This window comes from Peromyscus leucopus, chromosome 2 (genome assembly GCF_004664715.2).
Source record: "Peromyscus leucopus breed LL Stock chromosome 2, UCI_PerLeu_2.1, whole genome shotgun sequence".
NCBI lineage: Eukaryota > Metazoa > Chordata > Mammalia > Rodentia > Cricetidae > Peromyscus > Peromyscus leucopus.
Genome location: NC_051064.1, coordinates 130,326,407 through 130,395,189, shown reverse-complemented (window position 1 = coordinate 130,395,189; position 68,783 = coordinate 130,326,407). Strand labels below are relative to the sequence as shown.

Genomic DNA, 68,783 nt, shown 5'->3' with positions numbered 1-68,783 from the left:
TGGGATCAGTCAGAGACCCCGAGACCCTGTAGTGGAGGGTAATTCGGAAAGACACCTAACATGGTCCTTAGCTTCCACAGGCAAACATAAACATGCACTCCTCCATACACCACACACACACAAGATTTAAACAAAAAACAAGGCCAGGAAGCATGTGCACAGTTGTACTCCTAGCACACAGGAGGCAGAGGCAAGAGGACTGCTTCAAGTTCAAGTCCAGCCTGGTCTACACACTGAATTCTATCCAGGCCAGCAAGGGTTACAAGGATGCCCTTTCAAACAAACAACACGGGAGAATGAGCTCCTTTCCATAGAAGAGATGCAGGGCTCATTCTGGGTGAAGTCCAGATTTCCTGCCTCCAAGTTCAGAGTCAGCTTGTTGGGTGTGGCAGCAAGCATCCTTACCCACTGAGCCATCTCACCCATCCCCACATAGAGAGTCTGAGGCCAGCCTCTCTCAAAAAGGAAAGAAACCATAAGCTCTCGAGTCTATGACTTCAGTCTATTTCCTTTGTGCTGAATGGTGATGATATTCTTGCAGTGTGTGAAAATGCATTACGGTACACACAGTGCTTGATTGATAACAGGAGCTGAGCCCCGAGCTCTCACACTCATTCTGCCGAATCCTTTGCTGCCTGTCTGTCCTGATGACCTTGAAATCTAGGTTGTCTTTGAGTGTGAAGAGACAGGACTGTCGCAAAAACCACTATGGGCAGTACAGAGAAAACGTAATAAGCTCATGAGACAAAAAGTAGATTGATAAAAGTGGGTTAATTTAAGTTATAAGAGCTAGTTAGTAACAAGCCTAAGCTATTGGCCAAGCCTTTATAATTAATAAGAAGTCAACGTGTGGTTATTTGGGAACTGACTGGCAGGAGAGAAAATTCCACCAACAATAAATAAATAACTTCAGAAATAGCTAGATGCAGCCAAGGGATAGAAAGTTCAGCACTGCTCCCCATCAGGAATTACATTAGTTGAGAGGCTTTAGTGGGAGGATGGGATAGAGTGGGTGCATGTGCAGTGGCATGCTTGTGGAGGCCAGAGGGATCAAAGTCTGGTGGTCAAGCTTGGAGGTGGGTGCCTTTTCCTGTGGAGCCCTATCCCTCTGTTTCTGTACAACAGGCTCTCAAGTACCCCAGGCTACTCCTGCTGAAGTTATTATATTCCTGCTTCTCCTGCCTCCACTTCTAAGACTAGAATTACAGTTGTTAGCCACCACCTAGGGCATATTTGGTGCTGAGGACTGTCCCCAGGGCTTTGTGCAGGCAGGGGAAGCAAGCAGTCTACCAAATGAGCTCCATTCCCAGCCTAATTGATGTCTTATGAGTGCTTGCTCTCTCTAATTGAAACTCAAGTATCAGACCCGGAGGCCATCTTACCAGGTCTTCTCCTCCCTTTGGGCCTATTGACTCTAGGGTGGGCAAAACCACAGCAAGGAGACTTGCAGAAGTCCAAGAGCATGCATCTAGGGGTGGGTTTCTTGTTGGTGTTTTGAGACAGGCTTGCCTAGAACTAAGTATCCCAGATGTCCATGAACTTGTAACAATCTTCCTGCCTCAGCCTCCAAGTGCCCAGCTTATAGCCATTAATCTACAGCTTGGAATCCCTTTGCATTAGCATGCTGTTGGGGTTAAGGCAAGCATGGAAATTGCCCAGTGTTATTTTTTTTTTGTTTTTTGTTTTGTTTTTTTCAAGACAGGGTTTCTCTGTGGTGTTTTGGTGACTGTCCTGGATCTGGCTCTGTAGACCAGGCTGGCCTTGAACTCACAGAGATCTGCCTGGCTCTGCCTCCTGATTGCTGGGATTAAAGGCATGCACCACGACTGCCCGGCTAGTGTTATAATTTATGAAGGTAAACCTTTTTGCTTCAGAAGGTCATGATATAAATATGTAACCTGATGTATTAGGAGCAGTCAACAAACATTTGGAGGAAGGAAATGTATATTTCTCGAGCTTCTACTCGATATGTCAGGTACTCTGCCGGATTCTTCTCACACACTGAATCAATCTTCACAATGCTACAAGACCCCATATAAAATCAAGATTCAAATAAGGGGCTTACTCTAGGCCAGGTAAGCAGTGAACAGAGGGATCAAAAGCTGATGCCTCCCTTACCGGGATGTTTGATGAACACCTGTAATCCCAGCACTTGGATAAAGAGGCAGGAGGATCATGATTTGGAAGCCAGCCTGAGTTAGACAGTGAGACTCCATCTCTAAACACAAACAAGGGCCAGGAAGACGCTCAGTGGGTAAAGGCATTTGCCATCAAGATTGATGATCTGGGTTCATCAGAGAATCTACAAGGTAAAAGGAGAGAGCCTCTTCCCAAACTTGGCCTCTATACACACACACACACACACACACACACACACACACACACACACACACAGCACCACAGCACGCACGGGGGGGGGGGGGGCGGGAGGAACGGGACTAAATGCAATTAAAATAAAAAAAAAAAAAAAACAAGCCGGGCAGTGGTGGCGTACGCCTTTAATCCCAGTACTCGGGAGGCAGAGCCAGGCAGATCTCTGTGAGTTTGAGGCTAGCCTGATCTACAGAGTGAGTTTCAGGACAACTAGGGCTGATACACAGAGAAACCCTGTGTAGCTAAAGTTTTGAACATCCCACAGCAACCCTGTCTCAAAAAAAAAAAAAAAACCCAACTATTAAACAAAAAGACTATCACACACACACACACACACACACACACACACACACACACACCACAATTCTCTCCTCCCAAAATAAATAAAACAAGTCAGCACTTATGACAACAAAATGAACCTTCTCTTCTGCTGCCTGGCCACACACTCGTAACCACCCCACTGCTCCTGTGACCCAGAGAAGGACCAGAAACAGGTATTCTTCCCTCACTGACAGGTGCAAGGTGTTTCAAGTTCCCCTCAAAAAATATGGCCTCCACCCCAGAGGAGGTCCAAGCCAGAGACCCACCTGTTGATGCCAAGGTCAAGTAGTAGAGAAGGGAGCCACTCTGGTTGAGGAGAAAGGGCATCAGGTACTGGAAAGAGGAGAAATCTGTCAGCCATTGCCTGTTCACACAACAGTCTTAGCTGATCGAGCACAGGGGTTCTCAACCTTCCCAATGCTGCGACCCTTTAATACAGTTCCCCCAACCAGAAAACTATTTCATTGCTACTTCATAACTGCACTTTTGCCACTGATATTCATCATTTTTAAATTTATTTTATTGTATAGGTGTTTTTTTTTTTTTTTTTTTTTGTTTTGTTTGTCGAATAGCGGTCTGTGCACCAAGTGCAGACAGTACCTTCTAAGGCCAGAAGATGGTGTCAGAGTCCCTGGAATTGGACTTACACAGTTGTGAGCTGCCATGCAGGTGCTGGGAATTGAACCTGGGTTTTCTGTAAGAGCAGCCAGTGCTCTTAACCATCTCCTCAGTGCCACTGATATGAACTGTAATGTAAATATCAGATGTGCAGCCTCAAAGGGGTCTCGACCCACAGGTTGAGAGGTTGAGAACTGCTGTTCTAGCATCTGCCTTTCCCCCAGAGGGAGAGATAAATAAATGCCCATCACACACACACACACACACACACACACACACACACACACACACGTGCCCAGGGAACACTCATGTACCTGAGGACCTTTTCAGGGCAAAGAGAGAAACATCAATGCACACTCTTGTTGTAAATACCCTCTCCCTCATCTTGGCCAGTTCCCAACCTATAGCCTGTCAGGCCTTGATGGCCAGTGCCACTCCTTTCAAGAGTCCCCTCCCAGTCCTCCAGCTCCACTTCTCTTCTGAACTCACACAGTACTTCATCTGTACCTCTCTCCTTCCCCTTAGCCCCGAGAGTCCTGCATTTCTAGCTAGCATACTTCAGCAGCCATGGGTTGGAGGCAATGTTCGATAGCCTTCCTTATGCTCTATGCCAGGGCAAGTTGAGCCCAGAGAAAGCTTGGAAAGACAACTGTTACATAATTAATAAGGTGACAATAACATTAACACTAGTCATAGGTTGAACATATATGCTGTACTAGGCTCAGTGCTAAGTGTTTTATGTGTCTTACCTCAGTTCTTTTTTGCTGTTGTTTTGTTTTGTTTTTCGAGACAGGGTGTCTCTGTGTAGCCCTGGCTGTCCTGGAACTTGCTCTGTAGAAGGCTGGCCCTCGAACTCAGAGAGCCAGCCTACCTTTGCCTCCTGAGTGCTGGGATTAAAGGCATGCGCCACCACTGCCCCGTTCCCTCAATTATTACATCAGCTCTATACAAAGGTTATCATATAGTTTCCATTTTACCAATGATAATGCCGAGGCTCACAGAGAATAAATGTCTCTTCCAGGAGCTTCTAGTGAGTAGGAGGTGGGCTCCTCGAGGGAGCAGCAGTCCACAGACGCACCTCAGTATTCAAGAAGAGAGTCTTCATCTCCTGCAAGAGCTGCCGGGCCCACGTCTTCTCATGCACCTGCTGCAGGCCGGCGGAGGCCCGCTTCAGCAGCGGCTGCGTGCCACCCCACAAGGCGGCCACCAGCACCAGAGCTAGCACCTGCCCTGAAAGCAAAGGATCAGAGTCACCCAGGCCCTCCCCGGCCTCCTCCGGCCCGGCTGACCGGCTCCATCTCCCTCCCGTGCTCTCCGCGCCGGGCTGCGCTAGGCCGGGAGGTGCCGCACCAAAGGTGGCAGAAGTGAGTCTGTCCGGGACTGAGCAGCCCTGGGACTCAGGGGTGCCGGGGACGTGAGATAGGAGACCCCGGCCAGAGTCGGTGCCGCGGAGGGGCGGGGCCAGCTACCCACCCAGAGACGCCGCCATGGCAACGCCAGACCCTTCTACTTCCGGGAGCCAGGGGGCGGAGTCCCCGCATCCGGAAGTCGACCCTCATCCTCTTCCGGTCCTACTCACATTGCCTCTATCTTCGCGTCACCGCCGGGATGGTGAGTTCCAGGCATGTGGTGCTGCGGTCTGGGGGTCCCCAGTCGGGATGGGACGGGGTTCCTGGCACTGACACTCCCGCTGTGTCCCCACAGAAGCCCATCCTGCTGCAGGGCCATGAGCGGTCCATCACGCAGATCAAGTACAATCGCGAAGGAGACCTCCTCTTCACCGTGGCCAAAGACCCCGTGAGCCGCCGCGCGAGGGAGGGCGGGAGGGCGGGGCGCCCGGAGGGGCGAGTTCGCACCGTCGGGAGGGTGGGTGAACAAGGCAGGAATCGCCTGAGGGCAATTCCACTGAAAAGCAGGAAACCACCGGTCCCGGGCGGGGTAGGGTAGAGAGACCTAAGATAAGTTGATGGTTGATGGGAAAGAGGACCCAGGGAGAAGAAAAAGAAGAGACTGTGTGGTAGGGGGACTGGGACAGGGTCAGCTCTCGAGGATGGGAAGAACCAGAACGGACAACCGCTAGAGTTCGGAGGATAAAGCTGATCCATGGGCAGTGAGCTGTGTCATTATGAGGGGCTTGGGGTTGTAGTTCACACTAGAGTGGCTAACATGCACCTGGGTTGGATCCCTGGCACCAAGTAGGAAAAGAGGGGAAGAGGAGAAAGACGTAGAACTTAGTGAGGCTATTCCTAGGCTTAGTCTGTTCACTCCCAAGTTGATACTTGGTGCACAGTCTCTTTGGGTACTGCCTTTTGAGGCATTTTTGCACATGGAGACAGTTAACTGATGGTTAACAGTGGGTAGTCAATTCGCAGCACCCTCATGGCAGCTCCCAACTGTCTATAGCTCAGGTTCCAGGGGATCCGGCACCCTCACACAGGCATACATGTAAGCAAAACACCAATGCACATAAAATAGAAATAAATTATTAAAACAACAACAGCCGGGCGGTGGTAGCACACATCTTTAATCCTAGCACTCGGGAGGCAGAGGCAGGCGGATCTCTGTGAGTTCGAGGCTAGCCTGGTGTACAGAGCGAGTTCCAGGACAAGCTCCAAAGCTACACAGAGGGGGAAAAAAAAACAAACCAGCATTGAGTAGTCTGAAGGCAGAGCTTGATGTGAGTCCTAACTCCTGTATCTACCTACTAACAGTGTGACTTTGAATATGACACGTGACCTTTCTAAATTACAGTTTTTTCCTTTTAATAAAACATGGAACTTTAAGTACCTCCCTCAATAAAATGAGGTCATTCTTGTAATGGTTTTTCATCATACCTGGTGTATGTTAGTCACTTACATTTTACATTTCTTAGACATTTTATTGGAGTTTCTGAGCTGGCCTGTGCCTCTCCATCCTCATGCCACAACCTCCCAGTCCTGGGAATATAGGGTGTGCTGCCACACACAGCTTGGCCTTGCCCTTTAAAATATGTGCTTTAAACATAATGAATCTGTTTATCTTAAGTGTATGGGTGTTTTGCTTGCATGTGTATGCCTGGTGCCTGAGAAGGCCAGAAGAGGGTATCAGATCCCCTGGACCTGGAGTTACAAACCCAGGTCATCTAGAACAGCAGCCAGTGTTTTTTAACCTCTGTGCTATGTCTCTAGCCTTTTTAAAGATGACAGTGAGCAGGGAGGTGGTGGTGGTGGTGGTGGTGGTGGTGGTGGTGGTGGTGGTGGTGCTCGCCTTCAATCCTAGTGCTTGGGCAGCAGAGGTAGGTGGATCTCCGAATTTGAGTCCAGCCTGGTCTACAGAGTGAGTTCCAGGACAGCGAGGGCTGTACAGAAAAACCCTGTCTCAAAAAAAGTTTAGAGGGCAAAGCACTGAATTTAAAATCACAGCGAGAGGGACAAAGTAGCAGGAGAGCCCGCACATCCTGACTGCCATCTGTTCCCAATTGGATAGGACACCTTGGCCTTTGATTCTTCAGGGAGATGCTGAGTCCAGACAGAAGATACTGAGGATGCGATTGCAGGCCTAGTTTCAACACTGCTTACTTTTAGGATAGAGGAGAACCCAGGAGCTGGCCTTCTTTTATCAGCTGTCTAATAAATGAGCAGAGGGCACACTTGGCTTGGCTAGAGTCTACAGAGGGTTTGTTGGGCCAAATGAGCTGTTGCTTTTTCTGAGATGTGACCCACCCTGTCATTTTACTCTTGCAGATCGTCAATGTGTGGTACTCTGTGAATGGCGAGAGGCTGGGCACCTACATGGGCCATACTGGAGCTGTGTGGTGTGTGGATGCTGACTGTATCCTTTTGGCTGTGGGTTGGCCAGCCTTGGAGATGCCGACTTTGAGGTTGGGAGTTTGACATGCTGTAGTGCTCCAGAGAATAAGGCTTCCTACTCCCTTTGCTTCATTGACTGGGGAAACAGGGCAGGTTTAAGTTTTGGATTCGAAGGTCGGAACACTCTGAGGTGAGAGAGTAAGAAAGGCTCTTTGGGGCTGAACTGGGAGATGCTTTAGATGGCTTCCAGCATGGGCTCAGGTGGACTTAGCCATTTTCGTGTGTGTGTGTGTGTGTGTGTGTGTGTGTGTGTGTGTGTGTGTGTGAGTGAGAGAGAGAGAGAGAGAGAGAGAGAGAGAGAGAGAGAGAGAGAGAGAGATATGAATCTGTATATGCAGGTCATGCACTTAGGCCAGAAGTCAGCATCAGGTGTCTCTTTAATCACTCTTCAATCTACCTACCTTTCTTTCTCTCCGTCTCTCTCTCCTTCTTTTCTTTTCTTTCTTTCTTTCTTTCTTCTCTTCCTTTCCTTTTCTTTTTCTTTTTAAAAGATGTATTTGTAAGCCAGGCGGTGGTGGTGCACGCCTTTAATGCCAGCACTCGGGAGGCAGAGGCAGGAGGATCTTTGTGAGTTCGAGGCCAGCCTGGTCTACAGAGCTCTACAGAGCAAGATCCAGGAAAGGCGCAAAGTTACACAGAGAAAGCCTGTCTCAAAAAAAAAAAAAAAAAAAAAAAGAGAGAGAGAGAGAGAGATGTATTTGTATGGGTGTTTTTCCTGTCTGTGTGTCTGTGTCCCGTGTGTGCCGTGCCAGCAGTGGGCATCTGCTCCCTCAGAGCAGGAATTACAGATGGTCATGAGCCACCACGTGGGTGCTGGGGCTCTAACGTGACTCCTCTGGAAGAGCATCAAGGGCTCCTAACCACTGAGCCATCTCTCCAGCCTCCCAATCCCTCCCATTTCACTCCCTGGAGACAGGGTCTCACCATGTAGCCCTGGCTGCCCTGGAACTTGCTCTGTAGACCAGGCTGGCCTTGAACTCAGAGACCCGACTGCCTCTGTCTCCTGAATGATGGGATTAAAGGCACGTACCACCACCGCCACTCTTTTGAGATAAAAACCAGACATAACCTTTCACTGAATATGGAGCTCACTGATTAGCTAGACTTGTCCATCAAGTCACTGAACTTCCTATCTTCACCTCTCAGCACTGGGATTTCAGGCACATCTGAGTCTGTATATGGTGCTGGGGACCCGAACTCAGGTCCTCATGGTTGCACGGCAAGCACTTTGCCCACCCAGCCATCTCCCCAGCCCTCATCATTTCTGTTTTATTCTGTGGCTAAGAATGATTCGCCTGCATGTATGTGTGTGTGTGGTACCCCAGAGTGCAGAGCGGGGCATTGAATACCCTGGAACTGGGAGCCACCATATGGGTGGGAGCTGGGAATCTTGAACCTGAGTCCTCTGGGAGAACAGCCAGCGCTGTTAACCACTGTACCATTTCTTCAGTCATGTTTCTTAACACCTCCTTCAGGGGACACCAAGCATGTCCTTACTGGCTCAGCTGATAACAGCTGTCGCCTCTGGGATTGTGAAACAGGTAAACCTGCGCCGTGCGCTCCTCAGCGAGGATTTACCAACCACAGTGTGCCTGTCTAAGCAGATGTGTTCGGGGGGCTGGAGAGAGATGGTTTCCGGTCTACGGATTAGGAGACAACAAACGAGACAGTGAGGAAGTTAGCTGGGGACAGGAGCTTTACATTAAGATAATAAGCCATGTGCAAGGAAGGCCGGAGAGGGACAGTGGACCTCCTGAGTGGGGAATGGGTGGCCTTGGAAGGTTTCTCAAGGTAACTGTTGTGAGAGCTGGGCTTTTATGGGCAGCAGAGTGCTTGGTCGCTTTGGTACAAGCAGGAATGAAGGCAAGGGATGTCCAGGTAAAAGGCTAAGACAAGCTGTGTGTGACGGCACATACCTCATGCCAGCACTGGGAGGCTGAGGCAGGAGAATGGAAAATTTCCAGCCAGCTTGGGGTAGGGTGGATGAAACTAGAGTCTGAAGCCAGAACAACCTTGACTGTGGAAGTGAAGAAGTTGGTTTCAGGTTCAGGGAGTGTGGAAGTTATTGCCTTCACTCCTGATCGCAGCAGGTTCCAGTGGACACTCCCAATCCAGTGGTCACACAGGTGGCCCTCGCTTAGACTAACTGAGTCACAAAACAAAACTAGAAATCACAGACCTGGGAGATGGACTGATAGGGATGTAAGTGGTAGACATAGGGACAAGAGGGAGAGTAATCAGGACCTGTTATATACATGTGTGACATTGTCAGGCAACAAAATAAATAACTAAAATACAACTCTGCCAGGCAGTGGTGGCACACACATTTGATCCCAGCACTTTGAAGGTAGAGGCAGGCAGATCTCCAAGTTTGAGGCCAGCCTGGTCTATAAGGTGACTTCCAGGACTGCAGAGAGAAACTATCTGGAAAAACAAACACAATATATAAAACTCCAGGCTAGCTGGGCAGCGGTGGTGCACGCCTTTAATCCCGGCACTCGGCAGGCAGAGGGAGGTGGATCTCTGTTGAGTTCGAGGCCAGCCTGGGCTACAGAGTGAGATCTAGGACAGACACCAAAACTATACGGAGAAACCCTGTCTTGAAAAAAAACAAACAAACAAACAAACAAAAAAAACAGGAAAGAGAAAAATAAAAATAAAACTCCAGGCTAGCCAAGGTTATATCATGAGAACCTGTCTTAAAAAATAAAAACAAGGGCTGGAGAGATGGCTCAAAGGTTAAGAGCACCAACTGCTCTTCCAGAGGTCCTTAGTTCAATTCCCAGCAACCACATGGTGGCTCACAACCATCTGTAATGAGATCTGGCGCCCTCCTCTGTATACATAATAAATAAATAAATCTTTAAAAATAAATAAATAAATAAATAAAAACAAAAATCACCAATTGTAGCACGAATCCTAATTGGTCTTTATAATAAAAACCCAGAGTCAGATATCAGGGTGAAAAATCAGAGAAGCAGAGAGCAGTCAGCCACTAGACAGACTTCTTACCTCTAGGAATCCTCAGACTGAAAAAGGGACCTGGCTCCTGTGTCCACCCTCCCTATCACTTCCTCTCTCAGCCCAGCCATATCATTTCCTGTTTCCTCCCAAGTGCTGGGATTAAAGGTGTGTGCCACCGCTGCCTGGCCCCTGTGGTTAACTAGTGGCTGGCCCTACCCTCTGGTCTCCAAGCAAGCTTTATTTGTTAGAGCACAAACAAAATATCACCACAACCAATTATGATTAAGTTATTCTGCAGCCTGGTCTACAGATCGAGTTCCAGGACAGGCTCCAAAAAGGTACACAAAGAAACCCTGTCTCGAAAAACAAAAAAAAAAAAAAAAAAAAAAAAAAAAAAAAAAAAGTTATTCTGTTTGTTTATTTTGAGATTTATATATTTTATGTATGGATGTTTTGTCTGCATGTACATCTGCACACCAGAAGAGGGAATCAGGCCCCATAGGACTATAGTTATAGACAGTTGTGAGCCGCAATGTGGGTGCTGGGAATGAACTCAGAACCTTTAGAAGGACGGCCTGCACTCCCAACTCCTGTGCCAGCTCTCCATCTCCAGTCCAAGTTTTGGTGTTTGTTTTAATTTTACATGTATGGGTGTTTGCCTTCGTGTATGTGAACCATGTCTGTGCATTGCCCATGGAGGCCAAAAGAAAGCATCAGATCTGCTGGGTCTGGAGTTAAAGAGCTGTGAGCGACCTGTGGGTCCTGGGAATTGAACCTGCGTCCTCTGTAGGAACAGCTAGTCTAGATTTAAGTTCTTCAGAGAATTTGGTTTTGTTCTGTAAAACTTGGCACACTGATCCATGCAGTGGTGGTACACTCCTTTAATCCCAGCACTCAGGAGGCAGAGGCCGGCAGATGTTTTGTGAGTTCGAGGCTAGCCTAGTCTACAAAGTGAGTTCAGGACAGTCAGGGCTACCCAGAGAAACCCTGTCTCAAAAAACAGAAACAATCAATCAAACAAACAAAAAAACTTGGCACACTGAGGAGTTTGATGAACAGGGAAGAATAGTGGACTTGTGGGTTTGAACAAGGTCCAAGCAGTTGAAGAGCTGACAGCAAAGGGGAGGCCATTGTATTATTCTGACTACTGGGTGGTTGCTGGTGCCTGCTTCTGTGCTGGCACACACGGGAGAAATGGAGTCTGAGAGGGAAACGGAGCTGGGAACCCACCGCTAGTAGAGCCGTATTCCTCAGGATTCCAGAAAAAGTGCTGGAGAATGGGACTAGAAAGACAGCTAAAGAGGTGTGTCTGTGTGTGTCAGTCAGGGCAGAACCCTGTGAGGCTGGGTAGGTGAGTGTGATAGCGCCTTCCTGGGATAAAGTTAGACCATAGTAACCTAGACCCCGCCTCTCCCCAGGGAAGCAGCTGGCTCTACTGAAGACCAACTCAGCTGTCCGCACCTGTGGCTTTGACTTTGGGGGCAACATCATCATGTTCTCCACAGACAAGCAGATGGGATACCAGTGTTTTGTGAGCTTCTTTGATCTGCGGGATCCAAGCCAGATCGGTGAGGGCTCGGACCAGGGGGTCTGAGGTGGGGGTGTGGCTTCCTGTCCCAGGGCCTGACCTCTGCTGCTGTGCACAGACAGCAACGAGCCCTACATGAAGATCCCCTGCAGTGACTCCAAGATCACCAGTGCGGTCTGGGGACCCCTGGGGGAGTGCATCATCGCAGGCCATGAGAGTGGAGAGCTCAACCAGTACAGCGCCAAGGTAAGGGCCAAGTGTGACCAGATGCCAGTAGGTGTCAGGAGTGTGTTAACAGTGGTTACAAATATCACTAGAGACTGCTAGGCCCTGGATGAGGTTCCTAGGAAGACAAGGCGACTCAGCCACCAGCTTACAAACAGCCAGTACATGAGTCATGCCTATTTATGCCACGATAGAGATTTCAGCTAAATCCAGAGTGTACTCTTGTTACAGAGGGGGTGGCATGTACATGGAGTCGTGAAAAATAAGTCCAGTTTCCAAGGGTTAGAGAAGATGGCTCAGTGATTAACAGCACTGGCTACTCTTACAGAAGACTTAAGTTCCCGCACCCACGTGGCAGCTCCCAACTGTTGTTAATTCCAGGTCCAGGGATCCAGGATATCTTCTGGACACGAACATGGTACACACACACACACACACACACACACACACACACACACAACACACTCACACACAAAAGCGTGCATGCCCGCATACACAAAATACTCATGACACATAAAATAAAAATGAATGATATCTTTAAAAAAAAAAGCTTCTAGCAGGAAGAATAGTTTTCCACAGGCGAAAGGAATATCAGGAACAAGATCTGAAAGTGTAGCCCAGTGGAAGGGCACTTACCTAGCATGTATAATAAGGCCCTGAGTTCCCCAATGTAAGGAGTGGAGATATAACAAAACCCAGAACTGTGCTCCTCTGGAAAGTGGATTGGCATTGGAGAGTAAACATCTTTGAGTGTCAGAAGGTGAGGATCCGATTCTTCTCTAGGCAGTGGCATTATTTATAGTATTTGCCATTTGGAAGGTTCTACAGCTCCAGCTTGGAGCATAGAGCTGAACTAGTTGGTACAAATGAAGATGTGGAGTTGTAGACAGGCACACAATACTTAGGAGTTAGAAGGGTATGTACCTCTAGTTCCAGGTTCTTGGGAAGCTAAGGTAGAGTGATCTCTGAATACCAGGAATTGGAGATGTGATAATAAAAAGGAAGGGAAAAATAATACATTTACAGGTTAGGTGTGGTGGTCTAGACCTGTTACCTAGCTGGGTGACAAGTTGCAGGCTTGAGGCAAGCTGAGGTGGCACACACCTGTAAGGCCAGTACTTGGGAGGCAGGGGCAGGTGGATCTGAGTTTCAGGTCTACATAGTCAGTTCCAGGCCAGCCAGGCATGGTAAAACATCCCAAAACAGGAAAATAAGTTTGAGGTGTGCCTGGGCTACAGAGTGAGTTCAGGGCTAGCCTTAGACAACCTCAGGGAGAGAAATGGCTCTGTGGTTAGAAATACTTGCTGCTCTTGCAGAGGACCTGAGTTCGATTCCTAGCACCCACATCAGGCAGTTTACAACTGCCTGTGACTCCCGTGCCAGGGAGAATCAGTGTCCTCTGACCTGTGGGCACTGACACTTGCATACACAGGCACATATCCATATACATGGTTTTTTTTTTTTTTTTTTTTGTTACTTGTTTTTTGAGATAGAGTTTCTCTGTGTAACCTTGACTGTCCTGGATTGCCCTCTGTAGACCAGGCTGGCCTCGAACTCACAGAGATCCGCCTGCCTCTGCCTCCCAAGTGCTGGGATTAAAGTCGTGTGCCACCACTGCTCAGTGATAGAGCACTTGGGGTCAGTCAGTCCCAAAAGTGAGGGGTGGTGGCGGCATTAGATTGAGGAGGTAAGGAAGGGCTGAAATGGAAACTCTAGCTTGTCTCAGGTTTCTGGGGACCAGTGGCTCGGGGCTCCCGCAAATCAGTTTCCCGCTTGCTCCTCCAGTCTGGGGAGGTGTTGGTGAATGTTAAGGAGCACTCGCGGCAGATCAATGACATCCAGTTGTCTAGAGACATGACCATGTTTGTCACCGCATCCAAGGACAACACAGCCAAGGTGAGCCTGGGTAAGGGATCCGGCGGAGCTCTCCCTGCCCTCCCGGTGCACATTTACCCAGTCTGACCTGCCCGAAAAGGTGCCCGTCACAGATCCTGCCCGCCCTTTCTCTCCAGCTCTTTGACTCCACAAGTCTTGAACATCAGAAGACTTTCCGAACAGAACGTCCGGTCAACTCAGCTGCCCTCTCTCCCAACTATGACCACGTGAGAAGACCCCACTCAGGCTTCCTGCTTTCCGAGTGTTGGCCCAGCAGTTAGGCTGTAGATGTTGGGGGACAGTGGTGTCAGACAGCGAGGGGACTCCTAGCAGTTACAGTGCTGATTGATTGGGTAGCCCAGGGAAGTGAGCAGGAGGCACCTGAACTGGCTGCTCATCCCTCCCTGCAGATCCTCCTCCTGTGACTGGGAGCTGTTGGCAGAGGACAAAGGGTGCAGAAAAAGTCCTGGTTGCACCTGAACTTTCTTTTCTTTAGGTGGTGCTGGGAGGTGGTCAGGAAGCCATGGATGTAACCACAACCTCCACCAGGATTGGCAAGTTTGAAGCCAGGTAAAGGGGAAGCAAGCTCTTCCACATTGAGCCCACGTGGAGGATGCCTTTCAGAGTAACCACCAACCTCCTGAACACGAAGGATCATAGGGAGTGTGGCAGATATCTCATAGCCGATGAGGTCATGAACTCAGCTGGACATATAGCTGGCTAAAGTGCCCGCCTAGCACACCAGCTTGTGTCCCTGGCCTGACCAATGGGTGGTGCCCCCAAGCCTGTAAGACAGTTCCTGTCATTTGGGAAGTGGAGGACCATGAGTTCAAGGTCATCCTTAGCCTCAGCCAACTCCTAGCTCACCTGGGCTACACAGGACCCTGTCTCTAAGCAAAAGAGATCATGAACTCTGAGAGCCTAAATGATGCTGTCTTTTTCTCTGGGCCTAGGATTCTGAACTGTTTAATGGGACGGGGTAGTGTGTTCACCTCAGAGATGGGTGCAGATTAAGTAAGTGAATTAATATTTAGTAAGCCTTAGAGCACCAGAACGTGTAAGTGCGTGGTGTTTGCTGTCTACTGAAGCAGACGTTTACGTACTCTTCCTATAACTTCATTTTATTTCTTTCCTTTATCCTAACTTCTCTGCTTTATTAATTTTGTTACATAGAATACTGCCTCAATAGTCTTCATTTTGCAGAATGCTGCATCAAGTGTTTTGGAAGGAGATAGAGACTAAATAACTGGTCTGCTACCCACCCTCTCCTCAGGTTCTTCCATTTGGCTTTTGAGGAGGAATTTGGAAGAGTCAAGGGCCACTTTGGACCTATCAACAGTGTTGCCTTTCATCCTGATGGCAAGAGGTATTCTCAGTGGCCGGGGGTCTTTGCCCATTTGCTATGTCTGGCTGCCTCAGCTTCCCCTCCAAGCAGCATCTGATCATCCCTGTCCATCTCTTTCCAGCTACAGCAGCGGTGGTGAAGATGGTTATGTCCGCATCCATTACTTTGACCCACAGTACTTTGAATTTGAGTTTGAGGCCTGAGAAGCTGGATCTCCATCCACACTGGGGAGGCTGCTCACAGAGGGTTTCAGACTCTGAGAAATAAATGAGTTTGTTAAAAATAGTTCCTGGTCAGACATTTCCACAGCCTGTCCGTCCTCCCTCTTCACAACCCCGGCAGGCTGACAGTAAGGAATACTCAGTTCTTCAGGCCTTCTCTCTGCACATCGACTCGGCACTGTTCTGGGCTAGCCTGGGAAGCAGGCACTCCACCATTTTCATGCGGCCAGTGCTTAAGGAGGGGCTCAGACTGATGTGGTCTGGGAACCTTCCCCCTTCCTTTTCTGTCTGATGGCTCAGGTGGGCAGGACCAGCAGGGAAAAGGGCCTAAGGAGGCAGAAATGTAAGGAAGCCCTAGTGTGAGAAATCCACGAGAGTCTGCTGAAGGGGTATCAGGTATTTATTAACATATTAATGGAGAAGTACACTCAGGAGCACAGAACCAAATAAACAGCCGAAGTCCCTTGTTCTGTGCGTGAGAGAATGCACCTGGCTGTCCCGATGTCTGATCATGCCTAGAAGAACATGATTCTTTTTTTTTTTTTCTTTCCAGACAGGGTTTCTCTGCGTAGCTTTGCTCCTTTCCTGGAGCTCACTTGGTAGCCCAGGCTGGCCTCGAACTCAAAGAGATCCGCCTGGCTCTGCCTCCCGAGTGCTGGGATTAAAGGCGTGCGCCGCCCGGCAATGATTCTTTCCTTTCAAACAGGAATAGGAACATATGTACAATATGACAAATAGAGTTTTGTGTTATAAAAATAGAAATTAACTTAAACAGGAACAGAAAAATAATTTTACATTTCTGTCAGTATACAAGAATCCATACCAATGCAATTATCTAAAGCTGAAAGTTACTGATTAGTTCACAAGTAGATACAATAATTTACCTTATTATCCTGTCCTATCCCTCTTTTTTCTTATCCAAAAGAGAATCTTGAGTCTAAACCTTATTGTTCCACCCCCAACCCTATTTCAACTTATAACCAATCCCTAACATATGACAACAGTTATCCATAACCCTGAGAAAACAAAACCTTTTGGGAGAGGGGTGTCATTTTCTTAAAATTGCTTCCTGCTGTCTAGGAGTGAAGGTATCTCTGTGGGATCCTGTAAGAAAACTAAAACAATGGTTAAGTCTCATAAGGACTAGCTGTAACATTTGTAGCCAGTCCAGAGAAATGGGTAAAAACAAAGTTACCTGAAGTTCTACCCATAGGTATAAGATGATGGATTATTTTAGCCACCTTGGAACTGTCCTGAATAGTTTGTAGTCCAGAGCCAACCTATGAGTGCTGTTTATTGGCTTAATGGCATCATTCTGAACTAGGTAGATCATTGTGGGACCCCATCTTCCCTCTGGAGACTTCAAAGATTGCTGTTAGGAAAATTTATTGTTCACTGTGGAAAACTTAAAGATTAATATCAAAATGAAAAGTTTAATTTTTTTTAGGTTAACTATCTAAAGAGAGGTTCCAAAGAATCAAAGTATGGGGAGAAATAGAATTTTGACAGTAGTCCCTAGATTTTTTTATTTTTTTCTGTCTCACACCAGGTGGCTCTTCTCATATGAGACAGAATTTCTTAATTTTTTTTTTTTAAAACAACATGCTTGGGTTTAGAGGAGACAGCCAGACTCCAACTCCAAAGCAACCTGTGATTTATAATTGAGTCAGGACTACAGTCTTTCTAGAAGTAATGAGATATTGATGCTTAGGTAGTGAGATGTTACCCTGTAGAGAGTATTGGTACCAATAGGTCTGATCATACTTTCCTTGTAAATTTTTTTTCTGGATAGTCTTTCTGTCTGCTTTAGACATCTAGATGTCCAAGGTCCTTTGACTTCTTGTTTTTTTTTAAATTATTTATTTTTATTTTGTGTGCATTGGTGTTTTGCCTGCATGTATGTCTGTGTGAGGGTCCTCTGGAACTGGAGTTACAGACAGTTGTGAGCTGCCATGTGGGTTCTGGGAATTGAACCCGGGTCCTCTGGAAGAGTGCTCTTAACCACAGAGCTATCTCTCCAGCCCCAAAAAGTTTACTTATTCATGTATACCTGCAGGCCAGAAGAGGGCACTAGATTTCTTTATAGATGGCTGTGAGCCACCATGTGGTTGCTAGGAATAGGACCTCTGGATGAGCAGTCACTGCTCTTAACCACTGAGCCATCTCTCTAGCCTTTCTTGTTTTTGTTTTTGTTTTTTTTAAAGATTTCTTTATTTATTATGTACACAGTGTTCTGTTTGTATGTATGTCTGCACACCAGAAGAGGGCACCAGATCTCATTATAGATGGTCGTGAGCCACCATGTGGTTACTGGGAATTGAACTCAGGACCTCTGGAAGAGCAACCAGTGTTCTTAACCTCTGAGCCATCTCTCCAGCCCTGTTTTTGTTTTTTTAAGATTTAAGTGGTATTTATTATGTATACAGTGTTCTGCCTGCATGCGTCCCTGCAGGCCAGAAGAGGGCACCAGATCTCATTACAGATGGTTGTGAGCTACCATATGGTTGCTAGGAATTGAACTCAGGACCTGTGGAAGATCAACAGCCATTGCTCTTAACCTCTGAGCCATCTCTTCAGCCCCCCCTTTGACTTCTTGAAGATAGGCATTTCTATTATCCTGTAAAGACAAAAACAAAACCCTGCCCTGACCCTTGTTTAATTAGTTTTCCTTATAACTTGTAGGACTGTCACATGGGTGGAGGAGCTGTCACTTCTCATCAAGGAGTTTCTCCTGTCCAAATCAAATCTTTATTAATTTTGATGGTATCCATAGCTTTTCTCCTCCTGTGGAAATAAAAGTGAAACTTCTTCCCCAACATAACACATATCCTGGTTTCCATTCTGAGGTCAGCACATCTTTGAAGTAGACACGCTGATTTAGCTCAGTAGTTTTTCTATAGTTCAGTGTTTCTGCAGCTGTTCCTTTCTCATCAGCATTAAGAAAATTCAAGGTTAGGGCTGGAGAGATGGCTCAGAGGTTAAGAGCACTGACTGCTCTTCCAGAGGTCCTGAGTTCAATTCCCAGCACCCACACGGTGGCTCACAACCATCTGTAATGAGATCTGGCATCCTCTTCTGGCCTGCAGACAAACATGCTGTACACATAATAAATAAATAAATCTTTAAAAAAAAAAGAAAAGAAAATTCAAGGTTAATAAGGCATTATGCAATCTATCTTTGGGAGGTTTTGTTTCCCCTGTTTATAAAACATTTCCTTTAAAGTGTGATTAGATCTTTCTACAACTGCTTGTCCTGTAGAATTGTGTTGTATACTTGTAATATGTTTTATATTATGTAAAAACTTTCATTTTACTGGAGACATGCTGGATCATTGTCAGTCTTCATTTGTATAGATATAGCATTTATGGCCATGACTTCTAATAGGCGTGTAATTACAGAATCAGCCTTTTTAGAACTGAAAGCAGTTGCTCATTGAAATCCTGAAAACATGCTTATTGTATATGGTGTACATATTTTAACTTTCCAAATTCTGCAAAATGAAACATACCCATCTGCCAATTTTCATTTCTTTGTATACCTTTAGGATCACTTCCTGCAGGTTGTAGAGTTTGGTTATAGAAGGAGCAAGTAGGTCTTTTTTTACAATTTCCTTGGCTTATTGCCAAGTGATGGGAACACCCTTTTTTAAATCTTTGTTAATGACATGGTGTTTCTTATGAAATTCTGAGGCCTCTAGCACATTTCCTATTAGTAACCGATGAATTTCATCATTACCTTGTGCTAGAGGTCCTAGCAGACCCATATGGGAGCTGATGTGTTATATATATGATCCCTATTTCTGGTAATTTCCTGTAGTTAATTCTGTTTTATCAGAAATTAATTCAGCAGTTTCAATATGTAAAACAACTGCATATTGAGAGTCAGTAACTATATTGAGAGGTTCTGTAAAGACCATTAGTCCCATAAGAATGGCATACAGTTCTGACTTGTACAGAACTATAAGGGCTTTGTACAACTTTACTTAAATCTCCTGATTTATATCCTGCCTTTCCTGATTAATTTGTATCAATATAGAATGTGGGGACTCCAGAGATTGGTTTTCTATGTACAATTTGAGGAAAGACCAACTGGTTGTTTTATGAATTTTATTCTCTCACTTTTGGGATAATGGTTATTAATCTCTCCCAAAAAGCTACTGCAGGCTCTTTGCCAATATTCATTATCTGTCTTTAAAGAGGAAATTTCTTCATTACTTAAAGGTACTACAATTTCTGCTGGGACCATTCCTGTCAATTGACTAAGTCTTAATTTTCCTTTCAAAGTCAGATCAGAAATATTTTCCACATATTTCTTTAATTTCTGTTTGTGTGGTAGAAATATCCATTCCAATATATCTTTCCTCTGCATTAAAATCCTCGCAGGGGATTGTCTATAAGGTAATATAACCAGAATGCAGTTAAGCTCTGGATCCACAAGACCCACTCTTGTATTTTCTTTTCCACTAGAGCCAATTCCTTCTCAGCTTCAGCTAATTCTCTTGGACTATTTAAGTCCTTGTGCCCATTTAGGGTATTGGACAAATTTTTTTTTTAAGATTTACTTATTTATTATATAGTGTTCTGTCTGGATATGTGCCTGCACACCAGAAGAGGGCACTCCATCCCATTACAGATGGTTTTGAGCCACCATGTGGTTGCTGGGAATTGAACTCAGGTCCTCTAGAAGAGCAGCCAGTGCTTTTAACCTTTGAGCTGTCTCTCCAGCCTGGTATTGGAGAAATTTATTAGTTCATCTTTAGTTATCCTAATAGTGGGTTGTAAATTGGAAATGTCTCCTAACAATCTTTGAAAATCATTAAAAGTCTGCAGTTGGGGGCTGGAGAGATGGTGCAGAGCACATGCTGTTCTTCCAGAGGACCTGGGTTCAATTCCCAGCACCCACATGGCAGTTCACAACTGTCTGTAACTCCAAGATCTGACACCTTCACACAAATATACATGCCGGCAAAATACCAATGCACATAAAGTAAAAATAAATAAATTTAAAAGTAAATGTAGGGCTGGAGAGATGGCTCAGCCGTTAAAGGCTAGGCTCACAACCAAAAATATAAGAGTTCGGGTTCCCAGCACCCACGGCTGTCTCTCCAGCCACCATAAAAAAAAAAAAAAAAAAAAAAGTAAATGTAATTTTAAAAAAAGAGAGTCCACAATCAATCTCTCCTGATTTGTACCTTTTGGGGTCTTAATTTTTTTGTAGACCTATCTTATATATTAAGTAATTAATAGAATCTCATCTTTGTATTTTTTCAGGAGCAATTTGTAATTACCTCTTCGAACATGTTTTCTAAATGCAGATTACTCTTCAAAAGCAATATTCTATCTGATAATTTTTCTTTTTTAAAATTTATTTATTATGGCTGGTGGCGCGTTAGCTCGGGGGCGGGCGGTGGATCGTGGCGGGCAGCGGCTACAAGTAAAAAAAAGCGAAAGAACAGAAAAGCGAAAAAAAAAAAAAAAAAAAAAAAAAAAAAAAAAAATTATGCGGCGGCGGTGGCGCACGCCTTTAATCCCAGCACTCGGGAGGCAGAGGCAGGCGGATCTCTGTGAGTTCGAGGCCAGCCTGGTCTCCAAAGCGAGTTCCAGGAAAGGCGCAAAGCTACACAGAGAAACCCTGTCTCGAGAAAAAAAAAAAAAATTATTTGTTATATATAGTGTTCTGTCTGCACACATCCATGCAGGCCAGAAGAGGGCACCATATCTCATTACAGATGGTTGCAAGCCACCATGTGTTTGCTGGGAATTGAACTCAGAACCTTTGAAAGAGCAGCCAGTGCTTTTAACCTCTGATCCATCTCTCTAGCCCTCTACCTGATAATTTTTCATATCCATTTTCTATAAAATTAATTTTGCCAGTCAACTTATTATTAGCAGATTCTATGGAATGAATTGGGTTTCACAATTCATCATGATCACATTCCAAGGCGTGAATATGGTCGGTTAATTTCTCATTATCACTTGGTAAAGTCTGTATCGATCTAATTAATATTTCATACTGGGCACTGTTATCAAACCATTTTAAGGATATGATATAAATTATCATACTAATAGTAACTACAGCTAAGAATGTATACGTCCCAGGTAGGTCGTATATATCTTCTAAAATTCCATCCATAATAGAAACAATTTTTTAAATTCTTGAATGGTTATATTATCCACCATTGGCGTGAAAGAGACTAAAAAATTGTAACGAATAAATTTTTAATTAATTATTTTATCAGTTTAAGGTGTAAAGTTATCAAGTAATTTACCTCAGATAAGATCCTTGGGAGCGGGGGTTGGAGTTAGGAGCACTGGCTGCTCTTCCAGAGGACCCAGGCTCAATTCCCAGCTCCCACATGGCAGCTAAAACTGTCTGTAACCACAGTTCCAGGAGATCTGACACCTTCACACCATTGTGCATAAAATAAAGTTAAATTATTTAAAAAAAAAAAAAAAAAAACGATCCTTGGGAGCTCGTCCTCAGCAGATAGATGGCTGGCTTCTGATGATTATAGGCTGTAATGACGATGTTCTGCCAGCAGGTGTCGCACCAAAGCAGGTTCTCGGACACTGAGGCTTGCGCTCTGCGGGTGGCTGACCTGTGAGCTTAAACCGGACTGAGAGGGCAGCCATACCGAACAGTTTTAAAGAAAAAGAACAGCCTGCTGGCACTGGTTGGGACCACTGTGGGACCTGGTGCCTAAGCAAAGCAGAGCGCCGTGCCTTGACTGCTGAGCAGGCGCGCAGGCACACGGGAACACGCTTGCACGTACAGTGGGTGAGGGGCTGCCACTCAGGCAGCGTTCCCATTTTGGAGCTCAGGCTACCCGCTGGCCTCCGAGACCGATCGGCTCTCGGGTGCATGGAGGGGACACTAGGAGCTCGGAGGTGGGGGCAGGAGTGAGCGCGGGGGTCCCCTTTTATCTAAATAAAAAGCCAGGTCGGGCGGACCCGCAGTTCTGTGTACCAAGGTTTAGCGGCCCGGGCATTTCCTCCGGCTAACACTGCAGGGAGCTAGGACTTTGTGACCGCTGTAGAGACCCTTGGCGGGCTGAGCCCAGCCGGAAGGGAGGAAGCTGTGGGGCGGGGAGCAGACTCTGCGACTCCTAGGCTCTGGGGCAGGAGAGGCGGGAATTTTATAAGAGACAGGAAAGCGTGGGGAGTCTGCCACAGCATCCCTGGAGGTGGACGGCTGCGGCCACTCCGGCATTTGGAGTTTGCCCCACCTTTAGGACCACTTGTTAAGATCTATCCACAGAATCTGTTTAACGGGTAATTGGGATTTATTAAGATATAAATTGGGGTCCCGGGGCGATTGTGGCACACGCCTTTAATCCCAGCACTCCGGAGGCAGAGCCAGGTGGATCTCTGTGAGTTCGAGGTCAGCCTGGTCAATAGAGTGAGATCCAGGACAGGCACCAAAACTACACAGAGAAACCCTGTCTCGAAAAAACAAAAAAGATATAAATTGGGGAGATAACACTCATGAGTACAGAACCGAGGAAACAGCTGAGGTCGTCCTCTGTTCTGTTCGGGAGAGAATGCACCTGGCCTTTGGTGTGGCATCATGCTAACAAAGCAGCCCTTCCCCCCTTTCTTTTAAGGGGTCACGTAGGCAGGCTGGAAGCACCGCCTTCTTCTGGCCTTATAGCCCCAGGTATGGGTGGAGAAAATACCACTCCGGAGCCAGCAGAGAATTCTCCAGGGCAACAGCTGGGGATTACCTGCCATAGGCTCAGGTTCTGGGGCTCCACAGAAAGCCATGTGGCTAAGAAATTGAGGATATAGATTACGAGGCTCTCAGTTCCAGCACCCGTGTTGAGCAGCTCTGATTTGCCTCAGACTACACAGGCCTGGTAACCTGAGTTTAATCCCTGGGACCCCCGGAGTGAGAGAATCAGTACCCCGAGAGAGCTGTCTGCTGATCCCACGTGCCAGGACACATGTGTCTATGCACACACCACACACTACACACTATGATATATGCGTTGTGTTTTTGCCTGGTGCCCATGAAGGCCAATGGGCATCAGATCCCCTGGAACTGGAGATACAGACAGTTGTGGGTTGCTATGTGGGTTCTGGAAACCAAACCCAGGTCTTCTGCAAGAGCAGGAACTTTTCAAACACTGGACTCTCCACAACCCCTAAATGTATTTCTTTGGGTGCTTGTTTGTTTGTTTTGGGGAGGGACAGGGTCTCTCTATGTAGTCCAGGCTGTCCTGGAATACACTATGTAGACCAAGCTGGCCTCAAGCTCTGCCTGCCTCTGCCTCCCAAGTGGTGGCAGTAATCATCACCACATATGGTTAAAAATGATTTCAATGTCGTCCTGAGGACTGAGCCTGGGTTGTGTGTGCTAGGCAAGCCCTCTAGTTCTTAGTGTTCCAGTGCGGAACATGAACACAGTAATTCCTATAAAGGAAAGCATTAATTCCTTACAGTCTCAGAGGTTTAGTCCATTGTCATGGCTGGGAGCATGGTGGCATGGTGGCAGACATAGTTATGGTGATATTTTATTTATACTAAAATGTGATTTGTATGTTAATAAATAAAGTTGCCCGGGGGTCAGAGCTAATAGCAAGCCTTAGCAGAAGCTGGGTGGAGGTGGTGCACACCTTTAATCCCAGCACTTGGTAGGCAGAGCCAGGCAGATCTCTGTGAGTTCAAGGATACAGCCAGCATGGAGACACATGCCTTTAATCTCAATACCAACCATGAAAGACCTGGAGGTCTGTACAGACAGGCCGTGACTAGGAGGTCATGTGGTTGGGTTTACAACCAATGAGAAGGCAGAACAGAAAGTGTTTATAAAGACAAACACAAGAAGCAGCTCTCTTTCGGAGAGGTAGGGCAACCGTGACAGTGAAGGGTAAGGTTTTTAGCGCTTAGCTATTGCTCTGACCTCTTGGCTTTCTTCTCTGTATTGGCTCTGTTTCTTACTGAATAAGACGGTTGGTTACATCCACACATAGTGCTGGAGAAGCAGTTGAGAGTTCGGAGTCAACAGACAGCAAGAAGAGAGGTACTGGGCTGGGAGTGAGCTTACTTAAAGCCCCCCTCCCCCTTCCCCCCCCCCCATGACACTAGCTCCAGCACAGTCACACATCCTAATCTTTTTAAATAGTGCCATTCCCTGGTGACTAAGATCCAAATCTGTGAGCCTTTGGGGGTCATTCTCATTCAAACCACCACAGCCCATAGACTACACCCCCAGCTCACAGTCATTGTTTCTGAGGTGCACTTGTTCGTGCACTTGCTCTTGGCTGTGAGTAGAGTTCATTGTGGACCATCTTTCTGGGCTTGCAGAAGTTGAAGAGAAGTGTGATACAGGCAAGGTCCATCATTTTTTTCTTTTCTTTTTTATAATTTTTTTTTATTCTATGTGCATTGGTGTTTTGCCATGGGTGTCCAGTGTTAGTTATTTAGCTGTGTTGTGTTCTTACCCTGCAAGGAAATGTCACGAAACACGACAGAATCCGCTTATAAGAGTTTATTAGAGATAAAGTGATAGAGTGCACAGGCCTGTGGGAGAGACACGTGCGTGGAGAAGAGGAAGAAGAGAAGGAACCGGGAATATGGCGCTCCAGTCCTCTGGAACCGGAGTTACACACAGATGTGAGCTGCCATGTGGGTGCTGGGAATTGAACCCAGGTAGAGGACCTGGGAGAGCAGTCAGTGCTCTTAACCACAGAGCCATCTCTCCAGCCCCCTCTTTTTTTTTTTCTTAAAGAAACTCTTGGGATGGGAAAGTGAGGCACTGAGAGAGTGGACACCTGCCATTTTCTGCCTGCCCCTGCTCTCCCTTCTCCAAGCTGACCTCTCTTCACCGCTGCAGAGGAAGTTTCCAAAGGAGGAGGAACGGGTACGTTCGAGCAGTGCCAACATCAGCCCCTCCCTGAAATGCACCAACCACAGGAACTGGAAACATAACTGTTCCCTGTAGTCCAGGAAGAAGAGAAAGGTGGTTGTCTTGTATTTGCAGTGGGCATGGCAGAAGGCCAAGTAGGCATAGCCCAGCTGGAAGGGGTGGCCAGTCTAGGGCCAGGGAGAAGCAGTGGGCACCAGGAGATGTTTTCTGAGTAGAGGGAATGGGTTAGGATTTAGTTGACCAGTGACCTAGATCCACTCTACCCTCTCAACTCCTAGAACCCAGGCATGGTCTGGCTCAAGGGGCCCAGGATGGTTGATCCAGCTGTTACAAGCAAGGCAATGTCTCTACCTTCAGCCTTATGTGCCAGGATACAGGCTCCTCCCTAGTGAGTTGAGGGCTCATCAACAGTGGCTACTGGAGTCTTCCCTGCCCGGGTGTTCAGGTCAGAAATAAAATAGACTGAGTTCTAGACTATACCTTTATAAATAAATATGTGTGTGTGTTTGGGCCAGGGCTGAGAGCCACGCCCAACCCTAAATCTCATAAGGTAGGAACCTTCTCTCTATGCTCTAGGCTGCTAGGCAGATGGCACTTGGTGCCTCCTTCACACATTTTAGTCAAGTAAGACAGCTTTCTGTGTGCTGCTCTGTGTCTCTAACCTCCACAGGGCACACAAGAGCCTCCTGGAGGGGTCACATCCTAAACATCCTAGTCAAATGAAAACTATCTTGTCATCTCTTCCCTGGCTCAGGTTCGGGGGGAGCCCAGCCCATGAACAGATCAAGTATCCATCCCAAAGAGAGAGACAGCCCTCCCAGAAGCACACCTGGAGAACCCAGTCTATTGAGACATGGAACCCCTGCTGTGATGGGAATAACTCAGTTTCCTTGGGGACACCTCATTCTGATGAAAAACACCCAGGGCCTTGGGATGATCTATTTTTTGGGGGAGGGGTACATTGCTTTCAGGGGACATGGAATGCCCTGAAAATGCCCAATCTGCTAAGAGGAACAAAGTCCTTGGGATGAGCATCTGCTCCTACCTTCCAGGAAGTGTTCTGCTCAAGGTCACCAGTGACTTCTAGGGCTTTCAGTCACCCTCAGTGACTTCCTCTGTCTTCAGGACAAAGCTTACGCTCACGGTGAAGACCTTTCAACACCTTTGCTGTGTTTTTTCCTGCCTTTATCCTCACTTGCCCTACCACCCAGAGTCACATGCAGCTCCAAACAGGGCGAAAGCCAGGCTCCCTCTGTCCTGCGCCTGCTTGTCATTCCCCTTGATGACACCCTTCATCCTCTGAGCTACCTTCTCTGGGTCCTAGAAATCACTCCATTCCCTTAGAAACGTCTTTCAAATGGTAACAGGAAGGTGTCTCTGGCCGGGCAGTGGTGGTGCGCACGCCTTTAATCCCAGCACTCGGGAGGCAGAGGCAGGCGGATCTCTGTGAGTTCGAGGCCAGCCTGGTCTACAAAGCGAATTCCAGGAAAGGCGCAAAGCTACACAGAGAAACCTTGTCTGGAAAAATCAAAAAGAGAAAGTGTCTCTGTGCTAAGCCTCATCTCCCCCCTCAGCCTCTGTCCTACGGGGCTGCCCACCATGGCAGCTGCTGGGCTCAGTGAGGGATAAATAGGTGAATAAAGAGAGTTCTGTGTGTTGGATAAGAACGCAGTTTACTCTCCTCCAAGCCCAAAACCTCCTTCAGGACCTTTGCTTGGCACCGAGATGACCTGAAGACAGGAAGCAAGCACACGTCTTGTCAGGCCAGGCATTCAGAGGGTGTGTGTGTGACAGAAGACCAATTTCAGTTGAGCATGAAGATGCTTTTTTCTCTCCATGCAGAGGTGGGGTGTACAGGGTTTGGAAGTGGGCAAGAGCACGCTGGTAGGCCCTTCCTCCATCCTCATTCATCCATGAGGGGTCTTGCAGTAAAGACCACTTCCAGACAGGATAGGCAGTCTCGGCCTCAGTATCCACACCAGTTTATTCCGGCATGATGAGTGCCTACTGTTAGTTTCTGCTGTGACAGCAGCGGGCCTCTGCCGCCAAAGCAGTTACGTCATCACCTGTCGCCAGGTGCCTATCCACTGACCGCTGTGAGTGTGTGCACCGCTTAAAAGCACCCGCCAGGCACAGCTTGCTCTCTTGCCTCTTCCTCTTGACTCTTCCCTGTTCTCTGTTTGTCTGTCTGCCTCTCTCACATCCCACTCTGACACGGCCTTTCTGCCTCCCCCTCCCCCAATAAGCCTCTTGCACCATTGCCTGGCATGTTTCCATAGTGGCATACCTTGGCAGGCCCACCAAAGGTACCCACTTCAACTTTCTCTTTTTTATCCTTACACCTAGGCCAACCACGTGTCCATGATGAAGCCCTGGACCCCGAGCTCCACCAGCAAGAGCTCTAAGCAGGCTGGCTAGAGATGTAGAACCTGAGGACAGGGCCCTGGCCTGGCTTGAAGGACAGGGATCAGGGAGGCCTTAGGTCAGTCTACACAGAGGCCCTGGCAAAGGATAGCCGTGCAGACTGGAAAGAGCATATGTAAGGAAGGGTTGTGGGGATGGGAAAGGACGCAGTGGAGAGACCAAGCATCTGCCCTGGGTTGACAAAGGGACAGATTTTCAAGAGGGGTTGGGGGGAGACGGGGACAACGTGGACATGGTCAAGCAGGAATTCGTCAAGCAAGGGTTAAGAAGGGCCAATAATAAAGGTCTAGGGACTGGAAACTGGGCAGTGGTCTGCGGGCAGCACCAAGGTGACTGAGGGCTGGAAAGCAGCCTAGGCAGCGCTCAGAAGCCTCACCTCAGTCGAAATGCATTCCGGGAGAGTCAAAAGCCAGGTCTAGGGCACCTTACCGAATGCTCTGTCCTTCCCTTCCTCATCCGAGACCCCCAAGACCGCTCGCACCTTGCGAGCTGCTACCCGCTTATCGAGAACGGAAGTGCCAGGCTCACCCAATCTCAGGCCATTGGGACCTTGAGAAGAAGAGAAAGGAAATGGAGGTTGATTCCAAGGAGGGAAACCTGAGGAAGGGGCTGTCGGGAAAGTCACGATGGTCTCGGTCATTACTTCAGTTCCTGCTGAGTCCCAAGCCCCTCCCCCCAAGCCTCCCTGCTTGCTTGTGCCCTCGAATAACAGTGCATACAGAGCCCTTTGCACAGTACCCCTTTTAAAAACTCCCTTAAATACCCATGGATAGAGTCTGCGCCTCAAGGATGTCCCCGGACACCGGGATAGACCCGGAGACCAGCGTGTCTTCACGCCCAGGTGTTCAGCTGCAGCATCCTCGGGTCCTTACACCGTGGGGTGGTGGTGCCGGGGTCACCTAAAACACCGGAACGCTGGCATGGACTGATCCAGCTGCACGGATCGGGCTGTGTAGGAGGGCGCCATCTCCGCCTGCGCAGTCCCTTCTCCCTGTCTTCTCCCGGGTCTCAATTTGGGGCATGCCCCTGCCTTCGCTCATCCTTTCTCGATGGAATCAACAAAGGCAACCACAGATTCAAATTCGACTGGGGCCTTGGCGACAGCAGCAGGTGGTGCCTCGGAGCTCGGAGTTTGGCTTGGGCTCAGCCGCGTTCAGATCAGCGCGACCCGGGGTCCCAGCTCCAAAGACTCTGGTAGGGACAGGCTGGGCAGCTGGAGACACAGACAAGGGCCCTTCCTGAAAGGACCACACAGTTCCACAGGCATTTTCTCCTAGTCCCAGGTTCTCAGGTTTTCTTAGGACCGCCCTCCAGAGTCCATGAAGGAAATCTAAGTTTCGTGATCGGTGGTGACCTGGTGAAGATCTTGTCTAAAGCTCTTACCTCTGTGCCTGTCTCCAGAAGTTCCCAAATGGTTTTTTTAAGTCCTGGGGTGCTGGCACCCTTGATGACTTAAAAAGAAAAAAAAAATAACCATTCGTTCCCTGTACCCTAGCCGGTGGGCTGGAAAATGTGGGTGTGTTAACTGGGAACTGCCTTCTTCCTCCCACAGGTTTGAAGCTTGGGTTAGAGGGGGAAATCCCTTTGTCCACCTTAAAAGCAAACAGCGGTGTAGCTGGCGCCCTCCCCCTCCACAGCTGGGAGTCCTGCCTGTGGGCCACCCCCACAAATCAATTCTGCTGTGTCGGGGCATGAAGAACTCCATCCTTTTCACTGAGTGTGAACTGAGCCGTGTTTTTCATATGGGGACCCAAGAGGACGCTATGCTCACGGGGTTCCAGTCAGCGAGTACATGCTTCAGTTGGTAACTACAATAGGAAACTCAACCCATTTGCTAGAGGACCCATTCATCCGTTCATCCATGCACCCACTTTTAATATTTTGTAAATTTATTTTACGTTTATGAGTGTTTTGCCGAAATGTGTGTCTGGGCAACCGTGTTTGCCTGGTGACCACAGAGGGGTATTGAATGCCCTGGAACTGGAGTTGAGAGATTATGAGCCACCATGTGGGTGCTGGGACTCAAACTTGGGTCCTGTGTGAGAGTGACAATTTCTCTTAAGGACTGAACCATCCATCTCTCTGGTTCCCTTTTTAATATTTCTTAAATTCTTACTGATATACTTGTGATGCTAAGTCTAGAGAACAAGGATAATAACAGAACACACAAAATCATCTAATGAATGAGTGCACTAATGAATTGATTAGACAGGTCTCAGAGGAAAATATACAAATGGCCCATAAATATTTGAGGTGCTCAACATCTTTGACCATTAGGGAAATTCAAGTTAAAAATACATTGAGCTGAGCCGGGCGGTGGTGGCGCATGCCTTCAAACCCAGCACTCCAGAGGCAGAGGCAGGCGGATCTCTGAGTCTGAAGCCAGCCTGTTCTACAGAGCAAGTTCCAGGACAGCCAAGGCTACACAGAGAAACCCTGTTTTGAAAAACAAAACAAAAGTACGTTGAGACCCTGGTAGAGGTGACTCAGTGAGTGGAGTCACTTCTGCTGAGCATGGCCGCCTGAGTTCAGAACAGGTAAACCCAGCACTAAAGGGCAAAACAGTCAGCCTTGCAGCCCATTGGTCAGTCAGACCCTGTTTCAAAAAATAAAGGTGGAATACCTTCTGTGTCAGGCCTCTGGTTTGAACGTTATCATCCCCTAATCCTGGTATGTCTGTGGTCTGCAAAAAATAATGGCAGACATTGAAGACACCCTCATCTGACATTAACAAACACACACACCACTCTCAAATACAATGAGATTCCATCTCACCCCGGACTGGCTATCATCCAGAAAATAACAATAGGGTCTAGAGAGAAGGATCAGCAGTTAAGGGCGTTTGTTGCTCCTGCAGAGGATCTGGGTTGAATTCCCAGCACCCACTTGGGGCCTACCTAATTACCTCCTGTAGCTACAGTTTCAGGGGATCTGAAGCCCTCTTCTGGCCTCCTTCAACACTGCACACATGTGGTGTGCATACATTTCATGTAGGCAAAACACTCATATGCATAAGATAAAAATAAATTTTTAAAAAAAGAAAAAGAGAGGGAGAGAAGATACCAGTAAATGCTGGTGAGGCTGCGGAGAAAGAGAACACCGTATCCGCGGCAGGAGCAGGTGGAAATGTGAGCTGGTGTAGCCACTGTGGAAATGGCTATGGAGGCTCCTTACATAAAGTGGGAGCTGGAGAGATGGCTCAGCAGTTAAGACTGTTCGCTGCTCTTCCAGAGAATCTAGGTTCAATTCTATTTTTTTAGGTTTATTTATGTATTTAATGAATGAGTGCTCTATCTGCATGCACACCTTTATACCAGAAGAGGGCGTCCGATCCCATTATAGATGATTGTGAGGCACCTTGTAGTTGTTGGGAATTGAACTCAGGACCTCTGGAAGAGCAGCCAGTGCTCTTAACCTCTGAGCCATCTCTCCAGCTCTTGGGTTCAATTCTTGTTGTTATTTGTTGTTGTTGTTTTAGATAGGGTCTCACTATGTAGCCTGGGCTGTCCTGGAACTCACTATGCAGACCAGGCTGGCCTTGAACTAGGAGATCCACCTGCCTCTGCCTCCCAAATGCTAGGATTAAAACTGGGTTCAATTCTTAACACCCTCAAGGCAGCTCACAACTATTTATATGTAATGCCAATTCCAGGAAATCCAATATCCTCTTCTGGTCTCTGGGCACCAGGTATACATGTGGTAAATAAGCAATACAGGCAACATACCCACACACGTAAAGTAAAAAATTATAGCCAGGCGGTGGTGGAGCATGCCTTTAATCCCAGCACTCAGAAGGCAGAGCCAGGAGATCTCTGAATTTGAGGCCAGCCTGGTCTACAGCACAAGTTCCAGGACAGCCAGAGACCCTATCTTGAAAAACATTAAAAAAAAAAAGTTTAGCCGGGTGGTGGTGGCACATGCCTTTAATCCCAGTACTTGGGAAGTAGAGCCAGGCAGATCTCTTTGAGTTCCAGGCCAGCCTGGTCTACAGAGCAAGGTTCAGGACAGGCACCAAAATAACACAGAGAAGCTCTGTCTCGGAAAACAAAACAAAAACGACAACAACAAAAAAAAACCTGAGGTTCTAAGTCAGCAGATAAGGGAGACACCTGCACATCCATGCCTCTCCCTACACACATAATTGTCAGGTCCAAAAGTAATGGCTAACTGTGGTACCTCTTAGCATACCAAAATTCATGCTGGCCTCCGGGCCCTCTCAGCATAGAAAATCCCTGTTACAGAGTCCAGGCTGGCATTCTGCCTCTTCTCAGCTCTTCTCAGCCCGCTCTCCACCTTCTCCAGTTCACGGGTTCTCTCCCCACAGCTTTCATTCCTATACAACCCTGCCATTTCCGCCATGTGCTCTCTGGGGCTCCTCCCCTCCCCTCCCCCATCATAGCCCAGGCCGTTCTGCTGGCCATGTTCAGGTCACTACTTTTTCTCCCTGCTCTGGGCTCTTCCGGATGCCTCTGGCTGTTCTCTCCCTCATAGCCACAATCAAGACCTAACCCTCAACTCTACCTTGGAGCAGCCATCTCCTCATTTCATACAATAATGTTTATTGTTGCATTTGTTACTGTCGTCAAGGTCTGGAATCATCCTAGAGTTCATCACCAGACAAGCAGATGAAGAAAGTATGGTACATATGCATGATAGGGTTTTATTCAGTGATAAAGAAAATGAAATTACAACGTTTTCAGGAAAACTGATGGAACTGGAGATCATACAGTTAAGTGAAATGATCCATACCGAGACAAATGTTGTGTGTTTTCTCGTAGTATGTGGGGTCTAGATTTAAACTCACACACATACATAGGATGTGACGATAGAAAGGGGACTGTGAGACGGAAGAAGAGGAGCAAACGGAGGGAGGAAAGAGAGTAAGAGAGAGTTATGGGAGGACTGGGGAGCCAGCCCAGCTGCTTACCCGGAACATAAACACAGCTGGAGCGGCCATGCGCAACAGTACCGGGTGCAGCTGGGTTGGGTGCCTCACACCTATATGGCCAACGCTTATGAGGCTCACAGAGCTTGAGGTCAGCCTTGGCTGCACAGTGAGACCCTGTGAAAACCAAAACCCAGAAGAGAACAGGCTATGAAATTCCAGACCCGCAAAAGCTTCAAGATTGGGGATTTGATAGACATGCAGATTAGTCTCCGCCCTGCATACTCATACCGAATCTGAAACTGGAGAAGGGGAAGCCATCTGTTTTAGTACACGAATTTTCCCCCAGGTGACTCTGACACACACCAGAGTTGTAGGAGCTCTGGAAAGTAGACAAAATGGCAAAACCCGCTTATGTAGTCAGAAATGAGAGTAGGACAGGGGTGCCGCTCAGTAAAGCCCTTCCCAGAGTTATGCCCAGATCGCAGGGACCCCCAAAAGACCACCTCGGAGACCGAATCCCATACATAAGAGCAAAGAGCCTTTATTTTCAAGCTCAGAGCTTGGACTCTCTGTCTGACCCAGCAGTTACAGAAGAGAGCCCTGACCCTAGGCGGGGTAGGGTTTTTATCATAACAGAGGTTGGGGTGAGGGGATTTCTAGGGTTCGGGACCCTGATTGACTGACATTTGTCTAGGGGTATCTGTAAAAGGGAAATAGATGTGTGCTAAGTTCAGGGACGTCTGGTGATCTTATCTTATCCAAGAGTTGGAACATTTTGGAATGTCTAGTACTTCCCCTTAGATGCTGGCTCATCCCTGGCTGGATCCCTGGGTGGTGTTAGCTTATGGCTTTTCCTGGATGAGTGTTGCCTGTCAGTAAGCCTGTCACAGAAGCTGTGTCTGGGCCTCTAAGCCTGTCATGGCAGCTGTGTGGTCAAGCAGTTTTGGGTCCCTCACACCTAGCAAAAAGCTCAAGCCTCTGGGTTTGCACCAGCAATTGGGTGGGGGAGGGGAAGAAATGCAAGGAGTGCCAGGTGTGGTGGGTCACAAATGTAATCCTAGCATTTAGAGGCAGAGGCAGGAGGATCCCTGTGAGTTTGAAGTCAGTTTGTGCTACAGAATAAGTTCTGGGTCAGTTTAGGGTGAGATCCTGCTTAAAAAAGAAAAGAATTGCCAGGCGGTGGTGGCGCACGCCTTTAATCCAGCACTGGGGAGGCAGAGCCAGGCGGATCTCTGTGAGTTTGAGGCCAGCCTGAGCTACCAAGTAAGTTCCAGGAAAGGCACAAAGCTACACAGAGAAACCCTGTCTCAAAAAACAAACAAAAAAGGAGAAAAAGAAAGAAAAGAAAGGAATTGCTGGGCAGTAGTGGTGCACACCTTTGATCCCAGCAGAGATAGGCAGATCTCTGAGAGTTTGGGGCCAGCCTGGTCTACAGAGTGAGTTCCAGGATATCCAGGACTACACATAGAAACCCTGTCAAAAAAAAAAAAAAAAAAAAAAAAACAAACAAAAACAAAAAACAAAAATTGTGTATGTGTGTGTTCGTTTGGGGAAAAAAAAAGTTATCCCATGGTGAGGAATGTGAGAAATGTCGAGCCAGGAAGTTCCCCTGAAATGATAAGCATTATTTGACCTAGGTGCTGCTTCCTTGTTTATTTGGGAAAATTTACAAATTACATATTTATTATTTTAAATCTTTTTCAAGACAGTGTTTCTCTGTGTAGCCCTGGCTTCCTGCAACTCACTCTGTAACCCAGGCTGGCCTCAAACTCACAGAGATCAACCTGCCTCTGCCACCGGGGTGCTGGGATTAAAGGTGTGCACCACAACCACCTCTTCTCCTTCTTGCTTTGTTTTGTTTTTGAGTAATGGTCTCATGTATTCCAAGCTGAGTTCAAATCCACCATGTAGCTGAGAATGAGTTTCTGTCTTACCTCCAAGAAATGCTGGATTAAAAAAAAAAAAAAAAAAAAAAAAAAAAAAAATGCATTTAGTATGTCATTTTTTTTATGCTGGATATGCATGGCTGTTCACCATGCATGTCTTCATTAGGTTTTTAGTTGGTTAGTTATTGTCCTGTAAGTATATACAGGAGCACTGGAGAATATACAAACTGGCAAAATCCACGTATGCTGTTACCATGCCTGGCATTGCCTCTCTCTCTCTCTCTCTCTCTCTCTCTTCTCTCTCTCTCTCTCTCTCTCTCTCTCTCTCTCTCTCTAACTGCTGCTGCAAACCCAGAGCCTTGAGCAAGCTAGGAAGGGTTTTACTGAGTGGAACCCCAGCCCAGCTCTCATTGCTGACAGACACACAAAGAACTAAAGAGAACTGGGCAGCACTGTGGCTGCCGTGGAGGCCCATGCCTCGGTCCCAGCACTCGGGAGGCAGAGGCAGGAGAAGTTCTGTGATTTGAAGGCCCTCATGGTCTATATCGTGAGCTCTAGGCCAGCCATGGCTACATTTGAGATATGAGGGGAACAGGGAGAAGGGGCGGGAGAGGGAGAGGTTGAATGAAACCCTGTGAACGGCAGGGAGGCAGACAGCCATCTACAGCGCTGCCCTTCAGCTCTGGGCAGCTCCTTCAGCTGCCAGAAGCTTTTCAGTGATTGCCAACAGAACCTAAGGCTCCTTAGAGTCAAGCTTGGAATCACGGACCTGTCCCAACAGGGGCTCAGAGAAGTCAGTGAGTTATCCAAAGTCCCATCAAGGCAGCCCCAGCGTCCAGGGCTCCTGACGCCCAGGCTAGGCAGCCCCAGCGTCCAGGGCTCCCGACTCCCAGGCTAGGCAGCCCCAGCGTCCAGGGCTCCTGACTCCAGCTAGGCAGCCCCAGCGTCCAGGGCTCCCGACTCCCAGGCTAGGCAGCCCCAGCGTCCAGGGCTCCCGACTCCCAGGCTAGGCAGCCCCAGTGTCCAGGGCTCCTGACTCCCAGGCTAGGCAGCTGGACCCCACTCCCTTGCCGAAGAGCTGGCAGAACAGAGAGCAGGGAGCTAGTCAACCTCCTCTCCCTCTTGACTCCCTTGACTTGGGTCTTGGGAGGAGGGCCAAGTCGGCTGTGGATGATGCTTTTCTTATCCTGCTGCAACTTCCTTTCTGGGAACCGGGAACCTGATTCTGGGCAAAGACAATAAAATTCATCCGAAAGGTTCCTCCTGCCCCCAGCCGGATGGGCATCACGTGGCTCCCAGTTAGCGAGCCAGGAAAATTCCATCCCTTGCACACTTAGCCTCACACACCCATCTGCTCACTCACCCTGGCACACTTAGCCTCTCTTACGCACCATCTGCATTCTCCACCTCACATTCCTGGCACACTCTTCTCTGTCAGCCTCTTCCACCTCTCCTGAGGTCTTTCCCTCACTGCCCCATTGACCTCCACAGACCTGCCATGTCCCTCGAGCCACTGAAGTTCCAGGCCGTGGGCGAGGATGAGGAAGATGAGGAGGAGAGCTTAGACTCCGTGAAGGCACTGACCGCCAAGCTTCGGCTGCAGACCCGACGACCCTCATACCTGGAGTGGACTGCCAGGGTCCAGAGCCGGGCCTGGTGCAGAGTCCAAGCCAGACCTGAGCCGGAGAGACCTGGAGCCATCTGTGGCTTTGACTCCATGGATTCTGCGCTTCAGTGGCTCAGAAGGGAGCTGGTGAGTCCATTGAGAGAGACGGGCTTGCACAGGGTCTTTGAGCCAGACTTCTTAAAGACCCAAGTCTGTGGAGTTGGGAGGAGGTGAGAACAGACCACTCTCCAAAGCAGTTCCTCACTGCTGTGCCCTAGCACAGAGGAGCCAGGAATTCAGTCGTGTGTTATTTGTAGAGTCAACTCTGCACTAAAAGATTAGAGCAGGGGTTCTCAACCTGTGGGTCGCGACCTGTTTGTGGGGGTCGAACGAGTTTGTATACCAGATATTGGCATTATGATTCATAACACTAGCAAAATTAGTTACGTAGTAGCAACGAAAAATAATTTTTGCTTGGGGTGGGGGGTACCACAACATAAGGAACTGTATTAAAGGGTCACAGTGTTAGGAAGGTTGAGAACACTGACGTAGAGAGAAGAGACAACCAAGGAAAAAGTCGACTCTGTGTTGTCAGGTAGATTCTTTTTTTTTTTTTTTTTTTCTCGAGACAGGGTTTCTCTGTGTAGCTTTGGAGCCTGTCCTGGATCTCACTTTGTAGACCAGGCTCGAACTCACAAAGATTCGCCTGGCTCTGCCTCCCAAGTGCTGGGATTAAAGGCGTGTGCTACCACCTTCCGGCGTCAGGTAGATTCTTAGGAGGGAAGAGTTTTAACTCTTATATGGGCTGTCAACCCAACGTGCAAATACAGCAGAACAGATATCTGTATTTGCATACTAATGGGTCCTTGGCTTGGTCTGGGAACCACCAGTCTGGAACAAGATCTGAGAGATGGAGAAGGATGAAATTAGGTGAGAAGGGGCTTTGTGGGCTGTTCTAGGCAGAGTGTTCACAGAAAGGGAACAATGGCTGGTGAGGCTGGAGGCTGGTCCAGCACACTTATGCCCCCTCTTGGTCACAGCAGGAGATGCGTGCTCAGGACCGGCAGCTAGCCGGGCAGCTGCTGAGGTTGCGGGCCCAGCTGCACCGACTGAAAGTGGACCAAGCCTGTCACCTGCACCAGGAGCTGCTGGATGAGGCGGAGCTGGAGCTGGAGCTGGAGTCCGGGACTGGCCTGGCTCTGGCCCCGCCGCTGCGGCATCTGGGACTCACGCGCATGAACATCAGCGCCAGACGCTTCACCCTCTGCTGAGGGCACTTGGGTGTCTCCTGGACTAGCTGGGGAGAAGGAAGAGGTGCCCCCGGAGGCTCCGGCATCTGCTGGGGGAGAGGGCACGCTTAGCTTTCTGAAAGTTGAATTCATTCGGAAAGCACAAAGCCCCAGGGTGAGGGGAAAAGAGGGAGCTCAGGACCCCAAATTTCTTAATAAAATCCACTGCATCCCATCAAAGTTCTTCTGCGTCCTTCACTGAGGCTGAGGGCGATTGTTGCGTCTTTACCCTGGGCCACTGGGACCAGGGACTTAACAACAGGAGACAGACTCTGCAGAGGGTAGATGGCACCCTGTCTCCCCAATAGCTCCAGCTCTGTTTCTCCACCTTATCAAATCAGAAGTGAGGAAAAATTATAAAGATTTATTGCATTTTTTTAGTTTTGTGTGTGTGTGCCCAGAGAGGCCAGAAGAGGATTATTGGAGTAGCTGGCACTGGAGTTAAAGGCAATTGTGAGGTGCTTGATGTGGATGCAAGGAACTGAACCCAGGTCCTCTGGAAGAGGAAGTGCTCTTGACTACCCAGTCACCTCTCTAGACCCTAAACTTAAAATCCACGTCACTCTCATGGCAGGTGGTTTAGGTAAATTGAGGGTTAGGAGGATGTAGAATCTGAGAGTTCTGTATTCAAAAGCAATCACCCTTCTCTATTAGACCATGGGGAGATCAAACCAGTATAATGTGCCTTTAATCTCAGCACTCAGGAGGCAGAGACAGGAGGATCTCTATGAGTTTAAGGTCATCCTGATCTACATAGTGAGTTCCAGGCCAGCCAGGGCTACCTAGAGAGACCCTGTCTTTAAAAAATCCCAAAATAGCCAGGAGGGCATTGGTGGTGGCACACGCCTTTAATCCCAGCACTCTGGAGGCAGGGGGCAGACGGATCTCTGAGTTTGAGACCAGCCTGGACGATAGAGTGAGTTCCAGGACAGCCAAGGCTACACAGAGAAACCCTCTCTCAATAAAACAAAATAACAAAGAAACAAACAAGAATCCAAAAATAAATAAAAATAAGCTGCTGCTTCTTACTCCACAGGCAGCTAGGTAGGCCTTACTTTGGAATGCCCTTGCTTCTCAGTACCATTCCCCCAGACACGGAGCTGAGGTGAGCTGTGAAACGCTAAGGTTCTCAGTGAGGGGAGCTGGGCCCTGCACCAGGTCCGGAGAGCACATCTGTTAGCTCCGTCACTGGGGAGGTTTTTTTTTTCTTCTTCTTCTGTGTCTTTGTTTCTGCGTTATTCTCTTTGTCTGACTTTCCAACTCAGGCTTCCTCCCTCCCCCCCACCCCCATTTCCTGTCCCCCCTTCCCTCTGCAGTGAAGGTGCATACTGCTTCAGCTTCCGCCTCACAAACCCCAACAATGCTCTGTGGGCTCCCCTCCCCCACCTGCTCCCTCAGCCTAGCCCAGGAGGTGACACATTTACACTTTCCTTCCAGTGAGGTCAGGACCCAGTCTTGGGCCTGGCAGGGGCCGTCGGGGGTTCCTCCTGTCACTGGTGACCTGGCCCTCTGCCTAGGATGGGCACTGTCCCCATTTTTGTCCTGCCTGCTGCTTGCTGTAAAGCTCTTACCTCCTGCGGGCACCAGGATGTCTGTTGCCTGGGCAATACGCTTGCTCTGTCTTCTGTTATGGTAGGGGTGTGGCCTTGCCTCTACTCCAGTTATGATCTTTAGCTCTGTTGTCCTGCCTTCTGCCTGTTACTATAGTCTTCAATTAATCATCTATCAACCTATCTATCTATCTATCTATCTAGATATTGAGACAGGGTTTCTTCATGTAGTCCTGGCTGTCCTGGAACTCACTTGGTAGCCCAGGCTGGCCTGGAACTCACAGAGATCCGCCTGCCTCTGCCTCTCAAATGCTGGGACTAAAGCTGTGCGCCCCCACGTCCCAGCCTGTCACTCTAGTCTTAAGGACGTGGGATGTCCGTGTGTCCCTCCTGTAGGAGGCCTGCCCTGTGACTCTAACACAACTGTTGTCCTGTGCCCCGAGATGACATGGACACTGCTCTGTCAGCGACTGTGGTTGCTGTTTTTACTGTGATACATGCAACCCTGTCACCAACCATTTCACAGAGTTATTGTCTAGGCTTCAACTCTGAACAGAGATGCCTTTGGCTGTCAGACTAAATTAAAGGCCACCGAGTTCTTGCACAGCGTGACTGTGGCACGATTTCCCTTCCCTGAGAGCTGAACGTGTAGCTCAGGGGGGCAGAGGCTCCCTTTGGATCTCTTTGCTGGGTGTATCATGGAGGACAGGAAGGTAGGGCTCCATCCAACATCCTTTCTTGCCAGGTATAATGACCCACTCCTTTACAGTGGGGAGGCAGAGGCCGGTGATCTCTGTGAATTCAAGGACACACTGGTCTGGTCTACATAGTAAGTTCCAAGCCAGTTAGAGTTACACAATAAGACCCTCCATTAAAACAAAACAAAACTCTCCTTGGTTTTTTATTATTATTACTATTGTTGTTGTTGTTTTGAGACAGGGACTCATGTGGTTCAGGCTGGCCTCAAACTCTGTGTATAGCCACTACTGCCCCCACCTCCAGAGTGCTGGGATTATAGACCCTTGGCATCACACATGGACCTCCCCTCAACGCCCCCCCTCTAAATGCCACCCTCAGTATGAGTAGGGGCTGACCCAGAGATGTCTGGGACCCCAAGAGGCCGAAGGGTCTAGGGCTATGGCGGCAGGAAGCTTGGGGTGCTAGAGGCTTGTGGTTGGGCTGCTGGGGCTGGGTTGGCTGCGGAGCGCTCAGAGGGAGGCAGGAAGTCAGGGTGGAACGTGGGCGCGAGGAGCCAGGTGGTGAGTACGAAGGCAAGGGCGCCGAGACTGGGTCCAGGCAGCCGAGCCAGGCCACAAACATCATGTGAATGGGCCGGAAGGCTCCCAGGCTGGGCAGGTAAGGGGCATGGGGAACAACCGTCAAGGGGCTATGGTGGGAGCCAGACAGCAGAGGATCCCATCTGCGTGGAGGGTCAGGTCCCCTGGCTGGACAGCAGCCTTTCCGAAATGCCTTTGCTGGAGGCTGCCTCGCTTGGTGGATCTCACCTCGGTTGTTCTGTTAGCCATCACTCCGCGTCTCACTAGGAGCATACTCCTTGGAGATCGAGCGCGCACGAGGTCAAGTATCGAAGAGGCCACCAGCAGTCATCCGTCCAGTTCCTTGTCCTCATAGGCTGAGGTTTCTGTGGTCCAAAGTGGTCATGCATCCATTTAACCTGTACTTCCTCAAGCTGGACAGTGGTAGAGCAGGACCTTGTGAGAGCGTGATGGCTTGGACTGGGCTCCTCCTCCTGCTGTGGTAGACAGGGTGATGAGATGGACGTCTTGAGTGCAGGCCCGAGGAAGCCTCTGATCCCCGGGCAGACCTGAGTGGCAAAACCTCATGGAATCTAGACGGACATCTGAGAACTGACTTGAGTCTTAGGAACCGGCATCCCGAAAGACAGAGTTGTCGGTCTCCAGGGAAGCGGATGGATATGTGAGGGAGGTTCATCCAGGATGGATGTGTCTTCCCTGGGGAAGTTGGTAGTCAATGAGAATGATGGGAGAAGGGAAGAGGAAGGATTATTTTTATCCCAGATAGGGTACAGCTGGGCTCAGGGCAAGGACTTCTGAACTTCCGTCTGGAAAGTCACCGTTCCTGTCCTGCCAAGTGTCAGGACAGGATGTCCTCCCCTTCGCCCTTGTCCCCTCCTGCCTCAAACCCAACTGTATTTGTGTGTGCATGTCGGCCTTCATGATTCTTGCTTCAGACTCTAAAGGGTAGAGGCCCAGAAACTCATCACCAGACACCACCCATCCCCTCGCAGCCTAACTTTGGGGGGCAGTCTTCACTTCGGCTGACTTTCCAGGTTTTCCGTATCTCTCTGGAGATGTTCCTGTAACACATTTTCCATCTTGTCAGCATATGCCAGCCTCCTACAGGGGCAGGAAACGCACAGGCGCTTCCTGGATCTCAGGAACAGGCAATAGGAGCAATCCCTTTGACTGTCCTGTGCTGACTGACAGGAATCCCACAGTCCCTAGTCTTTGGAACTCAGGATAGCAGCTCTTCTCAAAAGAGCCCAGAGGACCAGGGCAGCAAAAGGGCTGAAACTTCAGACGGGGGCTGGGAGAACGTCCTTCAAGGGGATCGAGAAGCTTCCTGAACTGGGCAGTCCTGGGAAGGGCGGAGGCTCCTTCTGGAGACTGCTTAGGACGTAAAGCTGAGGTCCCTATCTTGCCTTGGTGCTGCTCTCTGGGACCATGGATGCAGAGACCTCAGAGTAAAGTCAAAGCCTAAAGAGCCAGGGTGTGGTGTAGTGTTTGTTTGTTTAATCATTTATTTTTACCGGAGCTGAGGACGGAACCCAGGGCCTTGCGCTTGCTAGGGAAGCGCTCTACCACTGAGCTAAATCCCCAAACCCTGGTGTAGTGTTTAAAAACCACACCTTTTAGGGAGAGAGAGAGAGAGAGCAGGAACAATTTTGGGTCTGCCATTTGCTTGAGAGGGTGGTTTGTCCACTCCAAATTTCTGCTTATTCACAAAGACCCAGTAACAAAGCTCTCACTTCTAGAGTTCCTGGCAAAGTCAAAGGGATCACGATGACAATGTGTCCTGGGCCATACTGACATACAGTAGGCGCTTAAGAGAAGCTAGGAAACTTCCTTTCCCTGCAGAGTGTTTGCTCACACCCAGAATTACACCTACTCGGGGCTTTGGCAAGACAGTGAACCGCCCAATCTCTCATGCTTGTGGTATGGCTTTGCAAATGAGCGTGTTTCCTGTATATAGTCCAGTGTGAGAACTCAGGAGGCCCGATTCTGATCTGAGGGAAGGGCTCTGTCTGTCCCAGGAGAGGGTTTCTCAGCCTAACTCTATTTTGCATTGTTTCATATTTTAGCACTTCAAAAGCCGAGGCAGGAGCACAGGGCGTTTAAGCCCAGCATGGGTTACCTACATATCTACGCCTTGTCTTTAAAAAAAATAAAATGCATACACCCTCACCATCCCTTCCCTGTTCAAAGCTTCTCATCTATCATAGGAAAATGCATTTGTGCAGGTTCAGTCAGAGGTAGGATCCTACAAACTCCTACACACACCCACAGGCTGATGGTTTCAAAGCCAAGTTCAATTCAGAGGATGGTGTTGGGGTGGGAGAAAGATGGGCTCAAGATAGCATCTAGTAAGGTAGGAGCCTTTCTCCTCTCCCCCAGCCTTCAGCCATGCAGGATCTCATGCATGCTGAGTGCATGAGGCCGCACCAGAAGCCTAGAAATGTAATTTTTCAATGCTTATTTTTATTTTATGTGCATTGGTGTTTTGCCTGCATGTGTATCTATGTGAATGTGTCGGATGCCCTGGAACTGGAGTTACAGACAGTTGTGAGCTGCTGTGTGGGTTCTGGGAATTGAACCCAGGTCCTCTGTCAGGAACCATCTCTCCAACCCCTAGAAATGTGTCAGTGTGTGTCTGGAATATTTCATGCTGCATTTTCAGTGCTTGCCCTGAAAAAAACTCTCTGCAGGTCTCCCCCAGAGAAGAAGCCTGATTCATTTTGTCTGATCCAGTATTTCCTAAAGTTCTTGGACACAAAACTATTTTTTTTCCCTCTGCCATCTATTCCGGGCTGGGATGAAAGGGCAGGGGAACTATGCAAGTTGGTACATTCGCAAAGGACTGCCACTCACAGCGTATGGGGGCACACCCGTTACCCGAGCACTTCAGATGGAGTCAGGATGAGAAGTATGAGAAAAGCTTGGGCATCAGAGCCAGCTGTTGTCTGAAGTGGGGGGGGGGGGAGGTTTATGTTTTTAATGGCGCTTTTGCGTTGGTGGTGATGTTGTTGTTTTTAATTTTGCTGTTATAAAATTAGCACATGGCTGGCTTTATTTTGTTTTTAAATTCAAAACAGCACAGAGGCGGCTAAAGATACCAGAATGTCATGCTCCTCTATCCCACTTCTGGGCCGCGTCCCTGGGAGCCATCTGGTGTACATCCTGACAGATTGTCCCTGAGACACCACTGAGAGGTGGAGAGCGTGAAGCCTGGGGCAGACCAAGGTTCAGCTTATAGCTCCCTACACCTTGATTTGTTGGGAGGCTTCAGGCAAATTGCTTTACCCAGTTTCCGCCTTGATTTTGCATCTGTAAAATGGGGCTGATAGTGACATTTATTCCGTAGGGCTGCCGTCAGAGTTACATGAAATCATTCAGATTATGCAAATTATATGAAATAATGATTGCCACCCCACCTGACCCCCAGATACATTCAAATGCAGGTAAACTTGCTGCCTACAGTCTGTGTCTGGCATGATGCATCTTGGGGTCTCTCCATGTCCATACATGGAGCTCTGATGTTAGCTTGGTGACTGAGTAATGGCGGTTTTTCATGTTACTTCCTGGAAAGTGTCGCTGTGAGAATATGTTGTTGGGAGCTGGGGGATGATACTGATCAGACGCAGACTGCAGGCCTCAGAGCCTTGGGTGAGAATGAAACCACCCGCCAGGGACACCCTCGCTGTCACAGAGGGCAGGCTATGTGATGAGAACATTCTCGGTCTGCTCATCTCTGTTCCTCAGTACTAGACCAGAAGATTGGACAGGCCCACTTAATTTTTGTCTATAGATTGGCCAATTTAGAAAGTTGTACTACGAAGGGGGGGGGGAGAGATAGTTCAGTCAATAAGGTGCATGCAGAAGAGCAGGCATGGGAACCCAAGTTTGATCGCCAGCACCAACACACATAAGCCAGGTGTAGTAGAACATGCCTGTAATCCCAGTGCCAAGGAGGAAATGCAGGATCCCTGAGGCTCTCTAGCCAGCCAGTCTATCCAGATGAACAAACTCCATGTTCAGGGAGAGATCCTGTCTCAAAAAAGGTGGGAGGAACTGAGTGGTGGTGGCACACGCCTTTAATCCCAGTACTTGGGGCAGAGGCAGGCGGATCTTTGTGAGTTCGAAGCCAGCCTGGGCTACAGAGTGAGTTCCAGGACAGCCAGGGCTACACAGAGAAACCCTGTCTGGGAAAAACAGCAACAACAACAAAAAGGTTGGAGCCGGGCGGTGGTGGCGCACACCTTTAATCCCAGCACTCAGGAGGCAGAGCCAGGCGGATCTCTGTGAGTTCGAGGCCAGCCTGGGCTATGGAGTGAGATCCAGGAAAGGTGCAAAGCTACACAGAGAAACCCTGTCTTGAAAAAAAAAAAAAGTTGGAGGAAAGGAATTGAGGAAGACACCTAACATCAACTCTCCACACTCAAGTAGACACGCTCACATGCTCTCTCGCTCTCTCTGTCTCTCTCTCTCTCTCTCTCTCTCTCTCTCTCTCTCTCTCTCTCTCTCTCTCACACACACACACACACACACACACACACACACAGAGTTGCGAAATCTCAGCTAGGGCTGAGGGTATAGCTCAGTGGGAGGTTCTGGGTTCAATCTCTAGTATCACAGAAAGGAAGAGAAAAAGGAAGGAAGGAAGAGGGAGGGATGGAGAGAGGGAGAAAGGCGCAAGAGAGGGAAGAAGAAAGGAAGGAAGATTGGTTGTCACCCATGGAGAGAAACCTAAGCTCCAAGTTCTCCCTCACAGGGCAGTATCTCCCACACTGTGGCCTTTAAGATGCTGACTATGTGGGTAATTTTGGAGGCTGATGGATGAGCGGGTACAAATGCTAATTTATATCCTCTAACGTGCACTGCTGTGGAACGGCTATTTACAGCCAAGTGAACACCGATTTTCCATTCGTGGTAGTAAAGCGTCTATTTCAGGTAAACGTATTGAAGAGGGAAAAGTGCACACGCCCCAAATCACGAGGAAGGATGAATGACGGGCAGCTTCAGTCTGGAAGCCGAAGAATGAGGCACACATGCAGGCCTCCAATGAAAACTGCTCTCATCCATTTAGTGACTTAACGTGACTGGCCTGGTAGCACAGGCCTGTTATCCCAGTTGTTGGAGAGACAGAGACAGCGGAATCAGAAGTTTAAGACCTGCCTAGCTACAGAGCAAGTTCAAGGCCAGCTTGGGCAGCTTAGTGAATCAGTCCTTCCCCTGCACCCACCCCGCCCCACCCCAACAAAAGGAGTCCTTGTGTACCAAGCATTGCGTGAAGCATTTTAGCCGTCAGGGTCTTCCGTGTGTCATAGTTAAGGCTCATAACTGTCCAAGACGCAGCTCTCAGTTTGATTCCTATTTTGCCGATTCAGGAATTAGGGGAGGGTCTGAGAGTTCAGAAATCTCAGCTGGGTGTGATGGCTCAAACTCATAATCTTAGGACTTGGGAGGCTGCAACAGGAGGATTGTTGCTAGTTTGAGGTCAGTTTGGCCTACATAGAAGGATCTCGTCTCAAAACAATCAAGTGTGTGTCGGGGGTGGGGGGTGAGGGGATGGCTCAGTGGGTAAAGGCTCTTGCTGAAAACTGACAACCTGAACTGGATCCCAGGACCCACGTGGTGGAGGATCCTGTTGTCGTCCTCTGACCTTATGGTGCACTAACCCTGTAAGATGTCTGCCCACACACGTATACTCACAGTCAACAAACACACGGGAAATTTTGGTTTAGCGATCTTCCTGAAGACCTGTTGTCACTGAGTGACTGAGAGATCCTGGAATCAAAACTGAGTCACTGTGACAGGGACATGGTGAGCTGAGCCTCAATAACAAACTGTCTGTAAGGTTCCTTCGTCTTGAAACTCCCATAATGCAAAGTGGACCCTGAGTTAACCAGGCGGAGACCACTACTAAAACGCAGAATACAATAACCACAATGTAGCCCTTGCTGATGACAATGATTACCAAGTAGATTCAGTTTTGTGTTTAAACCAGTTCCAGTTTGAGAGAATGAATCCATCTTGCAGCTGAGGGTAGATCAGTGGAAGACTATGAACTTAGCATGTATAAGGCCTTGGACACAGGACAGTAATCACCGTTTCTTGGCAGGCAGTCATAAGAAGAAGCATACCTGAACAAAAAAAAAAAAAAAAAAAAAAAAAAAAAAAAAAAAAAAAAAAAAAAAAAAGTCTAAGGCAAGAGGCTCACCTGGGCAACTGAGTGAGGCCTGTTTCCAAGAATCAAGAAATCTAAACGTACTGGGAAAGCCAGGAGTGTTGGTACACACCTTTAACCCTAGTACTCTGGAGGCAGGGACAGATGGGTTTCTGTGAATTTGAGGGTAGCTTGGTTTACTTAGTAATCTCCAAGCCTAATTATTTATTATGCCTGTCAAGCCTAATATTTTAGTATCATGATAAGGTTTGTCAGGGATATACCCTTCACTTTGACAATATTCAAATCTTGGCTGCTAAAGAAAAAGGCAAGAAAATGTTTTAAGCGATGTCTGGCAGATTTTGCCTCACTGGGGTCCAGCACACATCAGCAGCCTGCCACAGAATGGCCTGCCTATATTCTTTTTTTCTTTTTGAGACAGGGTTTCTCTGTGTAGTCCTTGCTGTCCTGGAACTCTCTCTGTAGACCAGGCTGACCTTGGATTCAGAGATCCACCTGTCTCTGCCTCCTGAGTGCTGGGATTAAAGGTGTGTGCCACGACCACTTGGCTAGTCTGTATTCTATGTAAAGCAGTGGTTCATAAATCAATAGGTCTGTTGTTGGGGACGGAAAAATGCTGCCTTTGTTTTATTTTATAAGGAGATAAAAGACACATACTAGGTTCAGCTTCCTGGCTGGTGGCTATGAAGCTGGTATCTATGACCAAGTCTACAAGAAGCAGAACACATTTTGGTCTGTGTGACTCCTAAAGAAAATTCTGGGATTAGCAAAATCTAGTCCAGGACCCTCAAGATGGTCCAGCAGGTCAAGGTGCTCCTGCTAAGCCTGATATCTGAGTTCTATCTGTGGACCCACACAGTGAAAGCAGAGAGCTGACGTCTTTAATTCCAGCACTCAGGGAGGCAGAGGCATGTGGATCTCAGAGTTCAAGGCCAACCTGGTCTACAGAACAATTTCTAGGACAGCCAGGATTGTTACACAGAGAAACCCTGTCTTGAAAAACAAACAAATTACTTATTCATTATTATTATTACTGTTATTTCAGACAGGTTGTCACTATGGTTGTCCTGAAACACAATTTGTAGACTGGCTTTGAAGAACAGAGATCAACCCACTTCTGGCTTCTGAATGAAAGGCCTGGGCTACCATGCCCAGCAACAATAAAAACTAGAGAGTGGCTGGGCGGTGGTGGCGTAGGCCTTTAATCTCAGCACTCGGAAAGCAGAGGCAGGCAGATCTCTGTGAGTTCAAGGCCAGCCTAGTCTACAAAGTGAGTTATAGGACAGCCAGAGCTGTTACACCGAGAAACCCTGCCTCAAAAAAACAAACCAAACAAACAGTAGAGAAATAGAGAGAGAGGGTGGACTTACTTCAGATCTCTGGACAGCCTGGTTTGTTATGGTGTATTTGCTGGCTGGGGGTCATTGTATTGAAGGAGAACAAACAACTTGGAAACTAAGATCCATCCCTGACTCCGCTCTCTAAGTTAGAAACACGAGGCTGGGGCTAACCCTTTTCTAATGGGCACCCAGAGCATCTCACATCCTGGTCAGAGATGGTGGAATCCATACCACTCTCGCCACTGAGCAAGGAGTGCCTGAATCTGCCCTTCGTGATTCTAAGAGCCCTGAGGATTCCATCTTTCTTCTTTTTCCATTTCAGACAATGAGAAGTTCATATTGTTTTGATGTTGGTCTCCTTATTTATTTATTTTTTAACTCCTTAAAATACTACGTGTATGAGTGCCTGAATGTGTCTGTGCTTTAGAACTCACAAAGACCCTCCTGCTTCTAATCCAAGTGCTGGAATTAACAAAGATGTGTGTTACCACACCCGGCAATGGTCATGTTTTGAATGGGGGATCTCTCTTCCAGCCCTGGCTCCTTGTCTAGCTTTAGCTTCCTTTGTGATTTCTCATGTCTCCATGATTATACTGTTTGGTATGAATAAATGCATACGGGGTATATAATAGAAGAAAACATTTTGATAAAGGATGGAGGGTTGTGATTGTAATCATATATATATACATATACATATATACATATAAATATATAATATAAATAACAACACAACACATATATATATATATATATTCTCTATGTGGTCCTGGCCGTTCTGTAACTTGCTGTATAGATATGGCTGGCCCCCTCAAACTTACAGAGATCTGTCTGCCTTTGTTTCTTGAGTGTGGGATTAAAGACATGGGCCACCACACCCAGCTCTGATTTGTTTTGCTTTTGCCAAAAAGCAAAAAACAAAAAACAAAACAAAACAAAAAAAAAAAAAAAAAAAAAAAAAACACCCCAGCAGTGTGTTGTTGAGATCACTCAGCCTCTCTGAATTCACAGATCCTCCATTCTTACTGTTTATTTATTTGCTGGTGTGTATGTATTTCTTAAAATTGTGTGGGTGTGCGTGCGAGCACATGAGTGCAGGTGTCCATCAAAGGTGGCAGAAGAGGACACCAAAAACCTTAGAGGCAGAGTTACAGGGGGTTTCGAGCCACCCACTGCGGAATTTGGGAACTGAACTTGGGTCCTCTGCAAAATCGGTGTGAGCTCCTAAGGCTGAGCCCTCTCTCCAGCCCTGGGTACATGTGTTTGCAGATTGTGCACACATGTGTATGCAGCTGCTTCTGCATTCATGTGGCTGTGGAGGCCAGAGGTTAGGTGTCATTCGTTTCTTTTATTCTATTGAAACAGGATTTCACTTTGTAGCCCTGGCTGTCCTGGAACTCACTCTGTAGACCAAGCTGGCCTCCAATTCACAGAGCGTCCTCTGCCTCTGCCTCCTGGGTGCTGGGACGTGTGCCACCACACCCAACAAAAGTTTCGTTCTTAGGGAACGGTCGACCTTGTGTTTGTGGCAGGGTCTCTTCACTGGGACCTGTGGTTCCATGGTTAGGTTGGCTGGCCAGTAAGCTTCAGAAACCCACTTGGCCTCATCTCCCACACACTGAACTGACACCACCATGCCCAGCGTTCCACATGGGAGCTGAGGGTGGAGCTTGGGTGGCGAGCACTTCATGGACTGAGTTACCTCCCCAGCCACCCTCCGCTCTTGAAAATGTGAGATATTTGTGTACATGTGGGTATGCATATGCCACAGTGTGGAGATGGAGGCCAGAGGACACATTGTAAGCACTAGGTCTCTCCCCTCTGTAGGTCCCAGGGGTCAAAGTCATGTCCTCAGGTTTGGTGGCAGGCAAGATTGCCTCCTGAGCCTTCTACTGTCTGCGCCTCCCCCCAAGGCAGAGCCTCACGCGGCACCCCAGGCTGGCCTTGAAATGCCTGAAGTCCTCCTGCCTCGGCCTCCTGCGGCGACAAGGGCACACTCCATCACTCCTGGGTTCTCTCCCGTCCTTTCAGCCTGTGTAGTCCGTGCTGCCTCGGCCTCCACGATGCCGAGATAGCAGACTTGCGCCAGCACGTTCTGGTTTCATCTTTATCATCATTTACTAGTGTGTCTGTATGTGCTTGTCCACCCAAGGGCCCCAGTACACAGACAGAGGACAGAGGACAATTTGCTGAGGAGTGGTTCTCTCCTTCTACCACATGGGCCCCAGAGATGGAACTCAGGTTGTCAGGCTAGGCAGCAAACAGCTTTACTGAACCATGAGGATGGCCCCTTCTCTATCTTTAAAACAAAGCTGATGAATTACATTAGTGCATCTAAAACTCTTCCATCCTGTTCTTGTCTTACCACAAATCCATCCAATTTTCTAATTAATTCTCCCCTTCTTTTGGTTCTAGAGATTGAATCTAGGGCTTCATAGATCAAATTTTATTTGTTTGTTTATTATTATTATTATTATTATTATTATTATTATTATTATTTTGAGACAGGGTTTCTCTCTGTAACAGCCCTGGCTGTTCTGGAACTCACTCTGCAGACCAGGCTGCCCTCAAACTCAGAGATCTGCCTGGCTCTGCCTCCCAAGTGCTGAAACTAAAGGCATGTGTCACCATGTCTAGCTGTGTAAATCAAAATTGTAAAAGGAGCTTTTATTTTTTATTTTATTTATTTATTTTATTTTGTTTGTTTATGTGTGTGTGTTATTGTGTTGTGTTTGTGTGTGTGTGTGCTTGTGAGCACGCACTCGCGCCAAGCTGTGCACCAGGGTGACTTTATATGCACCCTAAGCCTGCAGAGGCCAGGAGAGGGCATCTGATTCCTTGGGACAGGAATTTGGGGTAGTTGTGAGCGGCCTGTAGGGGTGCTAAGAACTGAACTGCGGCCCTCTGCAAATGCAGTAAATACTCTAAACTGCAGAGCCTTCTCTCCGAGCGCCCCGACCCGTAGCTGCAAATTTGAATCAGAGATGGGAATGTGGAAAACACTGAAGGAACAATATAGTTTGTCACACTGATAATTTCTCTCAGACTTTTTCCTGAAGGCACTGGGAGTCAAACCCAGAGCCTCGTGTATGCTAAACCGGTGTTCTGCCTCTGAACTGTACTCCATAGCCTTCCTCTTTCTTTCTTTCTTTCTTTCTTTCTTTCTTTCTTTTTTTCTTCTTTCTTTCTTTCTTTCTTTCTTTCTTTCTTCTCCTCCTCCTCCTCCTCCTCCTCCTTCTCCTTCTTCTTCTTTTCTTGTTTTTGAGACAGGGTCTCTTTATGTAATACTGGCTGTCCTAAAACCCGTGCTGTAGCCCAGGCTGGCCTGGAACTCACAGAGATCCACCTGTCTCTGCCTCCTGAGGGCTGGGATTGTGCCACCACACCTGGCTGTCAATCCTGACCTCTAATGATTCTTTTTTCATTTGTTTTTAGGTTCCTAAGACAAAGTCTGTTGTAGCCCAGGCTAGTCTCAAACTCTGCATGTAGTAGAGGATGGCCTGAACTACTGAACCTCCTGCTTCCATCTCCCTAGTACTGGAATTATAGGGTATACCTCCATGCCTGGCTCTATGCTGGTTTTCATTTTAATTTGAAGATAGAATCCTTCTAAGTTGCCCAGGCTGGCCTCAAACTTCAAGAGCCCTGCTCTTACCCTCCAAAGCATCTTGCCTACTATACATGGCTCTCAGTCTTTTTTTTTTAATTTTTATTTTTTGCATTAGTGTTTTGCCATGAGTTTTGGGTCCCTGGAACTGTATTACAGACATTGTGAGTTGCCATATGGGTGCTGGGAATTGAACCTGGGTCCTCCTAACCACTGAGCCATCTCTCCAGGCCTTCTCAGTCCTTTTATTGTCTTAAATTTTCTTCTGTTTTGAGACTTTTTTAAAAAATGTGTACTTGCATTTTGTCTGCATGTATATCTGTGCACCGTGTGCCAAAGGAGTCCAGAATGGGTGGATCTCCTGGAGCTGGAGTTACAGATGGGTGTGAACCATTATGTAGGTGCTGGGAACCAAATCCCCCAAAGGGAGCAGCCAGTGCTTTAACCATTGAGCCAATTCTCCACCTCTATAAAAATTATTTATTTTACTTTGAACTATGTGTATGTGTGGGAGGGGTAGGATGTGCACATGTGTGCAGATGCCTGTGGGAGCCAGAGAGTGTGGATGCCTGTGGGAGCAGCGGCATGGGGAGCTACAGTTACAGGCAATTGTGAGCTGCCCACTTTCAGAGTTGGAGACTAAACTCTGGTTCTGTGCAAAAAAAAACCCAGCATGCTTTTTAAGCATTGTACCACCTCTTCGCCCCCCCTCCCATTTTTCCGAGACAGGTTTTCTCTGTGTTATTTTGGTGACTGTCCGAGATCTCACTCTGTAGTGCAGGCTGGCCTTGAACTCACAGAGATCCGCCTGGCTCTGCCTCCCGAGAGCTGTGATTAAAGGTGTGCGCCACCAACGCCCGGCTGTATCACTCTTCTTAACCCCAAACTTTTCTCTTGTTTTCCCTCCTTAGATTGGAACCCTTGATTGGAACTCACTATGTAGATCAGGTTAATTTTGACCTAGTAGAAATTTGCATTTGCCTCAGCGCTTTGAGCTGGGATTAAAGACACCCAGTCTCTCCTGCCTTTTCCCAAGGCTTCCAAAAAGGTCAAGCCGGAGAGGCACTGTGCTGCTTCAAGTGCACAGTCCTTCTGATGTTAGTGCTGTGGGTACAGCTTAACCAACCTGTTTGCCCCAGGCCTGTGTGAATCACAAACAGGGTGCTCACTCACTCCCCACTCTCTTTCCGGGAGTTCCTACTGCGTTTCTGATCGTGAGATAACTGAGCTGACAAGACATCACTTGTAGCCATGATGAGTCGACTCTGGCAGAGCAAACTTCAGCTGCCACATGGCCTCCCAGCAACGGGGTTGAAGGAAGGGCGAATGTGTTTGTATACTTGTTTCTCGAGTCTCTCTGTGTCGTTTCTGAGGTAGGGTCTCTTGTATCCCAAGCTAACCTTGAACTCCTGATCCTTCTGCCTCCACCCCAGTGCTGGAACTACAGGCGTGTACCCTGCATCAGGCCTGAGTTTATTCAGTGCTGACGACTGAATCTTAGGGTTTGATAGGCAAAGCACTGCCCACTGAACTATATCCACAAGCCTTCTGGAGTTTCTGGATTTAGCTTAATGTCCCACGGATGTTTTATGATTCCTTCATCATAGGTACAACGTAGTTTAAAGTCAAATACACAGAAAGATGCACCTTGTGAGTTCCGGTACCTGGGGGAGGCTAACAGTAGCTCAGCTGAAGAAAGTCAGCTTGCAGAGGGTGATTTTCCAGTCCCATTTCCCCAGTCTCCCAGGCAGGGGTGGATAAAGCTGAAAGGGTGTTGGTAGGCGCCTTTCCAAGCTCTAGTAAACTAAGCTAACAGTATGTAGGGTGATGAGTTAGGGATGACAAGTCTCAGTGGCAGATGAGGAAAAGCAAGGCTTCCTTCCAGGAACAGTTTCAACACAGTCAGGCACACCAGTGTTATCTTACTGTATTTGTTTCAGGCTTTTGTCCTTGGTTTGCTTTGTTTCTGAGACAGGATCTCATGGAACCCAGGCTGGTCTCGAACTCTCTATGTAGAGAGGAACTACCTTGAACTTCTGATCCTCCTGCCTCTCTACCTTCCATATGCCAGGATCATAGACCAGCATGACTATGTCTAGAGCACAGCTACTATTTGAACATAGGCCTTTCAGAGTTTGGAGTCTTTCTTCTGCATTCTGCTAACCAGGAACCTCCCCTGCTCCCACATCCACCTGGACACAGCATAAATTAGCAAAGTCTTGTTTTGCTCAGCCGCAGATGTGTGGCTTTAGGCAGGCCTCTCCGGGGCTTGCTTTCGTCTAAAATCAGATGTCAAAGCTATGTATGACAGTGTGTGCCCCAAAACTCAAGATGCTCAGCAGAAGGACCAGCTGAAGCCAAGAGTTCCAGGCTAGCCTGGGCAGTGCTGTGAGACCCTGTCCGAAAAATAAACACATACATACATAAAACCGGGGGTCAGATCTGATGGTTTTGAAGACCTCGGCAGGTGAGAGAATCTGTGCTTAGCCCCACATCCCCGATGCTAGGTGCGGCAGGCTGTAGGGCAGGGGACACACAGCTTCTGTTCCTGATGCACTGCTGTCCATCCAGGGGGTAGTGGGGAGCTGGAGAGATGGTGGCTCAGCTGTTGACAGTGTTTGCTGCTCTGTCACTCGACTGGAGCTCTGAGCTCCAGCCCAGCGGCTCGACAGGCCATCACTTCAGTTCTAGGGGATCCCAAGGCCTCTATGGGCACCCGCACATGTGTGTGTACATACACACATGGAGGGACATACAAATATTAATGAAAATAAAACCTTTTCTAAAGGAGGGGGAGATGAGAGAGGCATTAGTTCTGACACGCAGATCACAATCATGACACAAAGAAAAAGAAGAAGAAAGAGAAAGAGAGAGAGTCATAAATACAAAGGTGTGGTCCAAGAAAATAATGGTGGGTGTTTGGAGAAGGCCATGTAGCTCAGAGCACAAGTTATGTGAGTATTTGTGTGTGTGTGTGTGTGTGTGCGCGCGCGCGCACGCGCGCGCGGGCAGCACAATAGATTAAAAGACTGAGCCGGGTGATGGTGGCACATTCCTTTAATCCAGCACTGGTGTGGCAGAGGCAGGTGAATCTCGGTGAGTTTGAGGCCAGCCTGGTCTACAAAGGAAGTTCTAGGACAGCCAAAGCTGTTACACAGAGAAACCCTGTCTTGGGGGTGGGGGGGAGGCTGAAAGACTTAAAAAAACAAAAACAAAAACAAAACCCTGAAAGAGTAGGTCTTCCTTAATATCAATCAAAGTGGTCAAAAGCATGCTATTCTACACCTTTATTAATCCCCAGCACTCAGAGGCAGGCAGATCTCTGCGAACTTGAGGCCAGCCTTGTCTACAGTGGTCTACATAGTGAGTTCCAGGCCTCCAGGCCAGCCACAGCTACATAAGTAAGACCTTATCTTTAAAAAGAAAAAAACCATTTTAATTTCCTCCTCATGGTAAATCATTCTTTGAGGACCAAGGCTTTCCAAGCAGTTCTGAGGAACAGCTTCAGGGAAGGAGGTCCACGCGGATTCCAGAGGCTTCGGAGGGAGGCTCACTCTGACTTGATTAAGAACAGTTCTACTTTACTTGCTGTATCTATGAGGTCCTGCCTGATTTCATTTGACAAAAAGTTTCCACAGCTCAGACAGACAGGCGAGCAAAAGCTGTTACAGACAACAGGGCCACTGAAGGGTTTCCTTCTGTTGGTGAGAAGCAAAAGCATGTTAGAAGAAAACCCTCTGAAGGAGCCTGTGCTGTGAGTGGGGGTGGGGTGCTGGGGGCCGCAGAGGTCAAAGGTTGACTCTAAGGAACAGCAGTCTCTCAGCTTCAGTATCCAGGCAGGGGAGTTGTAATTAGAAGAGACATGAACCCTCCTTGGCAGAGGAGGGTGGAATCAAAATTTAGGTTTCCCCAGGGCTTGGCAAAATGTGTGATATCTTCCAGGTAATCCCCCAAAGGGGGGGGACCAGCAGGCTGAGGAGGCAGGAAGTGGGTAACTACACCAACAAAGTGCCTGTGGCAGTTTACCCATCCCAGGTGGGAGGGTGGGAACTAGCCTTGGGCCTGGGCCTCCCTCCGGTGAACTTACTTGTTGCTTGAGGGCTCAGAGTGGAAGAGTCAGGAGCTGGAATTCCACATTTCAGCTCTTCTGTACATGGCCATGGGAGCCCCAGAACGGACGATCTAAGGCGTTCTGTAACTCCAGGGCAGTGCTCTAGGATGTCTGATGTCGGGGGAGCCGACTTTGGGGAGCTCCTTCAAGCCTCTCTCCATTCCTGCAGGGAACATGGGCTGTGGCTGCAGCTCAAACCCTGAAGATGACTGGATGGAGAACATTGATGTGTGTGAAAACTGCCATTATCCCATAGTACCACTGGACAGCAAGACTACGGTAAGGTGGGATGGGGGAAGGGATGGTGAAGGCAGGCTTTGGAGAAAAGATAAATGATCACAACTACAGGCCCTGGAAGTTAACAGCACACCCATCTTCCCTGGAGTACAGAAAGGAAGAGGTCTAGAGAGAACGGACTTTCCTAAGGTCAAGTGCACACATAATTGGTGCTGGAAAAATGGAGAGCGAGCAGAGAGGAAGGGAACCAGGGTCAGAGAAAATGACCCCAGCCTTATTTCCTACCCCACAGCTGCCCATCCGAAACGGCTCTGAAGTTCGGGACCCACTGGTCACCTATGAGGGCTCCATCCCACCAGCCTCCCCTCTACAAGGTGACTCCATCTAGCAGGGTGTGAAGCTTAAAGCCTGTGTATGCCTGGCTGTTGGTGTCCAAACCCTCTCCACCTACCCTCCACCTTGTCTGCATCCTGCCCTGAGCCTCTAGATCTCCGCTGTTCCCGTCAGCCCCAGGCTGGTTCTTCTTGACTCCTCCTGTCTTTACAGACAACCTGGTTATCGCCCTGCACAGCTATGAGCCCTCCCATGATGGAGACCTGGGCTTTGAGAAGGGTGAACAGCTCCGAATCCTGGAGCAGTGAGTATCCCTCTAACCCACCTTGCCGTGTGCGTGTGCGTGTGTGTGTGCGTGCGCGTGCGCGTGTGCGTGTGCGTGTGTGTGTGTGTGTGTGTGTGTGTGTGTGTGGTGTGTAAATCACCGGAGTGCTCGTACCAGGAAGCGGTGGTGGCCTGGCCTAACCGAGGACTCGGAGGGTTTCCAGTGGCCATGCAGGCCGTGCTGATGGTCTCTGTGGCACACACAGGAGCGGTGAGTGGTGGAAGGCTCAGTCTCTGACCACCGGCCAAGAAGGCTTCATCCCCTTCAACTTCGTGGCGAAAGCAAACAGCCTGGAGCCTGAACCGTGAGCAGGGGACCGCATGGGGATGGGGGGAGACATCTAGGGATCTCAGAGCAGGGCGTGGTCATGGGGGTGGAGGATGTTGACAGTGATGGAGGAAGAATTGGCCAACGAGCCAGGCTAGTTGGCGCATGCCATTAATGCCACCACTCCGGAGGCAGGGGCAGGCAGATCTTTGAGTTCGAGGCCAGCCAGGGCTACACAGATTTAAAAAAAAAAAAAAAAAAAAAAGTCAACCAACAGCCCAAAATCTTGCTTCTGCCCTATGTAGCTGGTTCTTCAAGAATCTGAGCCGTAAGGACGCGGAGCGGCAGCTTCTGGCGCCCGGGAACACGCACGGATCCTTCCTGATCCGGGAAAGTGAAAGCACCGCGGGTGAGAGGCCGAGCCTGGTGGGCGGGGCTTCGGCGTGTGGGCGGGGCTTCGAGTTGAGGGCTGCGGCCTCCGGTGAGGAGGTGTGGGGGGTGGAGAGCTGTGGGAAGCGGTGCGGTGGCCACCTGATTTACCGAAGGCAACCTCCCCACCCCCTCTTTTTTCCTCTTCCACTTCTCACTTCCTCCTCTTCTCCTTCCTCCCCTCTCCAATCGTTTTTCAGGATCTTTTTCCCTGTCGGTCAGAGACTTCGACCAGAACCAGGGAGAAGTGGTGAAACATTACAAGATCCGTAACCTAGACAACGGTGGCTTCTACATCTCCCCTCGTATCACTTTTCCCGGACTGCACGAACTGGTCCGCCATTACACCAGTGAGCTCTGGCAGAACGCTTTCACGTGTGCCCACCCTGGCGGCCTATCTCCCCCCCCCCAAGTCCTTCCTAGGGACCCTCCAACCGTCGGTAGTACCTGACCCTCGACCCTGCAGGCTCATGTTGGGTGACAGACTCCCCTCCACGCCAGTCCATTTCCCCTGCGTGGATTGTGGAGAGAGGTGGGAGGTGGGGGCTGGAGGGAGCACCCAAGGTCTCCAGCAGTGAATGCCTTACCCCTCCTTTGTCTTTGCAGACGCTTCTGATGGGCTGTGTACAAAGTTGAGCCGACCTTGCCAGACCCAGAAGCCCCAGAAGCCATGGTGGGAGGATGAATGGGAGGTTCCCAGGGAGACACTGAAGTTGGTTGAGCGGCTGGGAGCTGGCCAGTTCGGCGAAGTGTGGATGGGTGAGTGTGGCTGGCCTCAGGACTGATTGGAAAGAGAGGAGATGTCTCCAAGGTGTGAGACACTGGCGCCTATTCAGGGCAGCTGACTTAGTTGAGGATCACTGCAACTCCTTCACCCGCAACCCACCTCCAGGATACTACAACGGGCACACGAAGGTGGCCGTGAAGAGCCTGAAGCAGGGGAGCATGTCGCCCGATGCCTTCCTGGCTGAAGCTAACCTCATGAAGCAGCTGCAGCACCAGCGGCTGGTCCGGCTTTATGCAGTGGTCACCCAGGAGCCCATCTACATCATCACTGAATACATGGAGAACGGTGGGTGTCCCTGCTACGTCTAGTCGCGTGAGGACGCTATTGTGGTCTCACTGTCTTTTGCACTTAGGGTAGGAATGTGCTTTTTCCTCTGCTCTGCTACTGAGGGTTTCTAAGGAAACTTTCCAGGGCCCCTATGGGACAGACTTTGGAAGAGCATTCATTCTGATCTCCTTTGATCTGCAGTTTCTTTTGCCTTCTTCCAACGTCTACCTGGATCTCAGAATGCTTGATCCAAGAAATAGTATATGGTGCCTGGTACCTGAAGAGGACAGAAGAGGGTGTGGGATACCGTGGAACAGGAATACAGATGGTTGTGAGCCACTGTGTGGTTGCTGGGGATTAAACCCAGGTCCTCTGGAAGAGCAGCCAGCCCCAATATATAGTATATTCATTAAGGATCCAAGAGTCTGACTGCCTGGATAGAGTTGGTGCTTTATAATTGTATCACTTTGGGTTGATCACATCACTTCTTTCTGCTTCAAGTAGTTCTCTTTGATCTGTAAAATAGTGTTAAGGCCAGCAAGATGGGTCAGCAGGTAAAGGTGTTTGCCACCAAGACGTGCAAACAGGAGTTCAATCCCTGGAATCCACATAATAGAGGTAAAGAGCTGACTCCCCCAAGTTGTCCTCTGATCTCCATGCATTGCACAGGCATGCGCCGCCCCTATGCATAAATACCTGTAATTCAAGGGTAGTGGTGCACTAATGGACGGAAGAAAACAGTACCTGTCCTGCGTTGCTTTTATGTGGCCCAGATTGTTTGGAGTGCAAAATCTGTCCATCTTTCAAGAAGGGAAACAAACTGTTCATTGGCTAATGAGTTCTGGAAATGGCAAATAGGTTTTGTCATTGGTAGTTTCTTTTTTCTCTCTCTTTTTTTGAGACATGGTTTCTGTGCCCTGGAACTCTCTATGTAGACTGGGCTGGCTTCAAACTCAGAGATCCGCCTGCCTCTGCCTGGGGTTAAAGGTGTGCACTGCCACCAACTGGCAGTAGTTTCTTTTTTATTAGTGTGTGTGTGTGTGTGTGTGTGTGTATACATGCATTCCAGTGCCTGGGGAAGCCAGAAGAGAGCATCACATCACAGACCCTGGAGCTATAGTTACAAGTGGTCACATGACGTGGGTGCTGGGAACCGAACCTGGGTCTTCTGGAAAAGCAAGCACTCCTAAGACCACGAGCCGACTCTCCAGCCCCAGGATTGTCATTCTTGTACAGGGTTTTGTTTTTATTAATTTACTTTTTGGTTTTGGAGACAGGGTCTTACCATGCAGCATTGGCTGGCCTAGATTACATAGACCAGGCTGACTTTAAACTTGCCGAGGTCCTCCTGCCTCTGCGTCTTGGATGCTGGATTAAAGATGTGTGCCATCATACCCAGCTGAAACCGCATTTTGATAATGGACACTGAGAAAAGTAGAGTTTGTGACTTGGGGACATTCCTAAATACTCCGGGCATGTAAATGGTGAAACAGTTTACGATGCCTGGTAGGAAGAGTCTAGAAGAGTGGTCCAGCTGGTCTGGAAAAGAAAAGGAGAAACTTTTAGGAGACAAAAGATGAAGCAAAGAGACTAAGGAGTCTAGATGCCTGTGTAAAGGCTCTAAAAACGATCTGTGATAGAGCAAGAAAGACGTGTCCATAGTAGAAGATACAGGCGTGGAGCATGCAGGGCTCTGGCTGCTGTGGAACGGGGGCTCTACCTTAACTGAGGGCAGGAAGCCTTTGGATGCTCCACCCAGACCCCATCCTAGCTCTCTGGAAAAGGCCTTCGCATAGGCTGAGCACCCCACCCCTACACTCGGGCACATACTCTTTCCCGGTCCTGTGGATGGAGTAGAAGAGTCCAGGAACATCCTCCTGGGCAATTTAGGTCACCAGTTCTTGCTTTTGCTCACAGGGAGCCTTGTAGATTTTCTCAAGACTCCCTCGGGCATCAAGTTGAACATCAACAAACTTTTGGACATGGCAGCCCAGGTAAGGAGAATGGCCAAGGGCTGGGTTTGGCTACCGGTCGGTTTGGTAAAGACTGATGACCTCTTCCTGGCCTGCAGATTGCGGAGGGCATGGCATTCATTGAAGAGCAGAATTACATCCATCGTGACCTGCGTGCTGCCAACATCCTGGTGTCCGACACACTGAGCTGCAAGATTGCGGACTTTGGCCTTGCCCGCCTCATCGAGGACAATGAATACACAGCCAGGGAGGGTAGGTGCTGGGTAAAGAGGGGCTTCAGAGCCTGCAGCAGAGGAAACACGCACAGGTGGCCTAACTTTGCCTCCCTCTAGGGGCCAAATTTCCCATTAAATGGACAGCACCAGAAGCCATTAACTATGGGACCTTCACCATCAAGTCAGATGTGTGGTCTTTCGGGATCCTGCTGACAGAGATTGTCACCCATGGCCGAATCCCTTACCCAGGTGAGTGTGAAGGGAAGGAACTCTAAGGGCTACAGGGAAGGGTAGCAAATCCACGTCTTCCCACTCACTTCTTCCCAGGCTCAGACTCCAAACCTGGTTGCTTCTTTTCTATCCACTTGGACTTGTAACTCCAGAATCCCTTATTAGATGCTTTGTCTCCCACCACTGGCTTCCATTTCTGTCTCTGAGACCTCACCTCTCAGAAACTGAGCTCCTCGCTCAGTTCTGGCAAAGGCCACCCAGTGTGACAGCAGTGGATCTCGCTAGGGTGTAAAATCTGCCTTGTCTTACCAGTTGGGCCTCGGTTGATTTCTGTTGACTTTTACCAGATCCTTCCTTCTTTCCTTCCTTCCTTCTTTTCTTTCTTTCCTTTCTTTCTTTCTTTCTTTCTTTCTTTCTTTCTTTCTTTCTTTCTTTTTTTTTTTTTTTTTTTTTTTTGACAGAATTACTTAGTCATGGTTGTCCTGGAACTCACTCTATAGACCAGACTGACCTTGAACTCTTAGAGATACACCTGCCTCTTGGTCCCCGGTGCTGGGATCAAAGGCGTGTGCCATCACTGCCCGGCCACCTGTGTCTTAAATATGAGATCAGAACAGTGCTTAGGCCACACTCAGCCACTACTAATCATCACTCTGGTGTACCAGGCTTTCTTTTGGGCCACCAACCAGCTCCCAAATCCTGACAGGGAGACTTTTTGTTAGTTATAAATGCTTAGCCTAGCTTAGGCTTGTTTCTGGCCAGCTCTTTTAACTTAAACTAACCTGTTTCTCTTTATCTACCTTCTGCCTCAGGCTTTTTACCTTTCTTTCTTTCTATATGTCATACTTTCCTGATTTCTCTGTGTCTGTCTGTCTGGTGGCTGCCTGGCTTCTGGCCCTGGGCATGTCCCTTTCTCCCTCATTCTCTGCTTCTCCCTCATTCAAAATTTCTCCTCCTACTTATTCTCTCTGCCCTCCAGCCCCCCCATCCCTCTCCTGCCTCACTATTGGCCATTCAGCTTTTTGTTAGACCAATCAGGTGCCTCAGGCAGGCCAGATGAAACAAACGCAGCACATCTTTACATAATTAAACCAATGCAGCACACACAAATGAAACACACCTCCACATAGTTAAAGTAATATTCCGTAGCATAAACAAATGCAACCCATCTTTACATGGCTAAAATGATAGTCCACAGCACTCTGGGTAAGTGATGCCATTCCGCTGAGCCTCAGTTTCCTGACATGTGACACAAGAGACTTTGAGAAGCAGTCTGACTCATTGACGCTGCTCACTGGGCACTGGTCCTTTCCTACTGAAACTTTACAGCTAAAGAGAGAAACCGTGTGGACATGCCCTCCACCTGGAAAAGGCCCTTACCCCACATTCAACCAAGATGGATAGGATTTTGTTGAAAATTTCTTTTTTAGTCATTGGAATTTTATTTTGTTTTTTTGAAACAACGTCTCATGTAGCCCAGGCTGGCCATCTAACTCTATGAATCTGAAGATGCCCCTTGAGCTCTGGATTTTTCTGCTTCCCCTCACTGGGAGGTGCTAGGTTTACAGGCGTGCACCTATGTGCCTGGTATTGGAGGGACTGGGGATCAAACCCAGGTCCTGTGTATTCAAGGCAGGTGCACTGTCACTGAGCTATACTTCGAGGCCTAGGGGTGGACATTTCCTAAATCGAATTTGGTAACCTCTGGGAAAAGGCAAAGGCACAGAAAGGAGTAGGGAGTTATGGAGCACAAAGACCAGGTCGGCAGAAACTTCCCACAGGCCCAGGCAGTGTGAGCTGAAATTTGATCCCAGGAACGTACGGGTTAGATCCTGTTAGAGGCAAAGATTTTCCATCTCTGGGCTTTTCCTATCTCATAGCCCAGGACTCATCTCCTGTCCGGATACCGTGTCTCTGTGCCTAGTCTCAGCGCTAGAGACGCCTCAGCACTGCCTGGCTGTGGGTTCTCATCCTGTCCTGAGCCCCGACTGCCCCATTGCTGCCGCTAAAGCACACCCCCGGGACACATCACAAAAAAGCATCTCCAGACAACTGTGCTTGTTTTATATGCACTGATTCATTCGGTCCTCTATATGCACTGATTCATTCGGTCCTCCGCACAGTTCAGTGAGGAGGAACGGGAGGTGGCACAGTCAAGGTCCTGCAGCTGACGTATGTGTTACTGAGTGTATAACTGTATCAGCGCTCTAAGCGTGGGGCCGACTTTCAGCAGCACATGCCAGTGTGCTCTAACATCATGAAGACCGGTCCCACTTTGGATTGGTAGTTACCTATTCGGAACATCACTTGTGTCGGTCAGCTTTCTGCCACTGAAAACAGAAACAATGAAAATCTCCTGAGATGGTCAACTTACAAAGAAGAAAGTTGGAGGTGCAGGGAGGTGGCTGGGGGTGGGGTGGGGTGTAGAAGCATGTGCTGAGCAAGCCTGACGACCTAAGGTCCATCCCTGGAATCCATGCAAAGGTGCAAGGAGAGAACCCACTCTTCAAAGTTGTTATCTCGGCTGGGTGCTGGTGGCACACGCCTTTGATCCCAGCACTCGGGAGGCAGAGGCAGGTAAATCTCTGAGTTCAAGGCCAGCCTGGTCTACAGAGAGAGTTCCAGGACAGCCAGGACCATACAGAGAAACCCTGTGTTGTTGGGCTTTCTTTGGACTACCAGACCCCAAACAATGACACAGAGACTTATTAATTATGAAAACTTGGCCTTTAGCTTAGGCTTATTCCCAACTAGGTATTATAACTTAAATTAACCTGTTTCTGTTAATCTATGTTCTGTCACCTGACTCTTACCTCTCCTCCATTCTGTATGTCCAACTTCCTCAGTGTCTGGCTGGCAAATCCCACCCCCAGAGTTCCTCTCTCTCCCTGGAAATCCCACCTATTCTTTCCTGCCTAACTATTGGCCATTCAGTTCTTTATTAAACCAATCAGGTACATTAGGCAGGTGAGGCAAAACACATCTTCACACAGTGTAAACAAATATCCCACAACATTTCCCTCTTTTTGTCTAAATAAAAAGGAAAGGTTTTAACTCTAACATAATAAAACTATATACAATAAGATCAATTATCAAGGCTGGGTGGTGGTGGTACACGCCTTTAAAAATAACTTGGGAGGCAGTGGCAGGCAGATCTCTGAGTTTGAGGCCAGCCTGGTCTACAGAGTGAGTTCCAGGACAGGATCCAAAGCTAAACAGAGAAACCCTGCCTTGAAACAAACAAACAAAAAAGAACATTTATCAAGTAAAGATTATATTCACAATGTTCAGTCCATTTGTATTTGGCAAATTTGGAGAAATTATTATCTACCCTATCTTGATGAGTCCAAAGTTTTATACCTAAACCACTTTCTATCATAACTTGTATTATCAACCTAAAAATATCTTTGTAGACCTTAAAACATTTTCTCTCCCCCACCCCACCCCTGAAACAGGGTTTCTCTGTGTAGTTTTGATGCCTGTCCTGAATCTCACTCTGTAGACCAGGCTGGCCTCGAACTCACAGAGATCCACCTGGCTCTGCCTCCCGAGTGCTGGGATTAAAGGCGTGCACCACTGCCCAGCAAAACATTTTCTTAGATAAACAACTTAATCCTCTATGTTTCTCACCCTTTATAAACTTTACATCTCTTTTGTAAGTTTCTTTTCTGAATGTGGTAACAAGGAAAACTGTAAAACTATAACTACCTATTCTTCAACCCCATCAGAGACCTGAGAAGGATATAATATTATCTGAGTAAACAGGAAGTGCAGAGCAAGCAACTTCCCAAACTATAGAAATGGCAGAGACATCTGGCTGCCTGGACAGTCACCCCAAGGTTCCTCTGCAACATTGGGGCATCCATCTTCAGCCTACAAGTGTAGAATTTGACACACTTTTTTGTGGCATGTTTTCATGCAGCATAAATAAATATTCCATAACAACCCTCTCTCGAAAAACAAAACAAAACAAAAAGAGTTGTTCTCTCAGGGATGGGGGGAATGGAGAGAAGAGCACTGGCTGCTCTTCCAGAGGACCTGGGTTCAGTCAACAACCACATAGCAGCTCAAAACTGCCTGTAACTCCAGTTCCAAGGAATTTAGTACCCTCTTCTGGCTTCCTTGGGCACTGCATATATGTGATATATATACATGTAAAACACTTACACACATAAAAATACAAAATTTAAGCTGACCATAGTGGTATATGCCTTTAATCCCAGCACTTGGGAGGCAGAAGAAGGCAGATCTCTGAGTTCAAAGCCAGCCTGGTCTAAATAGTAAATTCCAAAACAGCCAAGGCTACACAGACAAGCCCTGTCTTGAAAAAGTGAAGAAATAAATTGTTCTCTGACCTTCACACAGGGACTTTGGCCCATGTGTTCACCCACACACATAATACACAAAATTAGTAATATTTACATTAATGCAATATTTTTAAGCTGGGCAGTGGTGTCACATGCCTTTATCCCAACAACACTCAGGATGTAAAGGCAGGTAGATCCCTATGGATTTCAAGGCTATCCTGGTCTGCAGATTGAATTTCAGGACAGTCAGGGCTACACAGAGAAACTTTATCTGATAAACAAACAAAAAAAAATTATTTTTTTAAATAAGGAAGTTTGCTGGGCCTGGTGGTACATCCTTTAATCCAGAATTTAAGAGGCTGACAAAGGCAGATCTTTCTTTGAAGTCAGGCTGGTCTATATGAGTTTCAGACCAGCCAGTGATACATAGTAAGACAATCTTGAGGAGGAGGGGGAGGATGCAAACGACTCACTTAGGTTTTTACAGTTTCAGAGATTCTATTTCACTGATTTTCTTTTTTGGCGAGCAGATCTGGTGAAGGCACATGGTGTAGTCAACTGCTCACCTCACATGCTATGGATTTCTTTCTATCTTCCTAACAACTATTTTTCTTTCTATCTATCTATCATAGCAGGAAGCAAAGAGAGGAAGAGGAGAATCATGGTATTAGCATGTCCCTCAAAAGAACAACTACAGGGCTGGAGAGATAGCTCAGAGGTTAAGAGCACTGGCTGCTCTTCCAGAAGTCCTGAGTTCAATTCCCAGCAACCACATGGTAGCTCACAACCATCTATAATGAGATCTGGTGCCCTCTTCTGGTGCGCAGGGATACATGCAAGTGGAGCACTGCATACATAATGAATCTTGAGAGACAGAGACAGAGACAGAGAGAGAGAGACAGAGAGAACATCCACAGTGACCTAATTTCCATCCCCATATCTCTCACTGTTTTTGTTTCTGTCTTTCTCTTTTTAGGCAGGGTCTTACTATGTAGCCCTGGCTAACCTGCAATTCACTAGATAGATCAGGATAGCCTTGAATTCAAGGGATCCACTTGCCTCTACCCCCTGAGTCTGGGAATCCAAGGCGTGTGCTACCATGTCCAGCTAGACCCCACTTCTTTTTTTTTTTCTTTCCTCTAGGCAACATCTGTAGCTATTCTGGAACTCACGTTGTAGACCAGGCTGTCCTCGAACTCACAGAGATGCAATGCAACTGCCTCTGCCTCCCGAGTGCTGGGATTAAAGATGCGGTACCACCACGCCTGGCTTAGATTCCACTTTAAACACACACACACACACACACACACACACACACACACAAAAAAAAAAAAACCTTTTTAAAAGTAGACTTTTTATTTATTTCATGTGCATTGGTGTTTTGCCTGCATGTATGTCTGTGTGAAGGTGCCAGCTCCTCTGGAACTGGAGTTACAGACAGTTGTGAGCTGCCATGTGGGTGCTGAAATTGAACGCAGGTCGACGGGACCAGAGAAACCTTCTGGCAACACAGTCAGTGCTCTTAACCACTGAGCCGTCTCTCCAGCCCCTAGACTCCACTTCTTAAAGGCTCTACCATATCCCACTAGGGCACGAGTTGGGGACCAGACTTTGAACACATGGGGAGACATTCAATGTCCAAACTATAGGCTTGGATGTATCTCAGTGATGGAGTGCTTATCTAACATACACAAAATCCTGTGTTCAATTCCAAGTACCACAAAAATAGATAGATAGATAGATAGACAGATGATAGATAGATAGATATGTAGGCAGATATGTAGGCAGATAGATAGAAAGATAGATAGATGATGGATGGATGGATAGAGATAGATAGACAGACAGACAGACAGCTGTGTAGAAAGGAAGATGGGGGCTGGAGAGATGGCTCAGAGGTTAAGAGAATTGGCTGCTCTTCCAGAGGTCCTGAGTTCAATTCTCAGCAACCACATGGTGGCTCACAACCATCTGTAATGAGATCTGGTGCCCTCTTCTGGCCTGCAGGCAGAACACTGTATACATTATAAAATAAATCTTAAAAAAAAAAAAAAAAAAAAAAAGGAAGATAGGAAAGAAAGAGAGAAATCCCATTCAGCATCAGCCTTGCCTTTAGGTTTCCAAAGGTTAAAGTCTTGATGTTCTTCCTTCCATTGACCTTCAGGGATGACCAACCCTGAAGTGATTCAGAATCTGGAGCGAGGCTACCGAATGGTAAGACCTGACAACTGTCCGGAAGAGCTGTACCACCTCATGATGCTGTGCTGGAAGGAGCGTCCAGAGGACCGGCCCACATTTGACTACCTTCGAAGTGTTCTGGATGACTTCTTCACAGCCACGGAGGGCCAGTACCAGCCCCAGCCTTGACAGGGCCTTGCTGTCCCAAGACCATCCCTGCCCCTTTGCTGTGGCTGGGGCAGATGGAGTTCTTGTGCCATATCCATGTGTCCTGTGAACACATGGACTCTGACTCTGCACATGAAAGGCTGTGCATGTGCAACACATATGCAGTTTTGTCTTATACACACATCTATAGTTGTGTGGGTTCTACACATATGTCTTATACACATGGAACATGTGAATCTAAGTCTTAGATACTATCTAAGGTGTCTCTTTCTGGACCCTTCCATTTCCTGAAACCACAGAGGGGAGAAGACCTATGATTGATTGATAACTCTGTCTACCACTTCTTTTCTGAGGGCATCTAGAAGTTCCTTGTGGGCTGCAATCCAATCTACTATCTCTGTGTGTTCTGCCTTGGTGCTTAGCACACACTAGGAGCTCAATAAATGTCTGTTGATTAAGGTTGTACATTTTTCTACTGCACACTTTATTTTTTATGGTAGGTAGTGGGAGGTGGGGGTCAGATGATGGAACCCGGGGTTACTGTTTGGATCATCCACCATAGGTTCTCCTGCTGTGAATTGCCAGCAGGACTACGGGATTTTTCACCTATAACCTGTCCAAGTGTCCCTCCACTGAACATGGGAAGAACATGTGTGAAACCCTGAGATCCTAACTCTACTTAAAAACCTCAACTCCGGATCTCCTCCAGTCTCAGTAGTCAGAACCCACCTATTCCTCTTTGTTGTCCCAGTTGCCACTAAACTCTCAGGTCTCAGTTCATTTTTTTCCAGATAAAACCGGTTCATGTGCCACTGTGGTGGTGCATGCCTTTATTTCAAGTACTCAGGAAGCAGAGGCAGGAGGATCTCGAGTTTGAGGCCAGCCTGGCCTACAGATCGAGTTCCAGGACAGCAGGACTACATAGAGAGATCCTGTCTCAAAAAAGAGAAAAAACAAAAACAAACAAACAAACAAAAAAACCAAAAAACAAAACAAAACCCAAACAAATAAACAGAAAAATAGTTTGTGGATTGTAAATACAGCACACCTCAACTCTTAGAATAGGTCAACTCTTGTAGATTTATTTGTGTGTGTGTGTGTGTGTGTGTGTGTGTGTGTGTGTATCGCATGCATGTTTGGTACCCTCAGAGGTCAAAAGAGGAGGATGTCAGGAATGGAGTTAGAGCTCCATAAATCAGCCATAGCTTATATCCTATCTAGAACTTTCCCTAAGCTGCTCCTAGCACGTAGCAGCTCCAAGGTAGGGTGGAACAATAGGATTTATTTCCTAAATTATGGCCTCATAACCTATCTAGTACTTCCACTACTGAATAAGCTCACAGACCCATCCCTTCTAGCCAGGCATCCCTCTCCTTGAAAGTCTATAAGCGTAAGGAATTTCCTTTGTTCTGTTCATTGTTGGTGACTCTCTGATCCTAATTTCCTTGAGCCTGGAGTGTCTTTCATTCCTAAGGAACATTTCATCTAAAAAACTAACAAACAAAAGATGGAAACTGGGTAGCCCTGAGATGTGCTGGTGTGAGAGGTGGGTTAAATGGATGTCTGTTGTGGGATATTTGTTTACACTGTGTGAAGATGTGTCACTGTCGTCGATTTCATACAAACCTGAATGGCCAGTAGCTAGGCAGGAGAGGTTGGGTGGGACTTCTGGGCAGAGAGGAACTCAGATGGGTTAGACTCTAGGCATGGGGGAGCTGAAGCTAGACACAGAGGGAATTG

At 48.0% G+C, this 68,783-nt stretch overlaps 4 protein-coding genes across 6 annotated transcripts in view; 3 read left to right on the top strand and 1 right to left on the bottom strand.

Annotated features, from left to right (window-relative positions):
* The window catches only part of Tmem234 (transmembrane protein 234), a 6,745-nt gene extending 1,894 nt beyond the window's left edge, over positions 1-4,851 (bottom strand). Inside the window, exons 1-3 of one of the 2 annotated variants that reach the window (XM_028887652.2) lie at positions 4,786-4,851; positions 4,391-4,542; positions 2,961-3,027 (exon numbers count right to left, since the gene is read on the bottom strand). In XM_028887652.2, the coding sequence (XP_028743485.1) occupies positions 2,961-3,027; positions 4,391-4,542; positions 4,786-4,801 (235 nt within the window). In that variant the 5' untranslated portion in view covers positions 4,802-4,851. The remainder of the gene's footprint in view (positions 1-2,960; positions 3,028-4,390; positions 4,543-4,785) is intronic. The other variant, XM_028887650.2, reaches the window with a different exon arrangement.
* Eif3i (eukaryotic translation initiation factor 3 subunit I) lies at positions 4,844-15,382 on the top strand. The gene is made up of 11 exons (XM_028887649.2): positions 4,844-4,923; positions 5,017-5,109; positions 7,035-7,122; positions 8,636-8,701; positions 11,543-11,692; positions 11,771-11,898; positions 13,663-13,773; positions 13,890-13,979; positions 14,249-14,322; positions 15,026-15,118; positions 15,219-15,382. Exons 1-11 carry the CDS (start codon positions 4,921-4,923, stop codon positions 15,298-15,300), a joined length of 978 nt encoding a protein of 325 aa, XP_028743482.1. The 5' UTR covers positions 4,844-4,920; the 3' UTR covers positions 15,301-15,382.
* A 20,261-nt stretch (positions 15,383-35,643) lies between these two features.
* Positions 35,644-37,453, top strand: Fam167b (family with sequence similarity 167 member B). 2 transcript variants are annotated; one of them, XM_028887665.2, is made up of 2 exons: positions 35,644-36,136; positions 37,033-37,453. In XM_028887665.2, exons 1-2 carry the CDS (start codon positions 35,882-35,884, stop codon positions 37,258-37,260), a joined length of 483 nt encoding a protein of 160 aa, XP_028743498.1. In that variant the 5' UTR covers positions 35,644-35,881; the 3' UTR covers positions 37,261-37,453. The 2 variants fall into 2 exon arrangements, with proteins under 2 accessions (XP_028743498.1, XP_028743497.1); XM_028887664.2 differs by having other exon boundaries at positions 35,647-36,136; positions 37,030-37,453.
* A 2,580-nt stretch (positions 37,454-40,033) lies between these two features.
* On the top strand, positions 40,034-67,508 carry Lck (LCK proto-oncogene, Src family tyrosine kinase). The gene is made up of 13 exons (XM_028887662.2): positions 40,034-40,184; positions 55,499-55,608; positions 55,859-55,940; positions 56,113-56,203; positions 56,430-56,528; positions 56,797-56,900; positions 57,121-57,270; positions 57,527-57,679; positions 57,813-57,992; positions 59,892-59,968; positions 60,046-60,199; positions 60,280-60,411; positions 66,862-67,508. The coding sequence occupies exons 2-13, from the start codon at positions 55,504-55,506 to the stop codon at positions 67,062-67,064; spliced, it is 1,530 nt and encodes a 509-aa protein (XP_028743495.1). The 5' UTR covers positions 40,034-40,184; positions 55,499-55,503; the 3' UTR covers positions 67,065-67,508.
* Positions 67,509-68,783: the final 1,275 nt, after the last annotated feature.

What these genes read in the sequence shown, in the direction of transcription:
- Fam167b (XM_028887664.2), top strand. Translation starts at nt 35,882, where the DNA reads ATGTCCCTCGAGCCACTGAAGTTCCAGGCCGTGGGCGAGGATGAGGAA. An exon ending in AGTGGCTCAGAAGGGAGCTG is followed by an intron (nt 36,137 to 37,029) that starts GTGAGTCCATTG and finishes TCTTGGTCACAG; the next exon opens with CAGGAGATGCGTGCTCAGGA.
- Lck (XM_028887662.2), top strand. Translation starts at nt 55,504, where the DNA reads ATGGGCTGTGGCTGCAGCTCAAACCCTGAAGATGACTGGATGGAGAAC. An exon ending in GGAAAGTGAAAGCACCGCGG is followed by an intron (nt 56,901 to 57,120) that starts GTGAGAGGCCGA and finishes ATCGTTTTTCAG; the next exon opens with GATCTTTTTCCCTGTCGGTC. An exon ending in TGGCCGAATCCCTTACCCAG is followed by an intron (nt 60,412 to 66,861) that starts GTGAGTGTGAAG and finishes ATTGACCTTCAG; the next exon opens with GGATGACCAACCCTGAAGTG.
- Eif3i (XM_028887649.2), top strand. An exon ending in GCGGGATCCAAGCCAGATCG is followed by an intron (nt 11,693 to 11,770) that starts GTGAGGGCTCGG and finishes TGCTGTGCACAG; the next exon opens with ACAGCAACGAGCCCTACATG. An exon ending in TCAACCAGTACAGCGCCAAG is followed by an intron (nt 11,899 to 13,662) that starts GTAAGGGCCAAG and finishes TTGCTCCTCCAG; the next exon opens with TCTGGGGAGGTGTTGGTGAA.